General features: G+C 48.8%; 3 protein-coding genes across 3 annotated transcripts in view; 2 read left to right on the top strand and 1 right to left on the bottom strand.

Annotated features, from left to right (window-relative positions):
• Positions 1-5,551: 5,551 nt before the first annotated feature.
• On the bottom strand, positions 5,552-15,228 carry LOC128336977 (phospholipase A and acyltransferase 3-like). The gene is made up of 6 exons (XM_053277359.1): positions 15,179-15,228; positions 10,074-10,333; positions 8,293-8,418; positions 8,044-8,143; positions 7,040-7,308; positions 5,552-6,826 (listed from the first exon to the last, which is right to left on the bottom strand). The coding sequence occupies exons 2-6, from the start codon at positions 10,134-10,136 to the stop codon at positions 6,617-6,619; spliced, it is 768 nt and encodes a 255-aa protein (XP_053133334.1). The 5' UTR covers positions 10,137-10,333; positions 15,179-15,228; the 3' UTR covers positions 5,552-6,616.
• A 2,935-nt stretch (positions 15,229-18,163) lies between these two features.
• NAALADL1 (N-acetylated alpha-linked acidic dipeptidase like 1) lies at positions 18,164-43,384 on the top strand. The gene is made up of 19 exons (XM_053278047.1): positions 18,164-18,387; positions 19,189-19,361; positions 20,626-20,747; positions 21,576-21,698; positions 22,955-23,144; positions 24,541-24,634; positions 25,921-26,025; positions 27,658-27,743; positions 29,018-29,137; positions 30,157-30,242; positions 32,091-32,154; positions 33,826-33,893; positions 34,588-34,679; positions 35,627-35,717; positions 35,916-35,997; positions 38,497-38,673; positions 39,623-39,713; positions 41,741-41,833; positions 43,213-43,384. Exons 1-19 carry the CDS (start codon positions 18,164-18,166, stop codon positions 43,382-43,384), a joined length of 2,253 nt encoding a protein of 750 aa, XP_053134022.1.
• Positions 43,385-51,618: 8,234 nt separating this feature from the next.
• Positions 51,619-55,277, top strand: part of LOC128337468 (uncharacterized) — a 4,553-nt gene continuing 894 nt past the window's right edge. The window contains exons 1-2 of the mRNA XM_053278502.1: positions 51,619-52,055; positions 54,331-54,483. Of these exons, the coding sequence (XP_053134477.1) occupies positions 51,666-52,055; positions 54,331-54,483 (543 nt within the window). The 5' untranslated portion in view covers positions 51,619-51,665. The remainder of the gene's footprint in view (positions 52,056-54,330; positions 54,484-55,277) is intronic.

A 55,277-nucleotide genomic window follows, 5' to 3' on the forward strand; every position in this document is an offset into this window, starting at 1 on the left:
CAAGTATGTATTTTTTTCTTTGATTTTGTACTTCACTGTTATTGTTGTGTGTGTTTCTCTTCTTCACGGTTTGTATTAACGAAAACAAAATGTTTTCTGACCAGCCAAGAATGACACTGAAAGATGGCATAAGTCAAGAGCTTCCTTTGAACAAGGGGTCCTGATGAGGGGCGGACCCAATTCCTTTGCAGGGCTTAGGCTGCATTCAGGTGAGGAAGAGGCACCAGAGTCCATCCAGACCAAAGAGGAGGGGTGACCAAGCTGAGGGCCTCCAGCCGTTGTGGGACTACAATTCCCATCATCCCCCTTAATTGCCACAAGGGGTGATGGGAGTGGCTTCTCCAAGGTTGCCGGCAGGAGTTTCTCTCCAAGCCCTATCTGGAGAAGCTGCCATGGGCAGAACTTGTGGAACTCCCTGGCACTAGAAGAGGCTATTGAGACTAGGTTAGATGACTTTGAACAGGGAGTGGACACATTCATGGACAAAGAGAGATCCCTTAGTGGCTATGAGCCATCATGGCTTCATGGAAACTTATGGATCCTAGATGTTGGTGACATGCAATCTTGGGGGGCTGGCCAAGCAGGAGTAAATTGCTGTTTGTATAAGTTGTTGGAGGAAAAAACTAATAATACAAATACGAATACTAAGAGGTAAAGTGTCAGTTTTGAGTCCTGACGCCCACAGAGCCCTGTGGTTGTCTTTGGTGGAATACAAGAGCGGTTGATCATTGCCTCCTCCCGTGCAGAATGAGATGATGCCTTTCAGCATCTTCCTAGATCGCTGCTGCCTGATATAGTACCAGCCGGGATTCGAACCGGCAACCTTCTTCTTGTTAATCAAGCATTTCCCTGTTGTGCCATTTAAGGCGGCCGTACTACTACTACTACTGTGCACAAGTTCAATTTCCATTATCATCATTGTCATCATAGTCATTATTTCTATATATTTAATTCCCTAAGGCATACCCGAGGCTAATCCCGTGTGTGGCAGCTCTTGCAGGCATTGTGGCTGGTAGGGGTGTGCAAACCGGTTCGAATTAGAACCAGCTCGATGTCAACCATGCCTAGTTTGAGGGTTCAACATTGAGCCAGCCTTGAACCGAACCTGCCCCTGTTTGGCTCAATCTCAAGCCTAACCCCCCGACCAGTTTGGGGATTCTACCTTTAAAATGTTTTTTTAAACGGAAACTTACCACCTCCAGGGGCACTGCCACAGCTGTGAGGGGGGGTGTCTCCAGAGGTTTTTCCTCCCCCACCGCCCCCGGTGTCATTACAGCCCAGTTCGAGCAGTTTTCGGCCCATTCCGGGCCTCTGTGTAGTTGCAGTGGACATTTGGGAGGCTACCACACATGTGCAATGGGCCTCTGTGTGGCCAAGACCCACGGCAGCTCCTCCAGAGGTGGTAAGTTTAAGGTAGAACCCCTGAACCCGAACCGAATTACGGGTTGTTTGGGGGTTTGGGGTGTGCAGAAAACTGAACATGCCTGGTCTGGTTCAAATCCAGTTTGGACTCGAACCAAACCAGGCATACCTGTTTTGTGCACACCACTAGTGGCTGGCAGTGATTCTGGGTCAGTGATCCCCTTTTAGCCATCTTTGAACTGTGTGTTTGGCAAAATGTGCGGTTCTGTGTTGGGTGGGACAGTGTGAGCTTCTGTTCTGCAGTGCTGTGTTGCAAGGCAGGATTGCAAAATGTGTGCACTCTACTTGTTTTGCCCATAGGGAATGATGGGGAACCCAAATCACCCCATTGTTCCCCATGGGTAGGTATTAGGGACACCCAAGTGGGCTGGGTGGTACTGCCTGATGGGTGCTACCTACCACCCAACCCACAAAAGAAACAGGCAAGTGGGCAATTTTTAATTAATTTATTTATTTTTAAAAATCCAAACCCCATTGAATTCTATGAATTTTGGTGGGAAGTTTAATTTTAAAAAATCACCCACTTGTCCATTTCTTTTGTGGGTTGGGTGGTAGTTAGCACCCATCAAGCCCTACCACACAACCCACTTTGGTGTCCCTGGGATCTATCCATGGTGAACAATGGGGTGATTTGAGTTCATCACAAACCACTTGAAAAAGAAAAAACAAGAGGATTCAAAATAGGTTTGGGACTTTTAATTCTTTTGGAGGATTCACATTCCGGATTGTTCACAGTTCCGGGAAGCTGAAAACTTACTCTGTATAATGTCTGTCTCTGATGGAGGACATTTGCCATGAGACGCTTCCCGAGTCAACCCCTTTGAGACATCTGCGGCCCATAGAAGACTTTGGGGGCTGTTTCTGCCCAGGAATGGCTGCTCTTTCATGCCTCTGAGAGAGCTGAAGTGAATTGCAGTTTCTGTGATATCATCATCACCACACTATCAAGATTTTGCTGCATTTTGCATTCAGCAAAGGGAAAAGACAAAAACAAACCCAGCACGTCACATGCAATAAATTAAAACATACCAAAAAATGAAACACATTGAACATTACTGTGGTGCATAGAATACAAAACAGACTTGGTGTGCACATGATTTAAATATGTTAGTTGCATAGGGAGTAACATTCATTAATGACAGCCTAGGCAAACCCCAGACCCCAGTAATCCCAGACTCCTAGATTTAATAGAAAAGGACAAATATGTACAGCAACTTCCTGGGATTTATCTGCCAGCAAATGAATGTTAAAAAATCAGCTCATCTTCCAGGTAGTGCAAAAGGAGCAATTAGCCTCTGATGAGAAAACTGCAATAAAAACTGCTGAATAAACTGCCTCTCTAAAACCAAGATTGTAGATGCACCACAATTTATCTGCAGAAAATTAGAACAGGAAAAAGAAAAGGATCAAGAGCCCTTTTGGGACAATGCAAGAACCGGATAAGATAATGACATCATCCACATCATCTGTTACAAACGCTGGAATTTAGATTTTGATTCTTCTATCATCTCAGACGTGGTAATTTCCTGACTTCGAATACATGACAGGCAAGTTATTTCTAATTGTATTCTGTGTTTAGAAGCATAGAATTATAGGCTAATGTGAAGACTATCTCCTGAGTAAAGGTAAAGGTAAAGTGTGCCGTCAAGTCGATTTTGACTCCTGGTGCCCACAGAGTCCTGTAGTTTTCTTGGTAGAATACAGGAGGGCTTTGCCATAGCCTCCTTCCACACAGTATGAGATGAGGCCTTTCAGCATCTTCCTGTATCACTGCTGCCTGATATAGGTGTTTTCCCATGGTCTGGGAAACATACCAGCGGGGATTCGAACCGGCTTGTTAGTCAAGCATTTACCCGCTGCGCCACTTAAGGTGGTTCATCTCCTGAGTAGTCCCGTTGAAATTAAGTCATCCTTTAGAGTAACTCCTAGATATAATTTTAGAGTTGGAAGGAGTCTTCCAATGTAGAGGTCTTCTAGTCCATCCCTTGCTCGGTATAGGAATTTGCTACAGCATCTCAACGCTGTTTGAAAGTCTCCTATGAAGGAGAGTCCATGAGGTGGGCTGTTCCACTGTCCAACAACTCTTACCATAAGGAAATTCCTCCTAATGTCTTGCCTGAATCTGATTACTTGTGGTTTCAGTCCACTGGTTCATCCTGTCCTCTCCTCAGGAGCAGCAGACAACAAGCTCACCCTTCTTCTCTGTGCTAGCCCTTCAGCTTTGGGAAGACAACTCTTTTCAAATATCTGTTTCTGCTCAGGTTCACAGACCTCCTGGCATTCTGCCCTGCCAGCCATGAGGGTCTGGAACTGACCTTAGGCTTGCAAGTCTGTCTTACTTCACTTGTTTTACAGAGGAACATAGGAAGCCTTCTACTGTGACAGACTCTTGGTCCATCTAGCTCAGCATTGTCCACACTGACTGGCAGCAGCTCTCCAAGGTTTCAGGCAGGGGTCTTTCCCAGCCCTACCTGGAGATGCTGCCAGGGATTGAAACTGGCACCTTCTGCATGCAAAGCAGATGATCTACCTCTGAGCTAAAGCCCCATCTCCCCATGACAAGCAGCTTTATACAAAGTTAGATCATTGGTCCATCTAGCTCAGTTGTCAGCAGCACTTCGTGGTTTCAGAGGGCTGTTTCCTAGCCCTCGCAATGCGAGGGACCTCGCAGGCAAAGCTCTTCCCCTGAGCTATGGTCCTTCCCATTCTTCTGGGACCAGTGTCATGACCCCGTCCTCAGATAGCGAAGAGGTAGGGGAAACTGGCTGTCTGCTAGCAGCTGCAAGGGAACCTGAAGGGCAGAGCCCGGCTGTCAGCCCACAGCAGACACCTGAGGCAATTCCAGTCGAAGCTTCAGGACAACCAGGACCATCAGAGATAGCAGAGACAGGGAATGGAGAGCAGAACACTGAAGTAAACAACGAAGCACCTTTGCAGCCTCACAAGAGAAGACTGATGAGACTCAGACAACAGGTGGAAGAACTCCGGAGAAGCAGGCACCTGCTTTACAAACCAGATAAATCCTAAATCTGTGTCAGCTGGCCGAAGGTGGAGAGCAATTAAGCCTGGCTATAAATCAAGTCCTAAGGCTGCAGCTAAACGCTGGAAGCAACAAGTCTCTTTGAGCCTGCTACAGCCGAGCCTTAGACTCAGAGGAAACCCCAGCTTCATGTTGGCCTCTAGAGACCCAGGCTTTTCCTGCTGCTACTCTGCTACCTGACCGAGTCCTGACAGCTGCCCTAGCTGCCACGCCTCCCCTGGGAATGCCTTGCACTCCTTTTGCTCTGGAACCGTGCTATTTGGTGAGTGGACTGAGTTTGCAGGGAGAGTGTCTGAACCTGATACTTCCAGTAAAGTGTTCTCTTGTGTTTTCTTTGCAGACTGGGGAGGACTTCAAGGAGCTGCCTTCGACTTTGACAGCGACCTTGGCCTGGGCAGGATCCTGACAACCAGGAACCTAGACTCCATTGAAATATCATAACATAGTCACTAGGGAGCACCCTTGATGAGCATCCATTGCTACTAGGGATGTGTGCAGAACTGGTGTGGGCCGGTTTGAAGGCAGGGAGATAACATTAATGGTGGGGGAGGGTGCACTTACCCCTCCGGCTGCATTTCCCCCTCCAGCGCTTGCTCAAAAACTGCACAAGCACGGGCTACTTCTGGTCACTTCTGGTCCCAGGAGAGGATGGGGCAGCAGAGGAGGTACACTGCTGCCCTGCCAGACTGGTTTTTGAGCAAGCACCACCGGGGGAAATGTGGTGGTGGGGTAAGTGCAGCTTCCCCCGGCCTTAAAGTCATCCCCTCTGCCTTCAAACCACCTGGTGTTCGAACCTGTTCAGACACCTGTAAAGGGTTCATACACATCCCCAATTGCTACGCATCCACTCTGCCAGTGACGCCTCAAAATAGCCTCATGGCAAGAAGGTTGCCATTCTTGATAACAACGCTGAAGCTCATCTCCTGCCAGCCAGCTTGGTTTTAATTGCAGAGGTCATCACCCAGGGATCTGGGGCTACCGTGACCGATTCAGGCCTTGACTTGTCCCAGGACACCGTTATGAGCGTCTCTTCACCACAGCTGTTGATGATCCAGGAGCGCGAGGAAGGAACTCCTGTAGCCTCACCTCAAGAAGAGAAAACACAGCCTTTAACCACTAGGCCTGACTGCCCTGCCAGGCCTCAGCCACTGGTCTCAAGAAACATGAAGCTCATTTTTCCTAATCCTGGCTCTGGATATCAGAGAGGTCTGCTTTTCACAGGAATCGGGGTGTAGCACCCCTCCACCAGGATTGGGTCATAGGCCTCCTTCTGCTACAGCTGGTCTCCCTGACAAATTTAGGGAGGCCCCCTGAAGCTAAGCTCCCTTCCCGGGCTACTGCTAGCGTTGAGGGAGGCTCAGTGGTCTAGCAAGGTTGGAGTGGGCCTTGAGACAAAAAGTGAAGATGGACCCACCAGCCCTTTTCCTTTCAATAGCCAGTCCAGAGAGGAGGAGGGAGGGGCACTGCCTGACACCCCTCCTGAAGGGGACACTGCCTGACACTCTTCCTCTTCCCTCCCGCAGAGGACTCCTCTTTCTCAAAGCTGAGATGTGTCTCCAATCAGGAGCCAGCAGTGTGCCAATGAGCTGGGGAGCCAGCAGGTGGCGGGGTGGGGGGGAGAAGGGTGAAGAGCAAACCCTCACCCAGCCCAGGGAGATCTGTTCCACCTTGCCCCATAGTGGGAAAATGCTACCTCATCCCACCAAGCAAACCCCTTTTATTGCAAGGACCTAGACTACATGATCTGTGGCTGCATGAATATGACTTGCACCAAGCAGAGGGGCCCGGAAACATGGCATCTGCAGGACATTTTCCGGAGGGGGGGGCAAAACCAGCAATCCTGTACGCCCCTCACTGGGAGTACGCCCCATTGCATTCAATGGGAAATGGCTCGATTCAGGTGAGGAAGCGAGCTCCACCCCTGACCAGGGTGGGTCTGCCAGCCCCACCCATTACTCTTCATGGGTTGGAAGGAACTCAGGTAGAGACCTGCAGTGGATCCGGTTTCACACATGTGGGGAGGGCCTGTCCTCACGCCTGGGACCCACAATTGCACCAGGCTGACTGAATACATGGAGGTCCCTATGTAGGTATTTCTGGTTACTGCATTGAGGCTACCTATGTATTCATTACGTGCCAGGAAAAGATTCAACCTTACTGGCATGGCATTTGTGGAGACTCGGCTAGGATAAAACTGTGTTGGGAAGTGTCTGAAAAGGACATGTCCTCCTTCTGATGATGCCTTCCATCCTTACCGGAAGAAAAACCTTTACCTGTTGAGGCCAGGTAGATCACCTCTGGAAGGTCTAGGCAGAGATCCCAGTCATCATCATGGTCTTGAATCTGGTCCTCAGGTGTTGGGATCTACAAGAAGGAAATGAAGCAATGTTGGCTTTGTCTAAATCCAGCCTTAAAGTAAAGTTGTGCCGTTGAGTCGGTGCCCTGTGGTTGTCTTTGCTAGAAGACAGGAGGAGTTGACCATTGCCATCTCCCACGCAGTAGGAGATGATGCCTTTCAGCACCTTCCTACATCACTGCTGCCCAATATAGGACTTTCCCATAGTCTGGGAAACACACCTGCTCACTGACAGGGATGCCATAGCGCAGGTATTTGGCAAAATGCTCGCAGTTCCAACTGGCCACGGCATAGTCCATCGTCTCACCAACACTGGCCTCCGCCTCGTGGAGGATATATGGCAAGGGTTTGGGGCAGCATCTCAAATCGCTATTGTTGTTGACCCGGTAATTGTGCTTCCCTGCCACGTTCTTGAGAAGCTCTTTCTTCACCACGGCCTTCTTGGTGTAGACAGACTGGAAAAGGGAGGAGAAATCTCCCAAGCCCTTGTCTCATGAAGAGAGAAAAGAAACACACAGACCATAAGTTGAGTGGCTGGTTAGGGTTAACCCCAACCCCGACCCTGACCCTCAATAAATGAGCTCAGGAAGGAAAGGGCTTGTTTTTGGTCTATTGCACTCAGTGGCGTTCTTATCCCTGGACTTTGGGGCCAAAGTCCAGGGCCTCTACACACCATTGGGCAAACGGGTTCAAAGAACTGGGCTGCTGCCCCTCAGGGGCCACACCTTATGCCCCTGACATGCCCCCCACATCTGATGTCAGCACTGTAAACACAGATTACAACATCGAGGCCACTCTTATGTTTATTATGTGGGGGAAAGAATTTAGCCCCACTGTCAGGGCACGAGGAGTCTTGGGCTAGCATAAGATTGTGAGACCTTTGGGGACAGAGATCCATCTTATTTATTTATTATTTCTCTGTGTAAACCACCCTGAGCCATTTTTGGAAGGGTGGTATAGAAATCGAATCGAATCAAATAAATAAATAAATAAATAGGATTTGCTGGGGGAGGGGTCTGGAAAGGATGTTTCCTCCATTTGATAAAGACTTTCTTGCATGCAGAATGTCCCAGGCTCAATACCTGGCAGCCTCTCCAAGGAGCTTGGAACCTTGGAGAGCCACTGCCAGTCAGTGCAGACAGTACTGAACTGGATGGACCAAGGGTCTGACTCAGTAGATGGCAGCTTCCTATGTTCTTTCCGGGTAAGGGAGAGGAGCCCTTACCTGCTGAAGTCAGGTGGACCACAAACCCGTCACCTACGTAGACAGCCCAGTGGCTGTAAAAGCCCCGGAAAATCTCCACCAAGTCTCCCGGTTCTGGTTCCTACAAAAAGGATATGAGGCAACAGATTCTGAGTGTAAGGACTTAGGAGGCCCAATGTCTTTTTCTGGATGCTGAATTTCCAGAGCTGGGGAAAGGGGGGTGGTTGTCTTCATCTGGGGCTCCCAACGGACCACCGCTGGGCACTTTACCTCTTGCGGCACCAGATTTCCCTTTCTGTTGAAAACCTGGTGGAACAGATATCCGCTGCATCTGGAGAGAGTCCAGTGGGAGGAAATGCTGCAGCTCCTCATCCTCAGGAGTCCATGAACTAGTCCCTGCAAGGAGAAAATGGGGCAATCCGTAGCTAGTAGAAATGGCTCTGGGCCCTGCTGCATTGTTGGATGCTGAGCTTTCCAGGAGGTTGTCTGCTTGCAGGTGTGTGTGTGTGTGTGTGTGTGTGTGTATTGGGGGGGCGCTTCTTCAAGTGGGGGTTCCCAGCGGTCAAACTCTGGCACCATCCACCCTGTACCACCAGCGGTCCATTTCCTCGATAAACCTGGAGGGGGCTTGCTGCCTCGAGGGCGCCACCTAGGCTGCAGTTCCACCTCCATGTGCCAACTGTCAGCTGTCCCCCAAGGGCCAATCCCTGCCCACCATGCCCTATAAAGCCCCAAGCTCAGCAGGTGCTCCTGGGCTTGGCCAGCCCACCTCTTGTGTGAGGACACAGCCTGAGCCCCTGCTCCCGCTTTCCCGGATGGCGACCTTGGATCCTGCCCGGCTTTTGACCTACGCACCTGTCTCTTCTGGCACTGACAATCACTGTTCCCTCTAACAGGGATCCCCAGATGTGGTTGACTACAACTCCTAGCATTCCCAACTGCAGTGGCCTTTGGCTAGGCATCATGGGAGTTGTAGTCAACAACATCTGGGATTCCCTGTTAGAGGGAGCACTGCTGACGGTCCTTGTTTGCTGCTCTGAAAGTGGACTCCTGCCTGACCCTACACCTCCTTTCGGCCCCCTTGGACCGACGAGCCAGCCTCCCACCTTCAGTCTTGGGGCCCAAACAATAGGAGGGCTGGCCTTTGCCACGGCCTGACAGTTGCCACGTGGCTCTTGAGGGAAATGGGGGGGGGGCTTTAGCTGAGAGCTACGTGGGGAAGGATAGAGGCCGTTTTTCTGAGGCTGCATTCTGGCCAGCCCAGTCGTGAGGCTGGGTGAGGCAGCCACACCTCAGGTGGTGGATTGGCAGAGGTGGCAGATTGCCTCCACGAGGCTGCTACCTCCAACTGGCCTGCCAGTGACCTAGTAACGTTGCTCCAGCTGCTCTCACCTTCTTGTTCCTCCTCCACTCTGGCCTCCAAGGGAAGGAAGTGGGAGAGGAAATGAGGAGAGCTGGGCTAGAGTGGAGCTCTTGTTGGCTGCTCCTCGTGTCTTGAAGAGGAGGGGGATCTCCTGGAGAATATGGAAGGGGTCTGCCAGGGTGGGAGAAGGCCCACCGAACAGGGCTGGATTAAAGTCTTTGTGTGATGGAACCTATAAAGAATAGTCTTAGGTCAACCACGGGACAGAAACCACATTCTTCCCTTGCACGACTCTCAGCTGAGAATGAGCGTTTGCAGAAAATGAGGCTCATCGTGTAAATAGCCTCAGTGTAGTGAAGTGGTTAGAGTGCTGGGCTCGGACTGGGGAGTCCTGAGTTCCAATCCCCGTTCAGCCATGAAACTCACAGGGTGACTCTGGGCCAGTCACACCTCTCTCAGCCTAGCCTACCTCGTAGTGTTGGTGTGAGGATAAACATAACCATGCACACTGCTCTGGCTCCTTGGAGGAAGAGCAGGATATAAATGTAGTGAATCAATAATAAGCGAACTGTCCTTTGTCCACAAGGAAACGTCAAAGAGTCAACTCTCCCCACTGCATTAAGACAAAGGTTAAAACATCCATAAACCCCTGTAACAAGTTCAAATTGCAGAGAACCCTTGTGCTTACCATGATGTTCGGTTCATTCCAGTTCCTTTTAACATCTGGCTGTGAGATGCTCCCATTCGACATCAGGGCTGGGAGAGGAATCAGATTCCAAAAAATGGTGAGTTAGGAATTCGGTGAGACCCAGAGGCTTGCTACTTGCATGCAGGGAGCTTGGCCAGGACTGGAGCCACTGATGGGGTTGGGTGGAGCTGTACGGACCGATCCCAGGGCCCCTCCCCGGACATTCAGCTTTCGTTTTTGAAAAGTGTCTCCTCTTTTTCCTTAGAACAGAGATAAATAAGGTTGGGATGTGCATGAAACCAATTTTTCCAGTTCAGCTCGAATCCAAACCGGATTTGAGCTGAACCAGCCCGATTCGGGCTTGGGCTCGGCCAAATCCGGTCCAGTCTCTGGGCTTCTCCAACACCCTACCCTCTCCGGACTCTCAAATGACAGTTCACACATGCAGAGACCCGAACCGGGCCGCAGCCAGTCTGGACTGTCATTTGGGGAGGCCAGTGGGGGGGGGGCAGTTGGAGAAGCCCCCCGCTGCCACCTCTGATGTCTCCTCCACCTCCACCTCTCCTTGCTCCCCTCCCCTCCTTTAATTAAAGTGGAATAACAACCCCCACCGGACCACAACCCCCTTCCCCCAAGAATTCATGTTTGTGTGGGACTACCCTGATCAGGGTGTGGGGCTACTTGGGGGTGGGTGGGTGGTGGTACCATCACTGGCAGAAGAAGTATTTCTATGGAATGGAATAGCGGGGTATTTAAATGGGTTTGAATGCTTTTTCCATGCCTCCGAGAATGCACGATTGCTCTGGGCACACCCCCTTCAAGATTGTGGCCAATCGCTGCTGCCCCACTGATGTGGTGATGCTTTGCCCACAGTCTGGCCCTGATGCTTGCTGTGATCGGCCTCGGAGGCTGAGCAGAAAGGAGGGGCTCCCCTCTCCTGCAACTGGAGTTTGGCGGGTCACGGTGTGGCGAATGTCTGTGGCGCGTTTTGGAGTGGCGAATTGAAACCTCGGCTGCGTTCACCTCCGGTTTGGTGTTACGTGTGAATATGGCCATTATGTTCAACACATGACAGCAATACACCTCTTCTTTGAGGGAGCCTGTACAAGGTTAACTTCTAAAATGAACTCCTGTATACAAAAGCATTACACCATGTGTAATGACTGAAGAGAGTTCCTGTATTGGGGAGGAAACCAAGTTTTGAGGGAGGAACTGGGGAGGAAACCAGCTGGAGCGCTGACCCCCTTTCCCTGCAAAACTGAGGAGGAAACCAGGAACTGGGAACTGGGAACCAGGAACTGGGAACTAGAACTGGAATTGAGAACTGGAACAGGGAACTGGAGCTGGAGCTGGAACGGAACTGGGAACTGGGAACCAGGAACTGGGAACTGAACTGGAATTGAGAACTGGAACAGGGAACTGGAGCTGGAGCTGGAACTGGAATGGAACTAGGAACCGGGAACTGGGAACTGGAGCTGGAAACTGGAACTGGGAACCGGGAACTATGATCTGGGAACTGTGAACTGTGAACTGTGAACCGGGAACTGGGAACCGGGAACCAGGAACTGGGAACCAGGAACCAGGAACCAGGAACTGGGAACTAGAACTGAATTGGGAACTGGAACAGGGAACTGGAGCTGGAACAGAACTGGGAACCAGGAACTGGAAACTGAAAACTGAAAACCAGGAACTGGGAACTGAACTGGAACAGGGAACTGGAACAGGGAACTGGAGCTGGAACTGGAATGGAACTGGGAACCAGGAACTGGGAACTGGGAAATGGGAACTGGGAACCAGGAACCCGGGAACCCGGGAACTGGGAACTGGGGAGGAAACCAGCCCGAGTTCTGACCCCCTTCACCTGCAAAATATCACAACACTGAAAACTGGATAAAAACTCCTTTTTCCTGAGGAAACAAACCCCAGGATGTTAGCTTCTGAAGAAACCACTCCACATCATAGTTCTTAATGGAAAGGAACCACGTTCTACCAAACATAAGCTGAGAAGGAGCAGAGGGGAAAATAGAAACCAGAACTCCCCCTTCTTTTGGAAGGTTGTTAGATGAAAAGAGATAAAAATGGCTGCTCCACTCCCCCCCCCTCGCCACTCCCCCCTCTGTGGCTGTTGTGGACTTTCTTTCTCACTCACATCGACACAGAAGACACCCCCCCCCCGCTCTCAGCCAGCCTTCTTGCATAATTGTCCCACCCATTTCCCTCCTCCCTGACTCTCTCCCTCCCCCGCATAAGTTCCCTTCTTCCTCTGCCCCCTCACCCTCCCCCAGCACTGACATTTTGCCGGAGATCATATTACGACGAGAGCACAGGGATTTAAAAAACCCAACATTTAATATCTCTATACCATATTCCCATGCCTTCCAAGTGCTTTCTAGACACCCTCTGAGTTAGTTGGTAAGAAGGCCGGGCTGGCTACGAATGGGTGCATAACAGGACACCCAGCAGTGCCAGGTTATGGAGAGCTGCTCTGCCCTAAGCCCATTCGCTTTCCAAGGGTTACACTGGAGGAAGTTTGTAGAAGATTGCAACGCATGCTTGCCCGATGAGTCAGTGAATTCAAATCCCCGATCTGCCTTTATTTCACACAATGGCTAAAGGGAAGCCACACTCACTCTCCGCACACAATATGTGTTCCGACTTGCAAAGGAGGGACAGCCCTATTTGAGCGGGTGCTTGTTTCCAGGCTGCAGACATAATGAAAAACATTGTGCTCTGGACGGAGAGGAACTGGGAATGCTTTAGTGGATGGTGGCGAGAAGTCGGGGAGCTGCATTTCCTTCCAACCCCCTCAAAATGAACATCACCATGATCATCCAATCCAACCCCCTACCAAATCAGGATACTGGCGGCCCGTGAAGCCGCGGTGGTGGCCCCCTGGCCCCACCCCCCAGTCTGATGTCAGACACGGGCCCAGCTAGCCACGCCCCGCATCTGATGTCAGACGCAGAGGGCGTGGTCTCCCTCCCAAATGGGGCCACGCGGCCCAGTTTGGAAGTGAGAGTGGCCAGCGTTGCATTGGGCAGCGAGACCAGGAGTGGCTCTCCCTACCTTTAAGGCAGGGAGACTCACTCCGGCCACGCTGCCAACGCAGTGCAGGCCGATTTCGGCTCCAAACGGGACTGTGCGGCCCCATTTGGGACCAAAATAATGCCCCGCGTTTGATGCCAGATGTGGGGGGCGTGTCTGGGGCTGCACTTGCGGCCCCTGATTGGTGACGGCCCGGGTTCTTTGAACCCGTCCGCCCAACAGTGGCTCAGCCCCTGCACCAAATCTTTGCGCTAGTTTGGCGTCATTTTGTGCCACAAACCCTGAGTTTTGTGCTGCCTCCTTTAAGGGCGTGATGGACATCTCAAATTGTGGTCCCAAGGAAAGGCGCCCCAAATGAATATTCCCTATCCACTCCTAACCACGTAGGGATCCCCTTAAGACCTCCTCTAAACTTTTCTGCTAGTTTTGTGCCACACACCTCGAGGTTTGTGCTGCTTCTTACAGATGTAACAGACATCTCAAACTGGGGTTCCAAGGAAATGCTCCCCCAAACAGTATTTTCATATCATTGTGGTATCTCCCCCCAAACCTCTATGAGTGTTTTGGGAAGATTTGGTGCCGTTTTGTGCCACAACCCCTGAAATTTGCGCTGCCTTGTTTAAGGGGCATCTCAAACTGGGTTTGTGGGAGATGTCTATGGAACATATTCAAATGTCTGGAGCATTTTCTTGGATCTCCAGTTTGATATACCACAACGATGTGAAAATTCCCCACGTTTTATTTTGGTACCATAACAGACTTAGGAAATGAGTTGGGAGTTTCCCTTCACCTTTTCCTGCTTGAGTTAATTCATCTGAAGCATACCAACTGTGACAGGGCACAGAAGCAAAGATTCCATTCGGAAACCACTTCAGTGCTTCAGCGGTGGGCGGGGTGTCCGTTTCAATTTGCTCCATTGACAGCATGGAGTTCTCCTTGTTTTGACCCCAATTTGGAAAGTACCTCTGATTTGGGAATGCTGGTCTTGTAGCAGGGAGCATGAATTGCCCTCGTTGCTAAGGAGGGTCTGCCTTGGTTTGCATTTGGATGGGAGACTGCATGTGAGTGCTGTAAGATGTCCCCCCCCCTTTGGGGATGGGGCCACACCTCAGTGGAAGAGCATCTGCTTTTCTGAGCTAGATGGACCAAGTGTCTGACTCAGTATAAGGCAGCTTCCTAAGGGATGGGACCGTAGCTCAATGATAGAGCATCTGCTTTGCATGCCAAAAGGTCCCAGGTTATCTCCCAGGTATCTCAGGTAGGGGCTGAGAGAGATTCCTGCCTGCAACCTCGGAGAAGCCGCGGCCAGTCTGTGTAGACAATACTGAGCTAGATAGACCAAGGGTCTGACTCAGTATATTTGATTTCCACCTGTCCTTTTGCCTTTTCAAAATAGAGAAGGGGTCATTTTCATAATGGAAGCAGACTACAGAGAAAGGGTTCGCCGCCACCAAGAGTTAACTGGATTCCCATCAGCCTTTCCCTCCTTTGGTGACTACAACTGCCCTGATTTAAATCAACACACACACATACACACACACACCCTGCCCCGGAGGCTTTTCGGACAGCAGGCTTTACTGTGCGTTTGGGGCATATCGGATACCGTGATGCAAAAAGAAGATTTATTGTTTTTTAGCCTTGGACATAAAATGGGCTAGGTTCCAATGCGGGAGGGACGGGGGATGGACGAACACCCAAATTGTGTGTGAAGCAGACCTTGTTCACCCCTCTCCTCAGTGGCCCCTTGGAGTGAGGGAGATAACGAAGAAAAGAGGGAGGGGTGCAGCTGGGGGGGGCCCTCAGGAGCAGGCCAGTAACCAGCCTCAAATTTTTTTTGTGGGGGATTGCAAAAGTAAGGGGAAGCAGGTTATAAAATGCTCAGTGAAATATCCCATGGAGTGAATCTGGGGGCTATGTGAATGCACACCCACCCAACCCAAAGCAAAAGTTGCAGTTAAGTCGCCGTCTGAAAAAGCTCCCGGGCACCATCTCAGCAACCGCAACCGTATGAAAAAGACTCCGCCGCGGCTGAAAACGGGCTCCAAGCAGCCGGTACTTACAGCGTGGTCCTCTTTCTTCCCACAGCAGGAGCTGCCAGCCACAAATCTGCTCTTTGGGTCTGGGAGAAGTAGAGCTGTGGGGTGATTGCATTGATGTCACCTCCCCCGGAATTTCCATTTATGGAATGAGAGCTGTAAACTTTTTGGGTTCTATTTTTGTTCTGCCATTGAAACAGATGTCAGCAGGGTGTGTGTGTGTGTGTGTGTGTGTGTGTGTGTGTGTGTGTGTTGATCCCTGCACCTTGTTTCCAGATCTCTGTATTTGAGCGTCTAGGAAGTGCTGGCATACCAACACAATGTGTCAAATAAGAACCTTTCTATCGAAGTTCAGAAGACGTACAGTTTGCAATGAGCACGTTCCTTAACTAAGCAAATGGGTTTGTGGACTGGGGGAGGAGTGTGTGTGTGTGTGCACAATGCTGGATTTAGGCACAAGGGGCCTCTGAATCTTTTTAAAAAGACTAAATTTAAAGTTTTACATTAACTGGCTGAAAAATAAAAGGGGAAAAAACCCCTCTAAAACAGACATTATTGTTCTGATAAGACCAAAATATATTTACATGGTGTGACGACAGAGGAATTGAGAATGATGTTTTTGAAGTTTATTCTTACCTTCCCCACCCCTAGATATGACATAAAGTTGTGCCGTTGAGTTGGTGTCGACTCCTGGTGCCCACAGAGCCCTGGGGTTGTCTTTGGTAGCATACAGGAGGGGCTGACCATTGCCTCCTCCCACGCCGGATGAGATGATGCCTTTCAGCACCTTCCTATATTGCTGCTGCCCGATATCAGTGTTTCCCATAGTCTGGGAGACATACCAGCGGGGATTTGAACTGACAACCTCCTGCTTGCTAGGCAAGTCATTTCCCCGCTGCGCCATTAGGTGGCTATACAATACATATATACAGATGTGAGACCCTTGGTCTCTCTAGCTCAGTATTATCTACACAGACTGGCAGCGGCTTCTCCAGGGCTGCAGGCAGGAGTCTCTCTCAGTCCTAACTTGGAGAGGTTGCCAGGGAGGGAATCTGGGACCTATGTACCTAATGGCGCAGTGGGGAATGACTTGACTAGCCAGCCAAAGGTTGCCGGTTCGAATGCCCTCTGTTATGTTTCCCAGACTATGGGAAACCCCTCTATCGGGCAGCAGCAATATAGGAAGATGCTGAAAGGCATAATCTCATACTGCGTGGGAGGAGGCAATGGCAAACCCCTCCTGTATTCTACTAGAAACAGCAACAGGACTCTGTGGTCGCCAGGAGTCAACACCGACTCGATGGCACACTTCACCTTGAAAGGGAGGGAGCATCATCTTCCAGTGCCACTTCCCAGGCAATGCTGCTCCAACATCCTCCCTTGCAGGTCCCTCCCTCCTCCCTCTCTGCCTCAAGAGAGGAGGAGTGTCTGCAGTTTGAACCACCAGGCATCTGAGGTTCCAAGTTCCCTCCCTGGCGGCATCTCCAGATAGGGTTGAGAGAGACTCCTGGCTGTTCCTTGGTGAGCCATTTCCAATCCGTGTCGGCAATACTGAGATAGTCGGAACAATGTCTGACTCAGTTTAAGGGGATTTCTATGCCCCTAAAGCATTGACGCTTTTGAACTTGGGTGCTGGAGAAGACTTTTGAGGATCCCATGGACAGCCAGGAAAACAAACCCATGGATCATAAAACAAATCCATACAGAATTCTCACTCGAGGGACAAATGACCAGGCTCAAACTATCCTCCTTCAGACACATTCTGCCAAGACCCAGCTCCCCTGAGAAGTCCATCATGCTGGGGAAAGTGGAAGGAAAGAGAAGAAGAGGACGGCCAGCAGCAAGGTGGATGGACTCGATGACGACAGCAATGAAGGCACCACTGAGAGACCTTCAAGGCCAAGTGGAAGACAGATCATCCTGCAGAGAATCTAGCTATGTGGTCGCTAAGGGTCAACACCAACTAGACGGCACTCAGTCAATCAATCAATCAATCAATCAATCAATCAATTCCCATAGAGCAGGGCTGCACAACTCAAATGCCCTGGTGGACCCACAACTTGGCGCACAGGGGCCAGGGTCACATTTTTAGCACATTATTACCTTAAAATTATTATTAGTTACTGGTGGATCTATTCCCCCAGTCAATGGACCCATAGTTTTAACCAAGGAGAGTGTCCAGAGAATAGGTCCTGTCCCTGCTCAATCAGTGGGGCCCCTAGAGTGCATGCCAGCCCCAAACAAATGCCAACTCCTCTCCTCTCCCTAAATTGTCCTTGATTTCAGGCTGCAATCCTAGGCATGCTTACATGGGAGTCAGCCTCACGGGGCACACCACGGAGCATATTTCTGAGAAAGCATGCACAGGATGGCACTATCAGGCAGTTTCCACCTCCTGTGTTGCTGCAGGATACCTGGGGGCCAGGAAAATAGTCCCTGCTGGCCGAATCCGCCCCCCCGGGCTGTATGTTGTGCAGGCCTGCCATAGAGGATAGGGGCTGTGGCAGGGAGGGTGTGCCCATAAGGCCAAGTGCATAGATTACAGGGAGCTTCTTCCCATCCCTTTGGGCCCTGTTTTCCCCGCCTGGTTCGCGTCTGCTTTCCAAGGAGGCTCGCTAACTTTATCAGCCCATCCCTGCTGTCCAAAGGGCACATATCTGGTAGGAGGAATAGCCCAGTCACCCCCTCCCATCTCCTCAGGCTTTATCAGCCAGGCAAGAGGGAGGCGACCTGTCAGAGCACTGGGAGAGGCAAGAGAGAGTCTTTGCGACCACAAGCCACTCTTCCCACCAGGTCATAGGAACATAGGAACATAGGAAGCTGCCATATACTGAGTCAGACCATTGGTCTATCTAGCTCAGTATTGTCTTCACAGACTGGCAGCGGCTTCTCCAAGGTTGCAGGCAGGAATCTCTCTCAGCCCTCTCTTGGAGAAGCCAGGGAGGGAACTTGAAACCTTCTGCTCTTCCCAGAGCGGCTTCATCCCCTGAGGGGAATATCTCGGGAGGCATGGCAGGGTGTGGGGTGAGATGGCCGCACATTCTCGGGGTAGTGCTTGGGGGGGCAGCTCTGCTGACGGTGGGGATCTTGCTGGGGCATTATGCGATCCCCAAAGATACGCCAGGACCAGTAGCCCCTGGCTGGGTGAACGGCCTCTCGCAAGACTTGGACCAAGCAAAGCTTGAGGACTTCATGAGCCAGGTGGATGCCGCCAACATCCGAGAGAACCTCAGGTAAGCTTGCTGGGGGGTGGGGGGGGGGGGGTGGGAAGGGACGTTTCTAATGTTTGGTTCTGCCTTGGGAGAAATGAAGTCATGCCTTACATAGTACATAGGAAGCTGCCATATACTGAGTCAGACCACTGGTCTATCTAGCTCAGTATTGTCAACCCAAACTGGCAGCGGCTTCCCCAAGCTTGCAGGCAGGAGTCTCTCTCAGCCCTGTCTTGGAGATGCTGCCAGGGAGGGAACTGGGAACCTTCTGCCTTCCCCAGAGCGGCTCCATCCCTTAAGGTGCTCACACATCAAGTCTCCCATTCATATGCAACCAGGGAAGACCCTGCTTAGCTAAGGAGACAAGTCATGCTTGCTATCACAAGACCAGTCTTTGGCATGCAAAAGGCCCTCGGCTCAATTGCCGACACTGTCTCCACACAGGGCTGGGAAAGACCCCTGCCTGAAACCCTGGAGAAATGCTGCCAGTCAGAGAAGACAATATTAACCTATGGATACTATTCCGATTCAGTATAAGGCAGCTTTGTGTGGGTTCCGTCGGGAAGAAAACAGAAGTTTGGACTGAGGCAACTGGAAGAAGATGCTGGCCTTTCCCTTCTAGAAGGGGAAAGAATGTTTTGAGAACTTTGAGAATGTGGAATTCTGCAACGGAGAAGTTTCGAGAAAGCAGAATTCTGCCGCAGAGTCTGAAGTTGTGCACGCTCAGCCTGGCTGCACACACACAATTTCGGATTCCGTGGCAGGATTCCGCGACCTGAAAATTTGACCACAGACGACTTTGCCTGTCTCCTCTCACGTTAGGAGGTTGTCTTCCAAGCCCCACATGGCCACTACTAAGGGGGACGAAGACCTGGTTCAGCTGCTGCTGAGTCGCTGGCAGGACCCCAGAACTGGCTTGGATAAGGCCACAGAGGTCAAGTACGACGTCTTCCTCTCTTTCCCTGACCCAGAGAAACCAAACAGCGTGGCTGTAGGTGAGCTGGGGTATAATTTGGGGCAGATGGGGTAGGAGGGCTTATCTGTCCCTTTAGAGAGAGAAAACACAGCAGCAGGGGAAAGATTTAGGTAATCCTCCAGATTTTGAAATGGACAACCAGCCTTCTGAACCAATGGTAAAACTAAAACCAAGAAAAGTAGATAGTAGCTAATAATAATCAGATCATAGTTAGATTTAGATTCTGCTTGGGTATGTTCATAGCCTATCATATCCTTCACACTTCATATCCATCATATCAGGATTCTTTACAACACCCCTGTGAGGAAGGCCTGTGTTTGCAAAGTGTGTGTGTCTGTCTGTCTGTCTGTCTGCGGTTGTGGCTTGCCTAAGGCCATTGAGGGCAGGGAGGGGCAGAAGGAAGGTTCAGGATATACTGCTAAATCTCTGATTGATTTGCAAAAGGGATTTCAGACTCCCAGTGGGTTAACTATACAGCAAAAGGCTCCTAAATTGGACCACTGAAATGAAGAAAGCTCAGGGCAGGGGGAATCATGGTTGGATTTGGAGGTGAGAGGCTGTGGATTCAGTTCTGGTACTGAACTCAAGTTCCTGGGCTGAGAGACACTCAGAGACACTCTCAGAGTGCTCAGAGACACTCACCGTATTTGCACATAACAAGAAACCGGAGTTAAACAGGGCAGAGGTTGGATTTCTTGTACGTCTGAATGCCTGGAACCTCTGTCCCGTTCAAAAAGCGACCTGAAAAGGTTTCCCTCCCCAAACTCAATTTGAACCCTTGGCTTGTTGTGAGTTTCACTGCTTCTACCTGAGGTTTGCGCTCGGCAGCGTTACGTCCGAACACTGAACCGGAGGCAGTCTTCTCCTAGACTGCTGTTGAGGGAAGGAAGCCCCTTCCTCTCTTCATTCCAATTGGCCACTGTGGCTGTCCTTCATGCGAAGGAGGAAGCCCGACAGCCAGTTCCCCCGCCCATGCAGCCATTTCCCTCTCCTCTCTGCAGTCTCTCTGACTGCAGTTTGGGTTCTGGCTGTTACGTCCGAACACGGATACAGGTTCCACATTACATGCAAATGCGGCCACTCTGCGGGTATTCAAGGCTCATTCTGTGGTCTGCCAGCTCCCCCGCCTGAGCCACCACCTGATATCTGACTCCAGCTTGGAGACCAGGGTATTCTCAGTGGAGAATCGATGGAGAATCGGTCAGGACAGCCGATGGGAGCTGCGGGGTGGGGCTCAGAGAAAGCAACTGCTCTGACAAGACCGTCTTCCTTTCCCTTGCCAGTGTTGGAAAATGGCACCCACGCCTTTGTCTCTCGGAGGACAGAGGCAAATCTCACTGCAGACCAGTCAGACCCGGACGTGGTACAGCCCTATGCAGCTTACGCACCTCCAGGGAACCCCAAGGTACCGAATGGCAAAGGACCGTCTGCCTGTGCCTCATTCTATCTAATCTCTGCTTGGAATTTACCCCCTTTATGGGCCAATCAAAAGCAAGTGGAGATCAAATCAGCCTTGATGGGCCCATCAAAGGCCTCGTATCAGGATACGTGGTGCATGGGTATATTGATTTATTGCCCTGTTGGCAGTGTCGTTGGGCTGACAGCCCTGTGGCCTTGGAGAGAAGCAAACTGTCCGGGAACTTACTGCGTCAACAGATCTTTTTTGGCAGAGATATGTATCAAAGGATACAACTCCCTCAGCGCAACCACCATTTCCTCTAGACGCCATGCCACTGAGCACATTTCTCTACACATCTCGTGTTGCTATTGCCACCCTCCATGCTTTCCAAGGGAGACACATCCCCTCCCTCACGTTTCCTCCCTGTATCCAGTTTCAGTTTGTATACTCCTTGGGGCAGGGACTTGTCCTCTTACCCTTTGTATAGTGCCAGGTACACTTATTGTGTGGAGGCCTGAACCAGGCTGGAGAAGGCTCAAATCAGGCCACAGCCAGCCCAGGCTTCTCTGGAGGAGGCTGGCAGGGGTGGGGGTGGAGACCCACCACCAGATTAAAGTAAGTAGCCCTGACTCCCCTCCTGCATCCTCGGATTTCCCTTTACGAGTAGACCCCCTGAACCGGTCTGAACCAGTCCAGTCTAAAATGAGGGTGGTCCGGTTCAAACCTGGACCATCCGAACCACCTCAGTTTGAGTTGAACCGGGGTCCGACTCAAACCGGTCCACAGGCCCCCTACCTGTTCTTTTGCTCATTTTATCTATTTTGATCCTTATAGGGTAAACTGGTCTATGCTAATCAGGGCAAAGTGAGTGACTACCAAGAACTAATTCAAAAAGGTATTAACCTCACCAACACAATTGCCATCACCCGGTATGGAGGGGCTGGTCGAGCAGCTAAGGTAATTCTTACAGTTGGATTCTGTGATATACGTAAGAACAAACCATCATGTGACCAAGCCTTATATTTTAATTTCTCGTGACACATTCTATGGAAACGGTAGGATATATTCTTCCAATATCTGACATATAAAATCCCTAACAATGCTGTTACAGGTTGGCTGTCTTGCTTATTCTGAATGGGACTTTAATTTAATTTATACCCCAGTCCATCTGATAGGCTCAGAGCATCTATCCCTAAGAAAGTGTTTCCCAACATTTCCCCTCAAGGCACAGTAGAGACAGGGCCTTTTTGGTGGTGGCCCCTTGGTTTTGCAACGCAATTGATCAAAACAATTGAAAACACATCTTTTTAAAGAGGCTTTTAAATATTTTGTCTTCTGCTTATATCTGGTAGGTTCTTTAGTTTTTAGAGTTCTTAGAGTTTTGCTTTGTATTAATCACTTTAAATGAGGTTTTAGCCTGGTCTTGGAATGTTTTTAACTTTATTTGTTTTATTTTGAAATTGTATCTGTTTTATTAAGCTCAATGCATGCACGACACATTGGGGGATTCTTTGTGTGCAGCTGGGCTGGAAGAAGCCTGTGCTCGCATACAATTGGGTGTCCGAAGGTAAGGGAGAGCTTACTCCCTTAACCTCAGCTAACAGTCAGGCTTAAAAGCCAAGCTAGGTACCGTAGTGCTGGCCTGCCAGGATAGGGTCCAGCCCTGATGGTTCCCATGCACAGCCTCAACCGGGCTGGGCATCCCTAGCTGGAATGCGTGTGAGAACAGCCTCTACTGAATTTTCAAACCAGGTTAAGGAGATTTTCTAGAGATCTCCTCCACTCCAAATTCTTGCAGCAGTTGGCTAGTGTGGGAGGAAGGAATTCAACCCAGCTCTCAGGAGAGGAGAGCCGGTCTTGTGGTAGCCAGCATGACTTGACCCTTTAGCTAAGCAGGGTCCACCCTGGTTGCATATGAAGGGGAGACTAGAAGTGTGAGCACTGCAAGATATTCCCCTCAGGGGATGGAGCCGCTCTGGGAAGAGCAGAAAGTTCCAAGTTCCTTCCCTGGCATCATCTCCAAGATAGGGCTGAGAGAGATTCCTGCCTGCAACCTTGGAGAAGCCGCTGCCAGTCTGAGTAGACAATACTGAGCTAGATGGACCAAGGCTCTGACTCAGTAGAAGGCAACTTCCTATGTTCCTATGTTCCTATGTTGCCAACAATTCCTGACCATTACCTCCTGACGCACACCTATCCTTCTGTCTTGGCAGGCAATCAACGGGGCTGAATTTGGTGTAATTGGGGTCGTGGTGTACACAGACCCAGCAGACATCAATGATGGGCTGGCCTCACCGGAGGAGACGTATCCTAACTCCTGGTACTTGCCCCCTTCAGGAGTGGAGAGGGGCTCCTACAATACCTATTTTGGGGATCTGCTGACACCTTATTATCCTGCCAAAGGTGATGCCACTAGGATTACTTCAAGGCTGGTTTGCAGAAGGGAGCTTCAAAACACTTGCCTGTCTCTCTCGTTGTGGTCTTTCCTATGCATATGTCTTCATGGAATCCACTCCTAAAGCTTGCCCAGGGGAGGCACAGAGTGAATTGCAGCCAACTAGCCAGCCTTAGCTTCCATCTGGAACAGGCCTGCTCAACTTAGCCCCCCCAGCTGTTTCTGGACTACTACAATCCCCAGCCACAGTGGCCATCAGCCAGGGATTATGGGAGTTGTAGGCCAACATCTGCAGGACAACCAAAGTTGAGCAGCTCTGGTCTAACAGCTCTTACAGTTACGGCATTATTCCTACTGTCTTGCTTGAATCTGCTTCTTTCTGTTTTAGAATATTAGAAGGGGAAGGCACCTTGGAGGTGTTGGAGATGCAACTCCTGCATGGCATCGGCTCTTAGCACCAGCTAGGGGCATTAGCGGTTGAGAGACAGCCAGTAAGGGCATTCCTTCTCTGACCTGGCTTTCCCTGTCCTCTCCTCCCCCTTTGTTAGACTAGTAGAAAGGGGCGCCAAAATAGGTTGAATCAATTTGAATTTGAATTGAATCAATTTCAATTCAAATCAAATCAATTTGAATTCAAATCGAATCAATTTGAATTCAAATCGAATCAATTTGAATTCAAATCGAATCGATTCAAATAGAATACAATTGGTCTGTTTGAGGCCAATTCAGTTCAAATTTGAATGTGAATCGAGTCTGAAAATTTGATTTTATATATAAGTGTAAAAAATAAAATAAGAAAATAAATAAAATTTGATTCATGCATATCCCTAGTGCTTCCTCCACTGCTACTTCCCAAGGAGGCTTCGCTGAGGAATATTGCACTCTTCTGTAGTCATGCGGTCAAATTCCCAGTTCTGAGGATTTCTTTCCAGTCTGTGCAGGCTTCTAAACACCCTAGAACATGACTCTAGGCATCGAATGCTACACCTACAAATTGTGCGGGTCTGGATTTTCTTTGGAAAAGGCCTGAGTCAGACATCTCCAAGTCTGCAGAGGCGAAAGAATCTCTTTCTAGTTGAGAAGTTGAGGGGAGATGCTGCCAATCAGAGAAGACAATGCTAGGGTCAATGGACCAATGGTCTGACTCAGCACAAAGCAGATTCATTGAAAGCTTTTAGAAAGGTTCAGGAATGTCACCTGACCAACCCTGGCTTATTGGGGCACGGAGGCTTCCTTAGCTGGTGGGGCTGGTTTTCCGACAATTCCCTCCTGTGAGCAGAATTGGGTGGGGGTGCTCAGGCTGAATTCTCAGGTCATGCGTATGAGACCCCATGTGGGCTGGAATCCACCTTGAAGAAGCCCACTCGTCTTACTTGTTCACCTCATCCACCCCTCTGTTTGCAGATTTCACCTACAGGATCCCAGAGGACCAGATCACAGGGATTCCTCCCGTCCCCACCCAGCCCATTGGCTTTGAGGATGCCAGGACGCTCATCTGGTAGGTAGCAGAGTTGAACGGGCAGCGGCTTTGATGCATGAAGGAGAAATCATTCTCAAGTTGGTGGGGAAGAAAGACTGAAGCCAAAGCTTTGGACAACTACTTTGCCAAAGGGTCAAAATAGAATTTCACGCAGATCTCAAATGTGGTTCAAAGTCAAGTTGAGGGGTTACCTTTAATAGACCCCCCTCCCCTCAAAAGAATGCTAACTTTTGTTGGTCAGTCGGCAGAGAAATAACGTTGAGTTTTAACATGCCCATTTCAGTACGCCACTGCAAATTTTTCAGATTGTCTGCTCTTCTGGGACAGGAATCAGTATTTTATTTCTTTGGCTATCAAAACCACTTTAAGAATTTGTTGTCGTTGAAAAGTGGTATATAATTGTTCGTTAGGGTTAGTATTGGTATAGTACTAGTATTAGTAATAGTAATAATAGTAATAGCAATCCTAATAGTAATAGGAATAAGGATAGGAATGTGTATATATACTTTCCATTTTATATCCCGCTCTTCCTCCAAGGAGCCCAGAGCGGTGTACTACATACTTCAGTTTCTCCTCACAACAACCCTGTGAAGTAGGTGAGGCTGAGAGAGAAGTGACTGGCCCAGAGTCACCCAGCAAGTCTCTGGGCCAGCCACTTCTCTCTCAGCCTAACCTACTTCACAGGGTTGTTGTGAGGAGCAACTTAAGTATGTAGTACACTGCTCTGGGCTCCTTGGAGGAAAAGCGGGATATAACATGAATAATAACAACAACAACAACAACAACAACAACTCCTCGATGTCTGGATAAAACAAACCAGTCAATAACACCTGTCTGACTGTGTAAACAAGAAATAATAAAAATTGAGCAGCAACGATATAGGAAGATGCTGAAAGGCATCATCTCATACTGCGTGGGAGGAGGCAATGGTCAACCCCTCCTGTATCCTACCAAAGACAACCACAGGGCTTTGTGATTGCCACGAGTCGCCACTGACCCAACGGCACACATTTTACCTTTAAAGCCCTGGAAAAGTCTCCAGCAGCTGAAGATCAAATTCATACTACTGGCTGGCTTTCTGTCCTATGTATGTCTACTTGGAAGTAAGTCCCACTGAATTTAATGGGACTTCCTCCCAGGTACGTCTGCTTCAGATGGGGAGCCTTAATACAGCACTGCCCACCACTGGGAATGTTAGACTTAGGATAATATATATTTTCCCCAAAGTAAGGCCATTCATGGGGCAGGAGGCCTACTGTGGCAAAGAGGATCCTCTCAAACCCACCTCTGTCTTATTCATGCAGCAACCTGACTGGCCCTGTGGCAGCTGTTTCATGGCAAGGATCTTTGGGTTGTGTCTACCACCTTGGGCCCGGTTTCCAACAAGATGGACCGTTCTCTAACACCAGGTAGCACAATCCATACTGCTGTATGTTTGGTGCCCGAGGAACTGCTCGTGAATGGGCTTATCGCTATGGTTTTCATAACATTTCATAGATTATTAGGGTTGGAAGGGACCTTAGAGGTCTTCTATACCACCCCCTGCTCAGTGTCGCAAACTGCTACAGTTTACTGACCGATGGACATCCAGTCTCTGTTTTCCCCTAAGGCAGAGATGCTCAGACCTGAGTGCCCAGATATTGTTGGACTAGAACTCCCATCAGCCAATGGAGGCTGGAAGTGTTGGCATCAGAGTCAGATTCCTGAGAGCCAGCCACAAGGCCATGAGGCCGTTCACCCAACTGAAAACTGGGTAGGACCAGTGTCTCTTATACATAGGAGGATGGTCTCTAAATGGGGACCGTGGTCCCCATTTTTAGTTGAGTGAGAGGAAGCAGCTAGGTAGGAGGAGGGAGAAGTGATGGTGTGGAATCAAGCCACACATTCACTTCTCCCTCCTCCTGCCTAGTTATTTGCTTCCACCCAACCAAATTGGGAGCATGCACAGCTCCCAAACTTGAGTAGAACACTGGTCTTACCCGGTTTTCAACTGCGTGAAGAGGTGCACCTAGGTAGGTAAATAAATCAAATCAAATCAAATCTCTTTATTTTGGTCCACGTCCAGCATAAGGTTAAAAGAAATGTAGAAGAGTAAACAGTCAAACAAGAAATGAAAATATACCCTTCGTCCATGTGTGTTGCTCGCCTGTCCCAAGCTGAGCTGGGCCCTCTGCAGAGGTGGGGATCCAGGAGGGAGGCCGACCATGGACAGCTCCAAAGTGCTGGGGTCAGGACCATGGATAGCTCTCAGCAGGCGATTAAGAGAGCTGGGTACAACTGCATGAGATGGGTGTTGCTCCAGCAGATGCTTGGAGCCAACTGTCCGTTTTTATAGCTGCTGCCCAGGTAGAGTGGACTGGCCTGCCCCTACCTTTTCTCTGGGGAAGGCACTCTAACTTAGGAGCCAGAGCTTTGCCCTGGTCCTGCATTGCCACTGCTCCTGGGGACCCGGAGACTCTGGGGAAGGGGCTTGAACCCCACCAGAGGGCACCACCCTGAAATCAAATAAATCAATCAAATAAATAATAAATAAATAATATTGGAGCCTGGACCTAAAGGCCTTTGGAACTGCCCTCCACTGCAAGTTAAGTACCATCCCCCTACACACACACACACACACACACACACACACACACCCCGTGACACAAACAGTATTTTTAACACGTGGGTTCTTGAGGGCACAAACAGCAACTGAACTCAAGAATGTAGGAATACAAAACAGGTCTATTTGTGCCAATATGCATTTGCAGAAACATTTCAACACATAACTTAACATATCTCCATCCCACATATTTCTTTCCCCACTGCCCCCTCTGTCTCTAAATCAGAGGTCATGCTCGGCCACCTGTCACAGCAGAGGCCAGCAGCGCAGCACCCACACCACCCAGAACAGGCTAAAGAGGATTTGGGGGCTCCCAAGGGGTGTGGAGGCCCTGGACTTTGGCCTGGAGGTCCAGGGGAAAGAGCGCCTCTGAGTTTTTGTGAAAGGCCTTCATGTTTTATTTGTAATTTATTTGTCATTCAACCTTTTTGCTTTATAGTGATGTCCAGGTGAATGTCTACAACCAAAGAAGGATCAACCAGTCTTCCAATGTAGTGGGGCTGATCCGAGGAAGTGTTGAGCCAGGTGAGTATCCTCATGTACCTCTTCTATGCTACCTCTGACATGATGTTAGAGGTCACCCAGACACCAACTCAGCAAGACCATTTTGGAGGAAGAGGAGTGTTCGCCCTAACCTGGGTCCCCACCCCTGAAGACAGCCCCCCCCTGAACTTCAGAAACAAAGCAGGTGGAGAGAGTCCTGAAGCACAGAGGACCCAGTGCCCTCTGGTGGGGTTCAGACCCCTTCCTCAGAGCCCTTCCATTGCCTCCGGGTCCCCAGGAGCAGAGGCAATGCAGGACTAGGGCAAAGCTCTGGCTCTGAAGGAGGAGTGCCTTCCCCAGAGAAGAGGCAGGGCCAGGCCAGACCACTCTACCTGGGCAGCAGCTATAAAAGCTGACAGTCGGCTCCAAGCATCTGCTGGAGCAACGGCCATCTCATGCAGTTGTACCCAACTCTCTTAATCTCCTGCTGGGAGCTATCCATGGTCCTGACCCCTTTGGCTTTGGAGCTGTCCGTGGTCTGCCTCCCTTCTGGTACCTGCCTCTGCAGAGGGCCCAGCTCAGCTTGGGACAGGCAAGCAACACACATGGACGAAGGGCATATTTTTATTTATGCTCCTGCTAACTGAGCAAAGAGACACCTTTTTAAGTTGTGATTCTCTTATATTTAGCAAGGGCGGATCAACTGGCCCTGTCTAACCCCAGCACAGCACCCCTCCCATGGCTGTTCCTGGTATCTGCCTTACGTTTCTTTTTAGATCATGAGCCCTTTGGGGACAGGGGACCATCTTATTTATGGATTATTTATTTTCCTGTGTAAGCTGCGTTGAGAACTTCGGTTGAAGAGCGGTTTATAAATATTTGTTGTTGTAGTAGTATTTATTTATTTATTTATATACTGATATATAAGTAAGTGTGTGTGTGTGTGTGTGTGTGTACATATACATGCATGCATACATACTTATACACACATATGCATACATACACATACAAATTTGAACGGATTTAACCTATTTTGGCACCCTTTTAAATTAATCAGGGCACCTGAATAGTTTTTAAAAAGTGCCCAAATGTCCCTAAACTGTCATCAAATCGATTTGAATCATTTAAAAATCCAAATCTGGCTGATTTGATTGGAATTCAAATCGAATTACCCTTTTATGGGGTGATTCAATTCCAATTCGAATTGTTCAAATCGTCCAGATATGAGTTGAATCGAATGAAATTCAGATTGATTAGCACAGCCCTAGACGTCACCTAGGGATGTATTCCTAAGTTTCTTCTCTCTGTTTCCCTAGACCGATATGTCATGTATGGTAACCACCGGGACAGCTGGGTGCATGGTGCCATTGACCCCAGCAGTGGGACAGCTGTAATGCTGGAGATTACCCGGGTGTTGGGCAAGATGGTGAAGGAAGGTAGGTGGTGAGCTTCTCTCATTATGGGTGTCCGTGTGAAGGAATGGGGCAGCTCTAGAGAGGGCTTTGTAGTGAGTGATGGAGTAAAGTTGGAGGCGCAGCCCAGGAAACCTGATTCCCACCCACCAGAGGAGGGTGGTCAGCACATCTGCAGGCTGAGGAGAGAACCCAGGAGTCCTTCTGGCTACTACTAACAATTGCTCTAAGGGTAGGCAACTTGGCTCTTTGGCTGTTGTTGAATTTTTGTTCACCATCTATTCAATTTATTGTGGCTCGGGAAGGTGGGAGTTGCAGTTCAACAGCTGGAGAGCCAAGGTTGCCTGCCCCTGGTTGAAGGGCTCTTTTAAATAATCAAGGTCCTCCAGTAGTCCTCTTGGGGTAGTTATCCTGTGATCAGCACCCCAGTCGAAAACTAGCCTGTGCCCAACTGGAATTGGTGGAATAGAACAGGGGTTCTCAACCATAGGTCCCCAGATGTTGTTGGACTACAATTCCCACCATCCCCAGCAGCCACTGGGGACTTCAAAGTTGAGAACCCCTGGAGTAGAGCTTCCAGGGCAAATTCTATGACCTAGGGTTCTGCATGAATCCAATTTTCAGAATCAATTCAAATTCCAGCCAATCCAATTCGGCCAGAATTTTCAGACTTGATTCAAAACTGGATGATTTGATTCAACTTTGAATCGAAGTGGCCTGAAACAGGCCGATTCAGTTTGACCTATTTGGGTGCCTTTTTTGATCAACCAGAGCACCTGAATGGTTTTTAAAAGGTGCCAAACTATCCCTAGAGTGCTGTCAAACAGACTTGAATCAATTCAAATTAGATTCTGGCTGATTCAATTTGAATGTAATTGCCATTTTTAAGGGTGATTTGATTCGAATTCAAACGATTCGGTTTGGCTATATTCGAGTCGGATTGATTCAAATTTGAATCAATCCGCGCCTCCCACTTCTGCCCATGCTTGGCATGTCATACACCAAGCCGTGAGGAATAATGCTCTGGCCTGATTTCTTCCCAGGGAAGTGGCGCCCTCGAAGGTCCATTATTTTTGGCAGCTGGGGTGCCGAGGAGTTTGGTCTCATTGGTTCTACTGAGTACACAGAGGTAAAAGGGCTTGTGCATGAGTGTGGGTGGAAGGAAAAGGTACTTCATCGGAGTTCTCAGGCCCCAGCTAGTGGACGTGATGGAAGGATGTGCCCTTGATGGGCCATGCAAGGATCATGGCGCTTAATTCTCCCATGAGACCAAAACTCAGAGTAACCTGTGGCCTGGCGGGTTCAGCACACCACACAAAGCTTAGAAACATAGGAAGCTGCCATCTACTGAGTCTGACTATTAGTCTGTCTAGTTCAGTATTGTCTGCACTGACTGGCAGCAGCTCTTCAGGGTTACAGGCAGGAGTCTCTCCCAGCTGCCAAGAAGTGAACCATACAGATACTCTACCACTGAGCTATGGACCCATCCCCTAAGGGGAATATCTTACAGCGCTTAGGTGTAGTCGCCCATCCAAATGCAAATCAAGGTGAACCCTGTTCACAAAGGCAACAATTCATGATCGCTACCAGAAAGTGAGCCAGTTCAAGCGAGACTAGCAGGAACCAGATCAGGGTTACACCGTGGTTGTGCCAGCGGGGCACAGTTCTTTTCTTGGGTCCGAGAAGAAGACACACACACACACACTCACAGTGGACAGTTAATAGATGTCATTTTAATCAGAGAAAGATAAAGGGGTGAAGGGCTTGCATCCCTTGAAACACACACTACTGGGGATCCTGTTGCAGTTGGCATGAGCAAGCATCGCCAACACAGACACACAGAGAGAAAGTATAATGAGCAAGCTGCTCACACAGAACACTGATACGGCGATGCAGCTAAATGCATCATTAACCAAAACAAAGAGTTTGGCAGAGATGAGAGAGAGAGAGAGAGAGAGAGAGAGAGAGAGAGAGAGAGAGAGAGAGAGAGAGAGAATGCTTTATCCAAGTCACAAACTCTCAAGCAAGATGGCTGGCCTGTGCCTTCTACACAGGGACCGGCACATGCATTACACAACACGTCTTGGCTGAGATCCTGACACAGACACTCGACTTTCCCTCCTCGTGAAACAATGGTCTTGCACAAGAGGACCTTTCCCTACCATGTCACTACTAGGGATGTGCACAAACCCGGTTTGCTCGGTTTGGTTCGAATCCAAACTGGATTCGAACCGGAGTAGGCATGTTTGGTTCTGGCACCCCTTGAGCCGGGTCCAGTCTGGTGCGAATTAGAACTGGTTCGGGCCCAGTTTGAGGGTGGCGGGGGCATTAAATTTGGCTTTTAAACGTAATTTGTTAATGCCACTGAGGGCCATGGTAGCTTCAGAGGGTGCTGCGGTGGCCGGGTGGGGGTGTCTCCTGCAGCTCTCTCCCCCCCCCGCTGGCCTCCCCTTGAGTTTCACTGGGCCACTTCAGCCCATTTTGAGGCCTTTTCAGCCCTCTGCGTGTGTGTGCTCTCGGTGGTCACACAAATGGTCCACATACATGCACGGCGGCTCAAAAGGTAGCAGTCACATGTGTGCAGAGGGCTGAAATGGGCCAAAATGGCCCAGGGAGACTTGCGGGGAGGCTGGGGGGAGGGGAGACACCGTAGACCCCCCGCATCCGCTGCAGCCCCACCCTGAGACTGCCGCAGTCTCCAGCAGCGGTAAGTGGTTACTTTTAAAAAACAATTTTAATGCCCACCACCACCCCTGAACCAGGCCAAAACCGGCCCGAGAGATTCGGTTTGACCTCAGAGCGAACCGGACCCGGTTCCATCCAAGGTTGAGTATCCGACCCGGCCCGGTTCGAGTGTGAACCGGTTTGAATTGTAACCTGACTCACTACAACATTCAATGGCGAGGGCACTTACTTGCTAATATCTCTGTCCTCCCCTTAAAAAATGGAATGTAGCATCTCCATCTCTCCCGCACAGGAATTTTACAGCAAGCTGCAGCAGCGCACAGTGGCCTATCTCAATGTGGACATTGCTGTCTTTGGTAAGCACCACCAGTCTCGTTTGTTAACCCTTTTGAGCTGTATCAATTCATCAAATCACTGGGCATCTTTCCTGCCTTTCCTCCAGGATAGACCTCAAGCCAGTGTACAAGAGGGTCACCAGGTGGTCTCCCATCCAAGCAATGACCCCATCTGGACCTGCTTAGCTTCAGCAGGCCGGCTGTATCATGTCCCTTCCAGCCAGTCCCTGCCCTGAGTTCATTTTAGCCGATACACTCAGTTCCTTCTAAGGCACTGAATTGTCCTGATGATGCAGAGCAGTGAGAACATTTTGCTAAACAGGAACAAGCTATGGGCCTGGCTTCAACCAAAGTAGTATCAATAGTCCTCCAAAGCTGGTTTGTGCTGTGTTAATTTCTCTCCAATTGTCCCATATCAGTCCGGGCTGCTGTTGCTGCTGCTGCTACTACTACTAAACTTATTTATTTTATTTATCTACCACCTGACTTCAAAGGCTCTAGGTGGTTCACAAAAATAAGCACAACAAAAACCAGATAAGACCAACTGTTAAAACAACTGAAAACCATTTAAAACATTCAAAAATTACTAAAAGCCTGGCATTAAAAATGTGTCTCAAGGGCTCTTTTAAAGGCTGATAAATGGCTGCGCCACCTAATGGTACAGCGGGGAAGCAACTTGCCAAGGGAGCAACAGGTTGCCGGTTCGAATCCCCGCTGGTGTGCTTCCCAGACTATGGGGAACTCCTCTATCAGGCAGCAGCGATCTAGGAAGGTGCTGAAAAGACATCATCTCATACTACGCAGGAGATGGCCATGGTTAAACCCCTCCTGTATTCTACCAAAGAAAATCACAGGGCTCTGTGGTTGCCACGAGTCGACACTGACTCGACGGCGCAACTTTACTTTACTTTAGAGCTGTTAAACCACAAATGTTCATAGGGAGTGCATCCCATAGTCTAGGACAGAGAAGGCCCATTCCTGAGTCACTGCCAGATGGGCTGGGCAACATCCGGAGACGGACTCCTCCCAGGGATCATGCAGAACTTCCCAGTATTCTGTCCCAGCTTCCTAATGTCCCAAACATTTCTCTTTGATTGACTTAGGATGTTTATGGAATCCACATCAGCCCAGATAGTGTTGCACACTTTTTAGCCAGCCCATGTTCATCTCCTCGGCCCTCCCAGCTACGGGTATTTCGAATTTTCTGTTTAGGAACATCGGAGAAACTCCGGAAGCATAGCTTCCTTGGTCTTCCAGTGCAACTAACACCCCCTTGCACAGATGCTCTCTTCTATTCTCCCCAGGATCACGAGAGACAGTGTGAGAGAAGTTCCTCCGGCCCCCTCCAGTATCCCCCCAAATTAGAACTGCCACCACCTTATACACCAAAGGCCTGCAGTATCGGAGAAAGAGAGAGTTCCTCAGTCCCCCGGCCCGAGCAGTATCCATCCCAAATCAGAGCTGCAACCTCCTCATTACTTGGAAGCAAAGTTGGATGAATCCGCCACAGTTGATTCATCCAAAGTTGGATGAACCCACCCCCTGCCATGTAGTTTATCATCTTAATAATTTGGGGGCCTGTTAGTTGGCAGTAGGGGTTCTGATGTTCCGACTCAAAATGGGCTGTTTCGAGTGTTTCGAACTCAAGGCCTCTCCTGACACTCCTAACACCTCCTGTTTCTCCTTTCACAGCCAATGCTACCCTCAGGGCCCAGGGGACTCCCCTTGCCCAAAGGGTCATTTTTGAAGCTGCACATCAGGTAACTTAATGGAAGGATTATGAAGATGGGAGGATAGGTGCCCTGTGTGGGGTAAATGTGCCCTAGTCAGTGTGAGGGGCAAGTGAAGGAGAAATGTACCAAGGCATTCAGATTGCACTACTGCAATGCACTCTACATGGGGCTGCCCTTGAAGACGGTGCGGAAGTTTCAGCTGGTCCAGAATGCGGCTGCAAAGATGCACCTGGGTGCTCATGCGTGCAAGCTTCATGAATGTCACAACCATCCTGAAGAAATTTCATTGGTTACCGGTCTGCTTCTGGGCTAGATGAAAGGTGCTGGTCTTGACCTTTAAAGCTCTACATGGCTTGGGGCCGAGGTACCTGCCGGACTGCATTTGCCCATATGAACCTGCCAGGGCACTCCTGTTCATCAACTCAGGCCCTGTTCATGGCCCCACCACTAACAGAGATCTGGTGGGCGGGGATTAGAGACATGGCCTTTTGGGTGGTGGCCCCTCAGCTTTGGAAAGTCCTCCCCAAAGAGCTTTGCCATGCTAACTCCCTCAGTATTGTATATATTAATGCATAATAATACTTCACCTTGTATTGTGTATATTATAGCTCGATTTGTTCTGTCTACAAATTGCCCGAATCAGGTAGATTCGGGTAGAAACCGTTTTATACCCGAATCGATCCGCACATCCCTATTCTCCATATGCTTTCCATCTGTATAGGTCCAGTCCCCAGCAGATGCCTCCATGACGGTCTATGACAACTGGAAGCTCCATTTCAACCGGACTAGCCCCGTCTATGGTGTCATACCTAGGTAAAAGTGATGGGAAGAGAGTGTGTGGACCCCTTCCAGCTCACTGAGCCTGTCTCTCCAACCAGCATCTTCCTCTTCTAGTCTGTCACCAGGTCCCCTGATTCCCACCCTCCCAAATCTCTTCCATTGGCAGTCGGTATCCCTATCCCATTGCACGATAGTCTCATAATTAAGACTCTGTCAACCAATCGATTGGACTATTAAGCAGGGCTCAATTCTGACATGCTGAAGCCTTAAGCTATATCAAGCTTAAAAGGCCCCATAGCATATGTATAATTTCAGGGCTGCAGAAACCCATGAGTCTACTGATGCCTGGCGAGTGAAAAACGTCTTGATGAGTAATGTACCAATATAGCTTGACAAGTAAAATATTTTGTTTGGCTGATAAACGGAGTCAACATTTCCTCACCCCTCTCTCTTTATTTGTGTGTGTGTATATGTGTGTGTGTGTTCATTATATATATACATACACACATAAAGGTAAAGTGTGCCGTCAAGTCGGTACTGACTCCTGGTGACCACAGATCCCTGTGGTTGTCTTTGGTAAAATACAGGAAGGGTTTCCCATTGTCATCTCCCATGCAGTATGAAATAATGCCTTTCAGCATCTTTCCTATATCACTGCAAAGAGGCACCTTTCAAAATGGTGGCTCCCTTCTCCTTAGCAGGGGGAGAGCAACTGGCCCTATCCATCCCCAGCACAGCATCCCTCCCAGTGGCTGTTGCTGATGTCTACCTCATGTTTCTTCTTAGACTGCAAGCCCTTTAGGGACAGGAGACTACCTTTGCCATATTCCTTTTTTGTGCAAACCACTTTGAGTACTATTAGTATTGTTAGTATTAGATAAGCAGTCCAGGGGTTCCAGGATTTGTTCCTGCAGGTTATGTGTCCCTTTCTGGTTCTGGGAGCCCCTTTCCCCAACTTCTTGTCTTTCTCCCCCATCCAGTTTAGGGTCTCTGGGTGCTGGCAGCGACTATGCCCCCTTTGTCCACTACTTAGGCATCACATCCATGGATATGGCCTACACCTACGACCGGGTAAGTCGGGTAACTTACAGGCAGCAACAGCCACTGGGAGGGATGCTGTGCTGGGGATGGATAGGGCCAGTTGCTCTCCCCCTGCTAAGGAGCGCCTCTGCCTGTACCAGACTCCTCAGTGGATCCTCATAGCTTCCTCTTCTCCAGCTGCTTCCAAATCTGTGTCCCACAGACTGAAGCTTCCTTTCCTTTGCCTAGAGCAAGACTTCGGCTCGCATCTATCCCGCATACCATACCGCCTTCGATACGTTTGACTATGCTGAAAAATTCATTGACCCAGGTAACAGATGATGATGAGAGTGGGAAGCAAAGGGGAAACCACTCAGAGGACTCATCTCCCAGTTAAACATCTCTGTGTCTTCCCATCTTAAAAAACAAGCATACATTTATGTTCCGCTTTTCCTCCGAGGAGCCCAGAGCATTGTACATGGTTATATTTATTCCCACAACCACCTTGTGGAGTTGATTAGTTTGAGAGAGAAGTGGCTGGCCCAGAGTCACCCAGTGAGTTATGAACTGCTGGTCTTGAATTGTCCTCTTTGCTAAGCAGGGTCCATCCTGGATTGCATTTGGATGGGAGAGCAGACTACATGTGAGCTCAGAAAGAGATTCCCCTGCAGAGATGAGGCCACTCTGGGAAGGGCACCTGCCTGCTTGCATGCAGAAGGTTCCATGTTCCCTCCCTGGCAGCATCTCCAGATAGGGCTGGGAGAAATTCCTGCCTGCAACCTTGGAGAAGCTGCTGCCAATCTGTGTAGGCAATACTGAGCTCGATGGACCAAGGGTCTGACTCTGTCGAAGGCAGTTTCCTCTGTTCCTATGAGTTTCATGGGCCAGTGGGGATTTGAAGTTGGGTCTCCCCAGTTGTAGTCCACCAGTCTAGACACCATATTATGCAGACGATAATACGCAGGTCATGAGCGTCCACGTTTCCTCTCTGCCCCTCCTAGCAAGCGCAGGCAACTGGTCTCTAAGCATTTATGCAGCTGCAGCAGAAACCCTCTGCTGAGATGGGGATCTGGCTGGTCTTGTGTCCCATCCAGGGGTGGTCCAAGATGATTTGCTGCCTGAGGTGAAGGGTGATATGACAGCCCACCATCTGTGGACAGGAAACCCTGGGTGGCATCAGGGACAGGGCTTGTGTGACGAAACATGGGTTACTCTCTGCTTTCCTGGGATCCACCCTCAGTAGAGAGATTTGCTCTGATCCCAAATTTGCTCTGATCCCAAATCTAGGAGCACGCCACTCCTTCGAGGTAGGCTGCCGCCAGTTGAAGACTGATCTCAAGCCACTGACCAGGCTCAGACACAGCTTCAACAACCTAGAACTGTCCAGCTTGAGACTTACAGGCGCTGTACAGCCAGAGTCCACACAACCCAAGTCTAGACAACAAGATATTATTCTGAAAACAACTCAACAGCAGCAATTACCGAATGACCTTACGAGGCACATGGGAAGCGTTTTGCAAGTAACCCTTCAGAACCCGGGCACTTTCCAGATTACACACCAGAACAGGGGTCTGTTTTGGTCCTCAGAGATTCTGGGGATTGTATTGAAAACAATCCCCAGAATCTCAAACTCCTACAATGGGAAAGTACAGCTATTTTTCTGCAATGGCCGTGGAACGTTGTAGCACTATAAATGCAAAGATAAAATCCGAAAGAAGGCTTCGGAAATGTGAACGGCACCTTGTGGTCAGTGGCAGGGACTGTGGTGTCACAACAAAGGGAGTACGGAAGCACCTTTAGCAGATCCGTCGTGACGCTGTGGTAGGGTATACTCTGGAAAGTTGAGCCTGTGAAACCAGACTGAAGCCACTTCTAAGTATATGGACTTCCTAAAGAAACAAGGGCTGTGCGCAGAATAAGGAATCGGGGAATAATCCGTTGAAACTGGAAGTCAAGAAAGGCATACAGGAATTCAAAAGAAAATACAAAAACATTAACTAACTAACTAGCCCTGAGTTTTACATTAGGCTAGCAGTAGGCTGAGAGAGCATTAATCCCTATAGTTTCTGGGGACTGCCTCCCCATGCCCCATGGATGGGCCGCCCTTGGTCTCATCCTGGGTCTCAGTGACTGCCGCCACTCTCTTTGCCCATTCCTGGTAGGCTCCCTCCCTAGCCAGCATAGCGTAGTGGTTAGAGTGTTGGACTAGGACCGGGAAGACCTGAGTTCGAATCCCCATTCAACCATGGAACTCTCTGGGTGACTCTGGGCCAGTCATGTATCTCCCGGCCTAACCTAACTCACAAGGTGGTTGTGAGGATAAAACTAGCCATGTACACCACTCTGAGCTCCTCGGAGGAAGTGCGGGATATAAATGGAATGAATGAATGAATGAATGAATGAATAACCCTGTGGAAACCAGCAGAGCAAAACTGGGAGGTCATTCACACAATCGAAAACTGTGTTCTACCTGGGTTTGGGAACTGTGTGTACACCCAATTTTTGTTTGTGTGGAAGCAAGATTAGAGGAAAACCTGGGCAGAAGTGATTGTGTGGAAGCAAGGTTAGAGGAGAACCTGGGTAGCTTTTTCTCCTACCTTGCTTCCACACAATCACTTCTACCCAGGTTTTCCTCTAACCTTGCTTCCACACAATCAAAAATTGGGAGTACACACAGCTCCCAAACCTGGGTAGAACACAGTTTTCGATTGTGTGAATGACCTCAGAGTGTGGAGAAGGGAAGCCACCCGGGAGAGGAGGCCCTGACTCCCCTGCGGCTGGCCAAACTGGCTTGTGACTCATCCCTTCCGTCCTCCCGTCCCTCCTGCAGGTTTCACTAGCCACCAGACTGTGGCCCGGACAGCCGGCAACGTTTTGCTGCGCCTGGCGGACACTTTAATCCTTCCACTCGACCCAGGCAACTACGGGGAGATGCTCCAACAGATGCATGATGCTGCCAACCAGGGAGAGTTCCTGGCAGACCTGGCCAGAAATGACATCTCGCTAGGTGAGATGGAGGAGTGGTGGTTTTTGTTGCTGCCATCATCTAAAGAACATGCATGGAGACTGTAGTACAATCTAAACTCAGCAGGTTTATTGGTGAAGTACATTCTGGATAGTAAAGGCCTATCCCTGTCTAAAAGCTACATAATGGATAGGTGGGGAGAGAGATATGTTTCCATCTACTCTCCAAGAGGAAAGGAAGAGGACTGACTCAGCGTAGGAAATACCTGAGGAGTCAAGGCAGGGGTCATAGAGTAGAGGCAAGCAGGGACAGGTAAGGAGACCCTCACTCACTGCCTGTTCTCAGTGTCCCTAGTGGCCATTCGGAGAGTTGGTGCAAAAGGTCGATGCACTGGAACACCATCTCCAACAGGAACAAGAGTTGCCATCTTCTCCTTGCAGTTCAATCCACTGCAGAATCAGCCCTCTGAAATCAATGGGAGTACGCAAATAAAGGAATCTTACCCCTATGGGAATCTAGGCGTTAAGTTCCTACATATACAAAAAAGCCAAAAAAGTGGGAAGGGGGGAGAAATAAGCGTAGAAATGAATAGTACCTTGCACTCCAGGGCTACAGAAATGTCCCCCCAAACCCCCAAATTATCCAAATCTTTGGCAAGATTCACTCCTCAAAAGTGGTAGGTTGTGTTTTTTTTGACAGATAGAGTCTCGAAATGGCTCTGTGTTCATAGCTGCTAGTTAATTGCTTGTATAACTGCCTTCATCCATATTATAAAGAAATATTTGTTTGATGCCAGAGATTGTTTCCCAGTCTGCCCATCTTCCCCTGTGATGGAGGAGTGGTTGCATTGCTTTGAGGTGGGGCTCATTCCTGAGACTGGGGATTTGGAATCATAGAGCCAGAAGGAGACTAAAGGGTCATCTAGTCTAACCTCAGCTAGACTTGAACTGTGCCTCGAGACCCTGATTTGTTTTCCTGCCCTCCCTTTCAGTCCCACTCCAGGCAGCGATTACACATTTCCAGTCAGCAGCTGCTGCTCTTAACCAACACATCGCCAGTCTGCAGAAACAAGAATCTCCCAGGTGAACATTTACTCCCCTTTTCCACACATGCTCAAGATTGGGTATTTATTTTGTGCTTTATTCTATCTTATCATTGTTTGTTTGTTTGTTTGTTTAATTTATAGACCGCCCCAAACTTCCATCTCTGGGAGGTTTACAACAACATAAAACAAATTAAAACAGGGTAACCTACAGGCTTGACTACTGTAATGCGCTCTACATGGGGCTGCCTTTGTACATAGTCCAGAAACTACAATTTCTTTATTACGTTTAGTACGTTTATTACATTTACATTTCACCCAGAAACATATCGGCAGCCAGATTTGTACAGAATGAAACAGCCAGATTGGTCTCTGGGACAACTCAAAGGGACCACATAACACCGGTTTTGAGGGAACTGCACTGACTACTGATATGTTTCTGGGTGAAATACAAAGTGCTGGTTATTACCTATAAAGCCCTTCACAGCTTGAGTCCAGGGTATTTAAGAGAACGCCTCCTTTGTCATGAACCCTCCCACCTTTTATGATCTCCTAGAGAGGTCCAGTTACGTTTGCCCAGAGGTGTATCTAGGGAAAATAGCACCTAGGGCAAGCATTGAAATTGCACCCCCTGTCCAAACATCTGACACCCATCTTTCAGATAACTTTACCATAATATCAGCTGAAAAATACAAGTCTGAAGGTCACATACAAGTCACATATCTGAATATGTGTACAGTTACTTATATTATTATTATTTTTTTAATTACCTGTAGCCCCTTCGGGGGGGGGTTCCTAAAGGCCATGGCTGGGGGTCTGCAAAGGTCCCCCCTCCCCCCTGCTGGCCTCTAGGGCCTCACAGGGACCATTTGAGCATATGCAGTGGCCATTTTTATATATATATATATATATATATATATATATATATATATATATATATATATATATATTAAATGGCAGCATGCTCAAGTGGCCTCTGTGAGGCCTGGTATGCTCCTAGGGCCTCACAGAGGCCATTTGAGCATGCGTGGTGGCCATTTTGTTTTTGGCAGGCTTTAAAAAAAAATAATTAAGAAATGGTGCCCCCTTCAAGTGGCTCCCGGGGCACGTGCCCTGCCTGCCCCACCCTAGATACGCCCCTGCGTTTGCCACCAGCTCATCTGGTGGCAGCTCAGGACCAGACTTTCTCTGGATGTCCCAGGCTTTGGAATATGCTCCCTGCTGGTATACGAGCATCTCCTTCTCTGTTTGTTTCCAGCAAGACCCTCAAGATTCTCCTGTTCTCTCAGGCTTTTAATTAGAATTAATTATTATTATTTTTTAAACAATTGTTTTATGCTACTGTTTTTATTTCTGTTTCCTGCGACTGTTTTAATTCTTTTGTGTATTGTGATCTGTGCTGGTTTGGTTTAAAAAAATTTTTTTTTAAGTTTGTACACCGCCTAGAGATGTCGATATCAGGCAGTATAAAAATATCATAAATAAATAAATAAAATAGATAAGACCAGTTTTAATTTAAGTTAATCTGGACCAGAAGCAGAGACTTATGCAAGCATGCGAGGGATGTCATGCAGAGCCTGGTTTCAAATGAGGGCACCCCACAATGGTCTTTGGGGACCCCAAGTGTGAAAAGCTGAACTTGGGTCCCATGTTGAAGGTTAGCGTTCCAGAGGGGGATCATGGACCGTGTTCCCTGTAACAGGGATCCCCGGATGTTGTTGACTACCACTTCCATCTCCCCCAGCCAAAGGCCACTGCAGCTGGGGATGATGGGAGTTGTAGTCCACAACATCTGGGAATTCCTGTTACAGGGGACGCTGGTCTGGAAATCTGAAGACCACTGCCTCGGGGGAGGTGTTAAAAGCTTATTAAATTGTATGATCGATATCTTTATGAATTAGTAGCTATGTGATCAGACATGTGGATGCAGCAGTTGTGAATGAATTTGGCCTTTGCTAGCTGTCTTGGAGCACTGTGGTATTTAGGCAGCTGCCCTAAGAATCCTCTGAACTGACTCAGTTTCTCTTCCTCTCACCCCACCCCCAACTTTCTCCGGCTCTCAACAAGCCCCTTCCATGTACGGATGGCGAATGATCAGTTGATGCTGCTAGAAAGGGCATTCTTGGACCCCAGGGCTTTCCCAGAGAAGTATTACTACAGGTAAACATGCTTGACTAACAAGCAGAAGGTTGCTGGTTCGAATCCCCGCTGGTACTATATCGGGCAGCAGCGATGTAGGAAGATGCTGAAAGGCATCATCTCATCCTGTGAGGGAGGAGGCAATGGTCAACCCCTCCTGAATTCTACAAAAGAAAACCACAGGGCTCTGTGGGGTGCCACGAGTCGGAATCGACTCGGTGACACACTTTACCTTTACCTTTAAACGAAACCACCAAGCAGGGGCCCTGGATGCATTGAAGGACACGGTAAACTTGTGTCCCTTAGGACCGACAAAGGGAAACACTTTCTCCCACACAGCACATAATTAATCCACAGAATTCTCTGCCATGGGGTGTGGCGATGGCCACTACCTTGGATGGCTTTAAGCAGGGCTGCCAGACATTCATGCTCTATCAGTGGCTACTAGTCTGGTGGCTAGTAGGGCCACGTCCAGCCTCCGAGGCAAGATGCCTCTAAATACCAGCTGCAGGGGAGTAACAGCAGGAGAGAGGGCATTACAGGAAGTAGCTTATAGACCTCAAACTAGTAGCCATTGATAGACTTGACTTCCATGAATTTGTCTAAGCCCCTTTTCAAGCCACCTAAGCTGGTGGCCATCACCGCATCCCGTGGCAGAGAATTCTAAATAATTCCTTCCAAATAGAAGGTTTGGGGTGTCTGTATTCAGAATCAGAAAACAACACCAGATTCATTCCTCTCCAGCCCCACATCCTGATCCTGATCCTTGCCCTCTGCAGCTGCTTTAGTTTTCTTTTTCTTTTTTTAAGCATGAGATCCTGCTTACTGATCTCCTGGCTCACAGCCAGTTTTATTTATTATATTTATGTATTTAAAATATTTATACCCTGCCCCTCCAGTGCAATACTGCTCGGGGCGGCTTAACAACAATAACATAGACACAGATACAAGTAATAAAATTATTTTTTTTAAAAAAAGTCAGATTAAAAACAATTATTAGGTTCAAATTAAAGCTGAAAATTATAAAAGGCTGAAGAAGTGAAAGAAGCTACCAGAGATCACAAAATAATGGTATTTTAAAAGCCTCCTTAAAAAGGTGTGTTTTAAGATGTTTTTTTAAAACTCTGCGGGAGGGAGCATGGCGAAGCTCTTCAGGGAGGGCATTCCAAAGCCGAGGGGCCACCACCGAAAAGGTTTTGCATTTAACTGTGTGCCTCTGGAGAGAGCAGGCACCTCAATGAGAGAAGGGTCAAGCCAGACACAGCAGGGGCAGTTATACTGGCTCCCAAGGAAGCCCACAGTCTCAGTGAGTTAGAAAACTGCAGATGCAAAATGTTGTCCAGGCTGGCTGTAGTAGGCAGAGGCCCCTTCTCACACCTGCCTTTCTGTCCCCCGCACAGCCACGTCATCATGGCCTCCAGGTCATCCTCTGTTGCCACCTTCCCAGGCCTCGCTGATGCTTATGCCAGCGCCAAGCAGAACGGGACGTGGGAGGACGTCCGCAAACACCTGACGATTGTGGTCCAGGCAATAGGCAACGCTGCCTCCATCCTTGAGCCTGTGGAGGAGTAATGGTGAGAATTCTATGGAAAAGTAGGCTCTACGCTTCTAGAGAAATTTGTTTGAGCCAGTGAAGGGATGCTGTGCTTGGGACGGATAGGGCCAGTTGCTCTCCCCCTGCTAAATAGAAGAGAATCACCACTTTAAAAGGTGTCTCTTTGTTAGGTTAGCAGGGGTAAACACGAGGGGTCCTCAACCTTTTCGAACAAGTGCGTCCCTTCTGTTGTAACAGTGTGCAAATGCACACACAAATTTAAATGTTACAGTTAGGAGAAGCTACCCCAGTCAAGTAAACCTGTCCCACTGGTTTCAAGAAGTTATGAGTTACTTATGAGTTAACTTAGGGCAGCTATAAGCCACTGGCTGTAACATGTCGTCCAACACACTCACCACTTACTTTGTTTGTTTGTTTGTTTGTTTTTTCTCTATGTAAACCGCTTTGGAAACAGTTGTTGAAAAGCGGTATATAAATATTTGTCGTTGTTTATGTCACAGAGGGGAAGCAACCTGCCTAGAGAGCAGGAGGCTGTTGGTTCGAATCCCTGCAGCTAAGTTTCCCAGACAATGGGAAACTCCTATATCGGACAGCAGCACTATAGGAAGGTGCTGAAAGGCATAATCTCATACTGTGGAGGAGGCGGCAATGGCCAACCCCTCCTGTATTCTACCAAAGACAACCACAGGGCTCTGGGGTCACCAGGAGTCGACACTGACTCGACGGCACAATCTTTCCTTTCTATAAGACAGTACAAGAAACCTTGGGTGGTGGATAGATTTTCCTCCTCACAGCTTCAGAGTGGCAACAAAGAATACTCCAAGTGCGGGGAGGAGTTTCCTGGCACCATTACGCCAGATCCATATTTTCTTGAGAAGCATGTGCATGTACACACACACACACACACACACACACCAGGTTATGCCATCTAAACAGATATGGGTGTGCCTCTGAATTTGGAATGAAGGCCTTTGTTAGTATAACTAGTCCCTGAATCTTGTTGACTACAACTCCCATCATCCCCAGCCAAAGGCCATTGCAGCTGGGGATTATGGGAATTGTAGTCAACAGCATCTGGGGACCCCTGTTACAGGGAACGCTGCCCCCCTCTAATCCTAAATTAGAGGGTTAGCTCGGAAGGGCGGTATAAAAATCAAAGAGAGAGAGAGAGAGAGAGAGAGAGAGAGAGAGAGAGAGGTTTGCCCAGCTGTCATCTGTGGGGTGGGGATTGCATGGGAAGAAGGGGGCATATATCTCAGTCACATGACAATCCTTTCGCATATCAATGTTATTTTCCATTTCAAGGCAAGTGGCAGATGTGAGCGAGTAAATGGAAGACCCCGTGATGCTGAGAGGATTCAGGGTCCCCATTTCAGTCTCCAAAGGACTCAAGTTACCAGTGGTGGCACCGAAGAAAAATGGAAGCCAGGGCACAGAAGGGGTACGACGGCACATTTCTGGGTGGGCGAGCGGTGTCCCGCCTCTTGGATTTCTGAATCGGAAGAAATGGCATATTTCACATTAATGCTCTCATCTTTGAAATAAATCTCGTTGGTGTTGATCAAGTTTAGAGCGGTATATAAATGTAAGTATTATTTGCATATTACAAGTATTAACCAAGCACATTTAATAAGGGGGAGAAAAGCTTTCAAACAAGCTAGAGTCCCAACACCAGCCATTAGGTGGACAGAACAGAAAACGGGGAGTGATGTTTTTCTTTCAAGGACACAGTTACTTGAGGGAAACTGAGGCAAAAGACATATGCAGACTTATGCAAAAGACGTATGCAGACGATCTACGGAAGCTGAAATTCTATGAAATTCTGCAAAATGGTTAACATCAATTTCAAGGTCAGGGGCTTTGGAGAGTTTCTCGTCTGTCACCAGTGTGGCAAAGTAGCCTAAGCATTTATCACCCTACTGCTGCTCCAGTGAGATTAAAGAAAAGCACTCCGAGAGAATTCCCAGACAGAGAAATACTCAGTTTGGAGATGGACGCTCTTTCTGTTCGTCTCCTTTCTTTTCACATTACCTCATTCTGTGCAATCTCTTTCCATGTTTCTCCTATTTTTGAGTGTCCTCCACATTACTGTCGTCCCAATTGTGCAATATCACAGCGCCATCTGCTGGCCGTGTGTGGGAAGTCTGTGATGAAAATTAAAATGTCTTTTTCTAAGTACAGGAGACCCTTGAATATTGTAACATTCCAGGAAAGATCCACAACCATTAAATCCACGATATTCAGATATTAAACCTAGCCCCCAAATGTGGGGTTAGGTTTCTCAGAAGTGGTGCTTGCCTGTTGGAGACACAGTTCTAATGCCACCATCTGTTTGCATATTCCATCCTAGTGACCACTAGGGGCATTAGGAGTAGAGATCGTGAGGAAGGGTTTTCCTCTTTATTCCCTCTCTCGCTGTTTCTTCCTCTGCTCTGCACGATGAAGATAGAAAGCTCAGGGGCACAGGAAATTCTATCCAGGTGCATAACTTTCCTAATGGACCTTACTTGTCAGATTTTAGTATTTGGGACCTATGCATTGAAATCCATTAATTCTGTTTTGTTATTTATTGTGCAAATTCAATTAAAGTGGGATACTTGTTGTTTATATATCAAGATTGAGATTTTCATTTGGGGTTATTTTATGCACAACTCATGAGAACATGAGAACAGCCCTGGTGGATCAGGCCCAAGACCAGCATCCTGCTTCACACAGTGGCCTGCCAGATGCCTCTGGGAAGACCATAGGCAGGAGTTGAGGGCATGCCCTCTCTCCTGCTGTGGCTCCCCTGCAACTGAGATTCAGAGGCATCTTGCCTCTGAGGCTGGAAGTGGCCTGTAGCCCTCAAACTAGTAGCCATTGATAGATCTGTCCTCCATGAATTTATACAAACCCGCCTTAAAGCCATCCAGGCTGAATGAGTTCTTTGCATCTGTCTTCACAGCAAAGGATACTGAGCATATACCCACTCCAGAACTGAGTTTAAGAGCATAAGAACAGCCCTGCTGGATCAGGCCCAAGGCCCATTCAGTCAAACATCCTGTTCCCAACAGCGACCCACCAGATGCCTCTGGGAAGCCCACAGTCAAGAGATGAAGCCATACCCCTTTCCTGTTGCTGCTTCCCTGCAACTGGGATTCGAAGGCATTGCGCCTCAGAGGCTGGAAGTGGCCTATAGCCATCTGGACTACTAGCCATTGATAGACCTCTCCTTCATGAATTTGGCTAAGCCCCTGTTAAAGCCATCCTGGTAGGCGGCCATTCCACTCATAGGCCTTCAGTGAGGTTTTCTAACACCTTTATCCGGTATGCCGTTCATTCTTCCTTTTCCTTAGTTGCCCCTTTCTGAAATCTCTCCCTCTCCTCAAGCAGCTGGTTGAAGAAAAGGGGCTCTCTCTGCCCACTCAGTTCAGGCCCCCACCTCTGGATCCGTTTCCAGGACAACCTCCCGACCTACCCAGCAACCTGTCTCCGTGAAGGGACAGCACACAGCACACAGCCCTGCCTGCTCCTGTGCTTGATTCGACCTCTTTCACCTGCTGACATTGCAAAGGCCAACAAGAGGAGAGATTATTGAGCATGCGGGAAATCACGCTTAATTTTAGATGACCCGGGAAATCAACCCAGCTGTCCGATGCACTGGAGTGCAGTTATATCAACAGTAGCGTTACTGTTTGAAGCAGCTCTGAAACAATTAACAAGACGCCATCGTTCTGAAAGGGCTTTTTCAGGAGCATTTGCTTTGGCATGGATTTGGAAGGGGTGCTTTATTCACTTGGACAGAAATTATGTCCATTTATAAACATCCCCAGGGCCACGGCGTTCTCCGGAGCTGGGCCAGCTTTGCTGTGTGCTCCAATAACCCAGGGAACGCCTGTCAAATCTGGCCGTGATATCAGCCACTCCAAAGGTCACAGACCTTAGCTGTCAACAGTAACACCACACACTTTCATTAGGAAGTTTTCAAGACGGGGTTGGGCTAGAATGCAGGGGGAAGTGATGTACATTAGGATGACACAGAACAAGAGTACTTAAAGCCTGCATAAGTGTAAATACACATAAATCGGAGTAAATTGCTTATGTGCCTGCTGCGTGTGCATGGGGTGGGAGCCAGGGTTGAAGCCACCATTGGCCGAACCGGTTCAAAGAACCGGGGCCACCACCCAGAGGTGGACCTAGATAATCGTCTAAAGGCCTAAAGACCTTTGGAGGCCCCTTCCCCTGCAAATTAAGCATCATCATGCTCCACCAGGTGACCACACCACCCATTGCAGACTAAAGAGGATTTGGGGGGGGCTGAGGCTGTGGAGGCCCTGGACATTGGCCCCAAAGTCCTGGGGTAAGAGTACCTCTGCCACTACCAATCAGGGGCCACGAGTATGGCCCCAGACACGCCCCATGTGTCTGACATAAGGTGGGGGTGTTATTTGGGTCCCTTAAAGGCAGGGAGAGCTGCTCCCGGGGCCAATTGATCTCTATCCCAAACGGGGCCACGCTGCCCCATTTGGGAGGGAAATCGGTCCGCACTCCGTTGGCAGCATGGCTGGAATGGGAGAGTTGCTCTGGCCCGCACGGTGCATACGTTAATTATGCATCGTGTGGGAAAGTACTTCTTTTTGCTGATCCTAAATTCCTTGGCCCTAAGTTTCAGGGGATGACCCCGGCTGCTTCTAGTGCTGTGAGAGGAGAAAATATATTCTCTCTCTCCGCACCATGCATAATTGTATAGGCCTTTATTATGTCAACCCTCAGTGCTCTTTCTTCTAAACTTAAAAGCCCCAGGTGTTGTAGCTTTACTCTTACATTGTAAGGAAGGCGCTCCAGGTGTGATTAATAGTGTGCCTTCGTGGCCTTCAGAAATTTATTTTGGACGAAGCCAGCTACCTTTAAGACAAAGAATGAATTGTCACACATTTGACATTAAGAACAAGAACATCCAGAAATCAGTCAGTGAGCATTTTAATCTCCAAAGACCTAAGAGTTCCTGGCCAACAACCAGACCAAAGAAGCGCCAGTGCAGGAAAAACGGAGCACGCACTCAAGAACAAGGGTGATTTTTGCCCATCTCCCCTTCCCTCTGAAGCCCACTGTGACTCTCAAAAACACGTCCCTGAGGGCTGCATGATCTCACAGCCCTCAGTGACATATTTTTGGGACTCACAGTGGGCCAGTTTTATAGGGATATCCGTAATGCTTTTATTACCCCAATTTTAACTAAGTTGCCAGGACAAGTTGATCCATTTTACGTTTCTTTACTGCTCTCCGATTGGAACCCTCCCATTACGGATATGTAGTGTGCAGCAGCATTTAAAATATGATGATTGCTGACTGCCCATGAATTCTAATCTGATATTTGATAGGTAGTCAGATATTTAGGGTTAGTTAAGGGGTTGGAGTTATTTATGCTGGTGAATCTTTTCAGTATTATAATACTATAAACCATCCTTTAATGTGCGAGGGTGCAAAGGATTCAGATAAAACAGAAGGAGACAGAGCAGAACCACGTAAAGAACAGACAGAAGGCTGTGCCAGCTGGTCAAAGAGTCAAAAGAAAGATGGCATATATCAGGTGAGAGATTCAGCATATAGGTGCTTATATGCCAATGCCAGAAGCCTCCAAGCCAAGATGGGTGAGCTGGAGTGCTTGGTTGCTAATGCAGAAATAGATATAGTGGGCATAACAGAAACATGGTGGAACAGTGAGAACCAGTGGGACACTGTTATCTATAGTTACTCTATAGAAAGGACAGGGAGGGGCGCCTTGGAGGTGGATTAGCACTGTATGTTAAATAAGGATAGAATCTAACAAGCTAGAAAACCTACATCCTTTACAGAAACCCTGTGGGTGACAATACAAGGCCTGAAAGGGAACGTGCTACTGGGGACATGCTATCGCCCTCCAGATCAAAACGCTGACAGTGACTGGGAGTTGCAACAGGAAATCAGGGAGGCGTCAAGGAGAGGCAGGGCTGTAATAATGGGTGACTTCAATTACCCACACATAGACCAGGTAAATTCACAGCCAGGTAATGACAAAGAGGTCAAATTTCTAGATATGTTGAATGACTGCACCCTAGAACAGTTGGTCTTGGAACCAACCAGAGAAGAGGCGATTTTGGACTTAATCCTGAGTGGCACCCAAGACCTGGTGCGTGATGTCAGTGTCATCGACCCTTTAGTGACCACAGTGCCATCAAATTCAGCATAAATGCGGGGAGAGAATCATCAAGGAAGTCTAACACAGACACTTTGAATTTCAGCAGAGGAAACTTCTCCGAAATGAGGAGTATGGTGAAAAGAAAGCTGAAAGGGAAAATCAGGAGAGTCACTTTGCAGAGTGCATGGAGTTGACTAAAAACCTCAATACTAGAAGCCCAGTTAGATTGTACACCCAAAAGGAGGAAAGGTACCCCTAACTCCAGGAAGATCCCAGTATGGCTAACAGGTACCATCAAAGCTCCGTTTTTGATTACATGGATGACCTTTTTGTCTGTAGCCAATCCCAACACCTCTCTCAGCCCTACCTGGGAGTTATTAGCAGATGGCTTCATGCTGCGGGGTCAATGTTGAGAGAAGCCCCTTTGAATGACACTCGCAGCATGGAAGGAAGCAGCCCCTCCCCCCTGCTCTTGGGTTTTGTTTTGATGCAAGTTCACATGACAGGCATTCGTGTGTGTGGAGGGGGGGAGCTTCCTAAAGAGCTCATTCTGCATTTCTAAAGAGAGCATCCCTCATACCATGCTAATGATTCTTGGTCAGGGCCTTTCCCGGTTTGCTCCAGTGGGCGTTTTCCAGAAAAGGTTGCTTCAAACCAGCATTTTAAAAAAACCCGGAAATAACGCGAAATAAGCTAGAATTTGCAGGACAAAGCCCGATTCATGTGTGGAGTGGTGTAAATCCGGACGGAATTTAGCAGCCAGGTGGAGGAGTCAAAATCCGGGGGGGGGGATCCTAAATTCCAGGGGACATGGCAACCCTGCCAGGTAGGGCTGGACCTTTCTCTGCCTGAAACAGCAGCTGCCAGTCTGGGTAGGCAGTAATGAGCTAGATGGACCAGGAGTCTGACACAGTATAAAGCAGGTTCCTCTGTTCCTCTGTGGGCATTGCTCAGTGGCAAAGCATGTGCTTTCCATGCAGAAGATCCCAGGTTCAATCCCTGGCAGCAGCTCCAGGTAGGGCTGGGAGACACGCCCGCCATATGCCCTGGAAGAGCTGCTGCCAGTCGGTGCAGACAGTTCTAGAGGGACCAAGGGTTCTAGAGTGCAGACAGTTCTAGAGGGACCAATGCTCAGCCGGCAGCATTTGTATACCTTTGTATTAAGGGCAAAGAATCTCTAGGAGGGACCATAGCTCAGTGGAAGAGCATCTGCTTTGTGTGCAGAAGGTCCCATGTTCAATTCCTGGCAGCAGCCCCAGGTAGAGCTGAGAAAGACTCCTGCCTGAAGCCATGGAGAGATGCTGCCGGTCAGAGTAGACCATCCTGAGCTAGATAGCCCAGTGGTCTGATCCAGTAAGAAGCAGCTTCTTATATACCTGGGAGAGAGGATTGCTTAAGACTCCTGCCAATTTATGAAATAAATCAGAGTTTATATAAATAAGAGCCTCCCTATCTCTGACAACTTTTTAAAAGTCTTTAAAGATGCGTCTGTTCTCCCAAGTTTTTAATTAAATATTGTTTTGAGAGTTTTAACACTGTTTTACAATATTGCTTCAATTTTTAAAAAAATTGTTGTCATGTTTTGACTTTTTCTGTTGTCGTTTATTGTGTTGCAGCGAATGTTTTAACTTCTTCTGTGGTTTATTTTGCTTCAGTGTAAACTGCCCAGAGACTTAGGTTTGGGGCGGTATAAAAATGTGTTAAATAATTTTATTTTTTTAAGTGGTTTGGTTCCTGAAAAAAACACTGGGCAGGCTAGATGTCCGATTCTGAAGGGCCACGCTGGGGAAACAGAGGGTCTGGCAAAGGGGGAAAGTGAGAGGTGGATTCCAGCTGAAAATAAACCAGGGTTGCATGATATCAGAGTTGTTCCGCTAAAAAGAAACCAGAGTTGCATGAAATGTAGTTACGTGGAGATGGAGAAAGCTTTCCCCTGAAGCTGACTCTGAAGCCTGTGCTGAACCGTTGGACTCAATTAAGCCCCTCCTCTTTGGACGTGTGGAAGCTTCTGGAAGGAGGCGGGATTCTTCCAGTGGTGGGCGGAGCCACCAGGGGGCGGGGCTCCCTTGTCCCTATATCAGCAGGCATCCCACCTCCAGCCAGGCAGGCAGTCTCTGGGCTCTCTGCAGTTCCTGGCCACCATGAGAGGTTCCTGGCTGTGCTTACAGCTGCTGCTGGCCTGGGCCCTGCTTCTTGGGCAACTGGCCTTGGGGTCGGAGGAGGCTGGAGAGGCCGAGGATGTGGCAGAGCTAGAGGTGCCGCCCGAGCTAGAAAATGTGCCTGAGCTGGAACCCCTGGAGAACCAGACAGCAGAAGAAGACTATGTGCCTGAAGAAGCCTGGCATATGCAAGACTGGGACTCGGACGAACGGGCCGAGGAAAGGGCGGAAGACATGAGAAGATCGTTGACGGAGTACAGCCCATATATGAGTCATATGACGGGTTTATTCAAGCAGCTGGTGAGAAGGTACATGAAAGAAAAGGAAGGCAAGGACTACATGCATTGGGAAGATGTCAGTATGAAAGTGAAGGTAAGCCATGAAAGGACTCTTTAGGTGGCTTTAACACCACCGTCATACCAGGGGTTCCCACGGAACCAGCGTATGCGGTTCAGTTTGAGTCCGAACCGGACCCGAACCGGACCCGGCCAGTTCTTTCTGGCACCCCCTCGAAAAGCCTCCCCCGGTCCGGTGCGTGGAGGTGGCAAGATTTTTTTTTTTTACCCCCTCCGGGAAAGTTGTTCCAGGTGGTGGTGGTGCGCCATGAAGGTTCCCCCTCCCCCTGCCAAAGAGCAGTCGAACAGCAGATTTATGGCATAAGGGAGTCCGGCGTAACGAGGGAGAACCTCAGCGGACCCCACCCCCACCACCTCTAACAACTCCTCCAGAGGGGGTAAGTGTAAAAAAAAAAACTTTTTAAAAAAATTCACAAGCCAGTCCGGGATCGGACCGAACAGGAGGTGGTTTAGTTCAACCCCGAACAGTCAAACTGAACCGGTTTGACGTTGAACCTGTTTGCACATCCCTACTTCATACTTCATGGCCCCTGCTCTGCCCCCAGATGCACTTTGCTCTCAGAATTGGGGCAGCTGGATTGGATTGGAACCGTGGCCATTTCGAGAGTATTTTAAATAATTCTTATATGAAATGTATATCAAAATAAATGTTCTATTTATTCAAAATTTCGATAGATATTGAAGCTTTTCACAGGATCCATGTGAAGAGCTAGCGGGCTAGGTGCAGGGAAAGAGGGTCTTACGTTTTACGGATTTAAGAGGGAACCTTCCCCGCAGACGATCAGAAGCGGTCCCCTGGGAGGATCGCCCACCCAGACGAGCGGCGACTCTCCTGTGGGCCCCCTGCAGCTCGCCCGGCAACTCCAGGGGTCCGGCACAAGGAAGCGTCGCCGTGCATTACTGAGAGGCCTATGTGTGTCTGCCATGGTTGCAAGCATAGGAACTTAGGAAGCTGCCGTATACTGAGTCAGACCCTAGGTCCATCTGCCTCAGTATTGTCTTCACAGACTGGCAGCGGCTGCTCCAAGTTTGCAGGCAGGAGTCTCTCTCAGCCCTATCTTGGAGATGCTGCCAGGGAGGGAACTTGGGACCTTCTGCTCTTCCCAGAGTGGCTCCATCCCCCTAAGGGGAATCTCTTACGGGGCTTACACTTCTAGTTTCCCATTCATATGCAGCCACAGCAGACCCTCCTTAGCTAAGGGGACAAGTCATGTGTGGCTCCTGGCGGTTCTCATGCACAGCAAAAACCAGGCTGGTCTTCCCTGACCTGGTCATCGCTGCTTGTGAGAATAGCTTCTTTATTTAAAATATTTGCATTTTAAAATATTTAAATGTTTTAAAACATAACCTGCCGGGATTAGCGCTGCTCTACCCCTGTTGGCTTTTAAAGGTAAAGGTAAAGTGTGCCGTCAAGTCGATTTCAACTCCTGGCACCCACAGAGCCCTGTGGTTTTCTTTGGTAAGATACAGGAGTGGTTCACCATTGCCTCCTCCCGTGCAGTATGAGATGATGATGCCTTTCAGCATCTTCTTCTATCGTAGCTGCCAATGTCAGCTCTGTGATCTCCTCGCCACGTAGTTAGGGTGGCCGGTGCCATCTAGGGGAGATGGATGCTCATAGCAATTTTTTTGCCGGGTCTCCACCCCTGGAGAAGGAAAAAAGGTGATTGCTTTGCAAGACTTTCAGCTTTCAGTGCCTTATCATCCCCTTATTGTCCTTACCGTCAGGCTTGCAGCAGCCGCATTCACAATGCTGTTTTAGAAGGGGTTCCCCCCCCCATTAAAACACAAGAACTATTACTACTATGACTACAAATATTATTTATTTATTTATTTATTTATTTATTTATTTATTACATTTTATATCCCACTCTTCCTCCAAGGAGCCCAGAGCGGTGTTGTCCATACTTAGGTTTCTCCTCACAACAACCACCCTGTGAAGTAGGTGAGGCTGAGAGAGAAGTGACTGGCCCAGAGTCACCCAGCTAGTCTCATGGCTGAATGGGGATTTGATCTCGGGTCTCCCCGGCCCTAGTTTGCCACTCTAGCCACAACACCACGCTGGCTCCCTTTAAAATTTAAAATTTTAAAATTTTAAAATTTAAGTGCTCATGAACCCCCTGAATGGGCTCTCTCTCTCTCTCTCTCTCTCTCTGTGTGTGTGTGTGTGTGTGTGTTAAGTTTGACCCCGAACTGCCGAACCGAACCCATTCGACATCGAAACTGCACATCCCGAAGGAGCAGTCTGAGCTGCCGGCATTGCCACCCTTCTCCTCTTTTTTTCCTTCCAGAAAGCAATTGGAAACATGGTGACGATCAGGATGCCTCTGGTCGAAGTCAACTGCACCGAGGAGCCATGGATGGACCATTACATGATGCATTATTTACCACGTATGCCCGTATTTCCAAGACATTGTGAGGTACCCCCTGAGGCCGAACAGAAGGTGAGCTGGCATCCTCTATTGAGGGAGAGCTTAGGTCAGGGGTAGCTAAGATTGAAGAAGGGTGCAGACATGTCCCTGGGCGCCTGGTGGAGGGGCAGCGTTGCCTAATGGGTGTGACAGCTTGCCTTTTGCTCTCTGCTGCTCTGAAGGTGTCCAGAGAGCAACAGCAGGAGAGAGGCACACCCTCCCCTCTTGCTTGTGGGCTTCTCAGATGCATCTGGTGGGCCACTGTGGGAAACAGGACGCTGGACTAGATAGGCCTTGGGCCTGATCCAGCCGGGCTGTTCTTACATTCTTAAGGCGGGGGGGGGAGGAGTTAACTTTGAGCCTTTAAAAATTATGACGGTGTCGAATATTCATATCCCACTTTTCAACCAAAGTTCCCAAAGTGGTTTACATGGACAGACAGATATCAATCAATAAACAAAATGGCTCTCTTTCCCAAAGGGCTCCTATTTTTTAACAAAAACTACTGGGTTTATCTTTCCTGGCTGAACAACTGCCTTCATTTGTTCCGGGGTCTTCTGTAAAACATTTTGGATTATATTCCGATGCTGGAAATGGAAACAAGAATATTTTTTAAAGGTGCTGATCATCCAGAAGAACATATTGGGACTTTTTTAAAAAATGTAACCAGATCCAAAATGTGCCGTTCTAAAGAACATCTGTGCAGTTCAAAAACTGAAGGCAAAAGAGGCCTTGTGCGATAAATGATGCACAAAGTAAGAAAACCTCGTGAGAGCGAGAACCTCATAAACGAGGAAAGCAAATGTTTGCAGAATTCTTGATGTATT

The sequence above is a fragment of the Hemicordylus capensis genome, chromosome 14, assembly GCF_027244095.1.
Source record: "Hemicordylus capensis ecotype Gifberg chromosome 14, rHemCap1.1.pri, whole genome shotgun sequence".
Lineage (NCBI taxonomy): Eukaryota > Metazoa > Chordata > Lepidosauria > Squamata > Cordylidae > Hemicordylus > Hemicordylus capensis.

What these genes read in the sequence shown, in the direction of transcription:
- LOC128336977 (XM_053277359.1), bottom strand. Translation starts at nt 10,136, where the DNA reads ATGTCGAATGGGAGCATCTCACAGCCAGATGTTAAAAGGAACTGGAAT. An exon ending in GGAATGAACCGAACATCATG is followed by an intron (nt 8,419 to 10,073) that starts GTAAGCACAAGG and finishes TTCTCCTTGCAG; the next exon opens with GGACTAGTTCATGGACTCCT. An exon ending in GAAATCTGGTGCCGCAAGAG is followed by an intron (nt 8,144 to 8,292) that starts GTAAAGTGCCCA and finishes TCCTTTTTGTAG; the next exon opens with GAACCAGAACCGGGAGACTT.
- NAALADL1 (XM_053278047.1), top strand. Translation starts at nt 18,164, where the DNA reads ATGGCAGGGTGTGGGGTGAGATGGCCGCACATTCTCGGGGTAGTGCTT. An exon ending in ACCAAACAGCGTGGCTGTAG is followed by an intron (nt 19,362 to 20,625) that starts GTGAGCTGGGGT and finishes TTCCCTTGCCAG; the next exon opens with TGTTGGAAAATGGCACCCAC. An exon ending in GTCTATGGTGTCATACCTAG is followed by an intron (nt 34,680 to 35,626) that starts GTAAAAGTGATG and finishes TCCCCCATCCAG; the next exon opens with TTTAGGGTCTCTGGGTGCTG.